The 59,955-nt window shown below is 31.7% G+C and overlaps 1 protein-coding gene and 1 non-coding gene across 9 annotated transcripts; one reads left to right on the top strand and one right to left on the bottom strand.

Annotated features, from left to right (window-relative positions):
- Nucleotides 1-17,224: 17,224 nt before the first annotated feature.
- Nucleotides 17,225-22,112, bottom strand: LOC112791550 (vacuolar cation/proton exchanger 5). Of its 8 annotated transcripts, none has more exons than XM_025834450.3 (12): nt 21,750-22,112; nt 21,571-21,610; nt 20,835-21,092; nt 20,685-20,752; nt 20,562-20,590; nt 19,978-20,174; nt 19,677-19,889; nt 18,914-19,048; nt 18,279-18,395; nt 18,143-18,196; nt 17,798-17,914; nt 17,225-17,535 (listed from the first exon to the last, which is right to left on the bottom strand). In XM_025834450.3, the coding sequence occupies exons 3-12, from the start codon at nt 21,090-21,092 to the stop codon at nt 17,422-17,424; spliced, it is 1,302 nt and encodes a 433-aa protein (XP_025690235.1). In that variant the 5' UTR covers nt 21,571-21,610; nt 21,750-22,112; the 3' UTR covers nt 17,225-17,421. The 8 variants fall into 8 exon arrangements, with proteins under 8 accessions (XP_025690235.1, XP_025690218.1, XP_025690210.1 ...); XM_025834433.3 differs by having other exon boundaries at nt 21,571-21,624; nt 21,750-22,107; XM_025834425.3 differs by having other exon boundaries at nt 21,761-22,106.
- Nucleotides 22,113-31,618: 9,506 nt separating this feature from the next.
- Nucleotides 31,619-31,691, top strand: TRNAF-GAA (transfer RNA phenylalanine (anticodon GAA)). The gene has a single exon. It is a non-coding gene; the product is annotated as a tRNA-Phe (tRNA).
- The last annotated feature ends 28,264 nt before the right edge of the window (nt 31,692-59,955 follow it).

Genomic DNA, 59,955 nt, shown 5'->3' with positions numbered 1-59,955 from the left:
GTTTATTTTAGGGTAAAAAACGTAAACAAGCCAAGGAGAGAACAATTTGACACAAATAAGTCAAAGCAAAATTTGATTCATCAATCAACCAAAGCACATTTCTATGTAGTTCGAACCAATATGGTTCGAACTCACTTTCCATGTAATTCGAACAAAATAGGTTCGAATTACACATTATAATCCGTTGCCACATAATTCGAACCAATCTGGTTCGAACTCTTACTTGATAATTCGAATCAATTAGGTTCGAATTACACTGAAGAAATAGTCACCAAGTAATTCGAACTCAGAATTCGTTCCACACAGCAATTTAAGTTACGAACATAATTTTCGCATCTTGTCTTAATAAAACTCATACAGTTATTTATTCCTGTGTGCATTAGACATACATTTCGTTTAAAACTTCGAAGACAGAACATATTCATTAACTAAAATTCAATTCAAAGTACATCGCACTAACCTTAACAAATTCTATCAGTCACCAACTACAAGTAAGAAAACCAATAATAATGGAATCTAAACACGAAATTAAAATAACAAAAGTACCAAAGCCACCAATACACCTAATCATGTCCCCGTGTGTGCTCTACTCCTCTGAGCTGTGGGCAACTCCGACGTGTGTGGCCGGGCTGCCGACAAAGCCCACATCTCTTTGGCCGGTTCGGATCTGCCTCGTCCATATTGGTCCGTATCCGAGTGGATCTCGGACGACCCTCTCTCGCACACCTCTTATTGGGATCAAGGATGACAGTCGACCCGTCATATAGTGGCCAGAAACCCTCTGAAATGGGAGGTGTGAAACCCATTCGATACACACTGAAGACCGAACTAAGACGATACACCTGGTGGACGTAAGGCTCCCAAGTAAGCCGTGAGTAGGCACAGCATGCCAGTGCGTGGGGACAAAAAAAATGAAGTGCCTGGAAGTATCCGCAGTCACATGTGTGAGATGCAAGTGAGACTCTGTAGCTACTCAGTGAGAAAGAACCAGTCAGAGTTGTCTCTGCGACGGTGACTCGGAGTTATCCCTGTCGTACACAGTAACCGTGAAGCACCTAGCCATCTTCAAGTTGGCCTCTATACACTTCACCAAGTGCTGACTAAATTGTTGTCCGGTTCCCATCTGCGCCTCAGCCTCTCTCCCTTTGCGAACAAATAATTTGGCCAACCTTCCGTATGTTGCCTTCACTAGCGAGCACACAGAAAGGTTTCTGACACCCTTGAGGATAGAGTTTACACACTCAGATATATTCGTCGTCATGTGTCCAAATCTACGCCCCTCATCACAATGCTGTGTCCACAACGAATACTCAATCCGGTTCGCCCAGTCACACATCGCCGGGTCTTCGGACCTAAGAATATCAAACCAGTAATGGAACTCGACCTCGGTATTAGCGTACGCCGCATTCACAAGTAGCCTTCTTGCGTCTTTGCCCTTAAAGGTGAGGGCGAAATTTGCCGCAACATGTCGAATGTAGAATGCCCGGTATGCAGACGGAGGCAACAAGCCTCCGTCAGGAGCCTCAAGCGCGGCCTTGATGCTGTTATGTCTGTCCAAGATTACCAGCAGACCCGGCTACAGTGTCACATGCTCACGCAGGTGAGAGAGAAAGAAGGACCACGACTAAGCATTCTCACCCTCGACTAATGCGAATGCAACATGGAGTATGTTGGAGTTCCCGTCCTGTGCAATCGCGACTAGCAAGGTTCTCACATACTTGCCATACAGATGGGTGCCGTCAATACTAACTAGGGGCTTGCAATGACGGAATGCCTTGATACACGGTGAAAACGTCCAGAATAGTCTGTGAATACTAGGCTCGTCCTTTGGACTGCAACAGTACCAGGCATCGTCAACTGGACTCCTAACACCCACCTTGGGAGCTCGTTGTACGACTCATCCCAGTCACCATAGATGAGGGCAACAGCCTTCTGCTTCGCCAACCAGACCCTCCTGTAAGTCGACCTAAACCCAAAGTGTGCGGCGGTGGCATTTAGGAGCACCTTGATGCTGACGGATGCATCAGCCCTAACCATTGGCATAATGAATGCCGATATCACATGGTAATCTAAACTCCTGTTGTCGCTGAAAATGGAGGTGGCGAGACAAGTATGCGGTCCGTTGTAACGTTTGACCTCCTAAAGTCCCTTGCGCTGTCGGAGACTAAGCCGAATCAACCATGTGCATCCATTGCCAAACTCAGAACACTTGCCCACATACCGGCGATAGTCAGACTCCACGACCTTGTACTGTACCCCTCAACGGATGCTGTAAGTCTTGACACTTAACATGGCTTCTTCTTTATCCAGAAATTGCTGACCAACCTGAAACTCTGTCAGACCTGCAGACCCTTCAGTATCTCTAGCGCCAAATCCAGCCGGCTGCCCAAAAATCCCCTCCTGCCTCATGGCATCCAGGTCCAAAGAGGAAAAATGTGGAGGGTACTGCTGCGTACCAGAGCTAGAACCACCGCCCGCCCCAGCAGGCTCACTTGCTCCAACATCATCGCCACTGTCATCAGCAATCATATCCGGCTCGACATCATCGTCCTCTGGATCATCCAAGAATCCATTTCCAACCCCATCCGGTCAGCACACTATAAAGAGGTCCGCAGATATTCCCCTTCTCCGACCTCTTCGCCTACACTGCCGTTGAGATCAACATCGAACGAAGGGGAGGCGACAGGTTGGATGGGTGGCTCGTACGCAGGGACGGAGGAAGATGCAATGGCAGGTCTGGAGCTAGAATCGGCTACCGTGGCTAAAGTGGTGGTATTCCGGTTCGAACCCCCTGAGCTGGACACCGCGTCAACCAACTTTGCCAACAGTTCTGGTGTCCTCACCTCTGGAAACTGTCGGCGACAATGAAACATGACCTGCAAGTCCTCATCACTCCCGATCGTGAAACAATCGTACTTTACGGTTTTCTGGAGCACCGTGATTGGAATTCGATAAAAAAACTTCTTAACCCATTTCACACCTTCTAGAGCAAGTTTCAGCAGTACAGAGCTAATAAGGTCCTCATACCTCGTCGTAGGCCTGACGATAATACAGAGAGGATCCTTATCAGTGAACTTCACACTGGAACGAGTTTTCCTTTTAATGGATCCTCTGTGGTGAACCAACACTACGAAACTCTCCTCACTAGCCATCTTACCCCCCTCTAATGATAGCAACTCACGTTCACACCATATATATACAGGTCTGGTCCTCACTAATTCGAATCAGCCTGGTATGAAATATGGTCTGTGTAATTCGAACCAAGCTGGTTCGAATTACTTGAGGAGTGTTATTCGAACCTAATTGGTTCGAATTATCAAGTAAGAGTTCGAACCAGATTGGTTCGAATTATGTGGCAACGGATTACAATGTGTAATTCGAACCTATTTGGTTCGAATTACATGGAAAGTGAGTTCGAACCATATTAGTTTGAACTATATAGAAATGTGCTTTGGTTGATTGATGAATCAGATTTTGCTTTGGCTTATTTGTGTCAAATTGTTCTCTCTTTGGTTTGTTTACATTTTTTACCCTTCATTTTATATTATTTCTAATTTCTGAAATTTTATGTGGCATGTTTTGAGAAAGAAATGGCTTTTAGCTAGCTAGGTTCATTTCACCATGCATGTCTTTGTCTATGTGATGAGAAAGAAGAGCATAGAAGAGCACAGAGGAACAACCGAACAAAGAAGGAGAATAAGAAAGGGATGCCAAAAGACAACAACAAATTGACAAACACTAATGAAGTATTCATCATTTGAGACGAAACCTCAATGAAGAAGCCTCGTGTATGGAAATGGAGGTAGTAGAAGCTAAGGTCGGTCCACTAGGGTTCAATATTAGGGATTGAATCATCAAGTTAATTAACTCTCAAAATTATCTATGAATTTTACTTGAACTTTAAATCAGTCGTTCAATTTTCAATTGTCTCATAATATACTTCCCACCACCTATAAAAAAGTGATGACATGCCAATTAGTGACATGTGGAATCATATTATGATATGTGGTAGTACATGTTAACAAAAAATATTTGAAAATTAATGAAAATTATAAAATAAAAATTCAAGATTTAAATTATCACGACACTACGAGAAAAATTATTTTTATTAATTATTTATTTTATTTTTAATGACAATAAAAATAGTTGTTAATAATATATTTACTGGTAATTTTTATATTAATTATTTTATATTTTATTGCTAAAAAATTTTAGTAACAATTATATAATTATCAGTAAAAAAAATTTTAATGATGGTAAAAAATATATATTTATCACTATAATATATAGTAATAATAATAAATATATAATTATCTCAAAAATATAAGTTAAATAAGACATTTAATAGTCATTATGTTATTAATTGTCACTAAAAATTGGCCATTAAAAATATTTATTATATATTGTAGTGCAATTGAGAAATCAAAAATTAATTTAAAATTCGAGTAAATATTTAGAGACTATTTTAGAATCTAATCGGGTTAGATATTAGGTAGATTATATTCTAGTATATTTATACTTATTGTGACTAGCAAGTGTGTTTAAAATTGAAGCTATATTTTTTTTACATTTTGAAAACACTTTTTTTAGCAACGCTTTTTTTAAAAAATATTGCTAAATATTACTAAATAATAAAAAATATATTACTTTAGTTTTAGCAATATTTTTTAAAATACTATAACTATCATAGTCACTTTAGTAGTATAGGCATACTAGAATAAATGACTCTAAATATTATTTTCTAATTAATAATATTATTTTATATTATTTTAAAATCATCATCATTACAGAAAATAAAATAACGAAAATGATAAATTGAAAAAGTATATAAAAAAAAATAAAAATATCAAATTCAAAAATAACAATATCACCTCTCCAAAATGAAATACTTGTTTAACACGTGGAAAATATATATATATATATATATATATATATATATATATATATATATATATATATATATATATATATATATATATATATATAAAAGATCAAATTAGAGGAGAAATTTATTTAATAAGACTCTCTTACATCTATTCAAACTCAAAACACATTAGTGACATGTCAACTACTAAACCTAATCTTAAAAAGCATAACCATAACTATAGCTACCTCATAGACAAGCAAACTATGCTCTTATAATATACTAGACATCATTATGATTCATTTTAGTTTTTCAACAGAGTAAATTAACAAAAACATATTTAAAAGATTTAAACATTGATAAAAATAAGAAAAATAAAAAAGCTCATGATGAAAAATTGAAAATATTAAAAAACTAACCAATCGTACTAGTTCTGTTTTATGTTGTTAGCAAAAAACACTTAAACAAGCCCTAAATGCATCTATCTCACATTCTTAATTAAGTCTTTACAATTGATCATTTTTGTCCATTTTTAATTTATTTATTTTTATCATTTTAATCTTATCTTTTCAAATACATTTTTAATAATTTAGTATTTTTAAAATAAATTTTAACATTAGAAAAACCAAAACTAGTGGCTACACAAATTCATAGAATTTGCATCCATATAGATATAGGCCATACCGAACAAAAATATCACTCTCCTAGTGGTCACTCATCAATGCTAACAATCCATCCCACTTTCAATTTTCAAATTCATCTAAGAAACAAAAATTAAAAAAAAAAAAGAAGAAGAAAGAAAATTAAAGGAGCGGTCCAGCTTGTGCTTTGTGTTATGAGAGAACAGGAATCTGTGAAGACAGAAAAGCTGAAAAAGTGTGTTTTATGCAATAATGTCCAAAATTGAAGATCGAGTGGTGCATATGTGATGCTACTTCTGTGGCTTTTGTGAGGGATAACAACTAGGGAATGAACTCATTTTATTTATCTTATGATAACGTAAGCTTTCTTGCAATTATTTTAGACCTTTTTTTCTTCTTGTGTGGCAAACGAGAAACAATTTCTTTTGGTGTATATCATGAACCGATCAAAATGGAACCATGTTTTTATTTATTTATTTATTTAGGGTTGGAATGTTGCGGTAGTGGTTTTGTGAGAAATGATAAGCAAACATTTGATATCCTCCACGTGTCTTGTTACTTGTTACGCAAAATTTTCTTTTTAGTTGTAAAAAAAATTAACTAATAAAATGGTTTTTTGATTTTTGAGAATAAAACAAAAATACTTCCCGCAACAAAAATACCTCTAAAATACTTTAAAATGTTACAAAAATGTTGGACGGTAAAGAAATTTTTTTCCGTTTAGTTGAATTAGCCAAGGTGACAAACGAAAATAAAAATATAGCGTTTTTAAGACTAATGTGTTTAAAAAAAAGATTGAGATTAAGACAAAGAGATACTGAAATATAAAAATTAAATTAAATTTTTATATTATATTTAGTGTAGAATATATTGAACCGAATTATATTTTAATATTATGTTTAATTTAAAATAAATATAAAAATTAAGAAATAAATTTTAAATTTTAAACTTAAATACTATTTAAAAATTATTTAAATAAATAAATTTAATTAAATAATTATATTAAATCCTTTATACTACTATTAAAATATCAAAATTAAACTCTAAAACTAAACCAAACTTATATGGCTTAAACTAAGTCACCTACCTCATTTTGTTATAACATAAGATTTTTAAATTGTTTATTTAACTATTAATTAAAAAATATATATTGGCAATTTTTAATTGAAAATTAAGATGTTAAGAATTGAATATTCCTATCTTTACGAAAAGTCTGTGCATGTCTCTTAGTCTTTCATTCATATCATATCCCATAAATAATATTTATTAATATTTTTCATTTAACTTGAAAATATTTTCCACAAAATAGAATATATTCTCATATAATATTTAATAAAAGAGGTATTATCAATTCATATTAAAAAACATTATTTAAATATTTTCATTTCTTTCAAGTTATGGGCTACACGTTTAAGTATTTCAGTTTTAAATTGATAGTGGATATCACAAAATCAAGTGTCGACTTTAACTGGGTATTGAATTTCAATTAAAAACATTATGGAGTTATTGAGAGTTTTCTATAACATGATTATATATACTCAAAAATAAAAAAAAGAATTATCCATATGAAAAATAATATATAAAAGTTACATCTAGATTAGACAAGTTTGCTATAATAATTTTAGGGAAAACATAAATATGCTAGACAAAAAAATCAAATAGTTATTTTTTTTAAGATAATTAAATATACATTTTCAATCAAAATTTAATTCATAAAGTTGGGTTTAATAGCACAAATTCAAAATAATACATATTTGTATTTAACATAATTATTATTAGTATAATGATTATATACTTTAAAATAACAAAGTAATAATAAAAAATTAAAAAACTTTTAAAAAGGATAATTTAATATTTTAAATTAAGAATAACTTAGTGTCGCGAGTGTATGCAAATAAAGTGATGGCATTATAAATTCCAGAAGATGTTGCTAGAAGAAACAAATATAAGAGAAAACAAAAACCACTAAATACTAACATTTAATGAAGTCAATGTATTTTTTGTATTTTGCTTTTCAGGTCAACAATAAAAGCTATGGCAGTGATTTATTTATTTATTTATGTCTTTTATTTTAAGAGTATATATTAAGATTATTAATTAAAAATTTTTAATACTAAAATATAAATTTAAGTTTTTAATATATTTATTATTTAAAATAAAAAATAAAATCAATAATTAATTTAACAACATATTCTTGAAATACATGTTAACAAAATAAATTATTTATTTATTTTTTATTTTTTGTTTATTTTTTGTTTATTTTCTGTAGTTTTATTAGAGCCGTATAAGTTTAATTTAATTTTAAAATTATTTTAAAGAATAAATGTTTTTTCTCAATTATAAAGTCTAAAAAATTTTTATTCTTGATAATTTCATATCAAGGGTTATAATATAAAAAATGGATAATGCCACTTCTATTTTAATAATATCGTTCTTTAATCTTTGAAATCATATAATACAACAAAATTATATTTAAAAAATGACATTATTAAAAATAGGAATAAAGTTTATTATTTTTCTATTATATATTCATATATAATGTTAGTGTATATATATGTATGTATTTATTTATTTTTATTCCCGTGTTATTACTAACTTATCTTTAAGGAGTGAAGATGTCTGTACACAATTACCCAAAACAAATAAATACTTTGAAGGCGGCAACATTAAATGAAGTCAATCTATCTATTTGATTTTTTCTATCAAGTCAACAATAAAAGCTACTTTAAGATATTTATTTATTCGTTTGTTGATTTTCATAGTAAGCATTCTTGTCATAATTCTGAAATATAGAGAATTTGGTTTTGACATGAAAAAGTAGCAGAGTAAATATTATAAAAAATATTATTAAAATAAAGTAATACAAAGTTTAGATTACTTTTTAAATAGTAAATTTAAAAAATAATTATTTTTTATTAATATAATAATACATGATTAGATGGTGGTGTAAAATTCTTATATCAATAATAATGCATGAAAATAAAATTTTCAGAAATATAATAGTCTAAAACTGAAATAATGTAATGCGTTAATATTTATAATTCTCTTGTGTGACCTGAATCTTTTATAGTATTAAGATAAAAAAAAAATCAACTTAAATAATATAAAATCTAGATTAATGCTCCATTATTTTTTACTTTTTAGGTATATATATAATATTACATGTAATTATATATGTGCATATGAATATATATTCTTTAATTTATTTAATTACACTCCAGTTAAACTTTAAAGGATTAAAGTAATAATTTTTTTAAGTCAATATCTTATACATTATGTTTTAGTCTGCTTTCCAAAACTTGAGTAACACTACACCAAGTTTAAAAATTAACAACATTAGGCTGACCCTTATTGGTTCCCCCCAATAATTTATGTGCTAATTACGTGTTCTTTTACAATAATACTGAGAAGTCAAGGTTGGTGAAATTGGAGAATGAAACGCATATCTGTGTTCTTTTATTAACACATTTTTTACTGGATGCTTTTAGAAATATTTATAACTACTAATTAATTATCTCTATTGTTTTTTATTTATTTTTTAGACAATGTAATTAAAAGTAAGTAATTTGAATACTTATAAAAAGTAACAAAGATAATTTGAAAAAATATTCAGTTTGGTCTCTGAAGTTATATTCGAGTCTCAATTTAATCATTAAAATTTCAATTGCCTCAATTTAATTCCTAAATTTTTTAAATTTTAATCACGTTAGTCTTTGCGGTGATTTTTGTCATAGTCAATTAAAAAATTTAGAGACTAAATTTAGATAATTAAAATTTTAAAAATTAAATTAAGACTTGAATATAACTTTAGGAATTAAACTGAATATTTTTTTTTCAAATAATTTAGTATAATTTATTTTAAGAACATATAAATATTTTTGGGTCAAATTAAAGAGATTTATTTATAGGGCTCTATTGAATATGATAAAATCAGACATGGTCCTTTCAATGTGATCATATTTGTTTTTCCGAGTCATTATGATGACATAGCCAAATCATTTCATGGTTGGTTAATTGGTGTCCCTTCATTTCACCATGTGTCTTGTACATTAGATTTGACGAGAAAATAACCCTACACTCAGCTCCTTGTATTTTTGTCCATAAATTTCTGCACCTCTCACTTTCATTAATGTTTATTGATGGCCCTTTTACAAGTTGACTAGTGATCTTCATGCAATCAAACATGGGGCTGTCAAACAAGCTAATTCAGCCCATTTAGGTTTGACTCATTAAGTCTATGGATTAAATAAATTGATTCGTTTAAATTTATTTTATTTGCGGATTATAATTTTTTAATTTGGGTCATTATCAGTTCAATGGATTAAACAGGCCAATTCGTTTATTTTTTTATTTTATTTTTTAAAAAATATTTTAACAAAAAATATCACTTTTAAGTCAAAAACTTTAAAAAAATATTTTTTTTAGTTGATGGGTCGAATTTTCGGGTTAGATCGGGAGAAATATCAACTAAAAATGTAAATAAAAAATAAATGGACTACCCGTTTAGCCCCCAAACTAACCCGTTTAACCTGTCATTTTTTTTGGATTAATCGGACTCAGTCTGTTTAGCCCAAAATTTAAACGGACTTAATTTTAGAAACAAAATCTACCCATTTAAATGGGTAAACAAACTAGCGCAATAAATTTAGTCAATTTTAGCGATTCTAATCAAACAGATCACAAATTAAATAGAGTAACTAATTTTAATTTGGAATATTTTTATAATTTTAAACTTCATTTGTTTTATCAATGTAACTAACCCTAAATAATAGCATGACAACCCATTTGTGAATGTTTTACATACGTTATTAAAATGATAGATTCCAATCTCATCCGTGACTTTGTCAGTATCGAAAACATTTAGTTTGTGTCAGGTGCATATCTTCATTTGAAGAGACATCAGACAAATAGTAATGTTAAATAATTATGTCTGTCCATTCAAAACGCAAACTCTACATATATAATTAGAACCATAGGGTTGTATTATTGTTGAGCCGAGAGTTTCTTTTATACCTAGATTAGATGTCCATGGTTGATTTTGTTTAAAATGTAAAGTAAGTTATGATTTTAGGCAAATTTTCATAGGTGTTTTATTAAAGAATTGTCACTCTTAAAAAAACACATAAAATATGTGGTGCATTATATGGGATTTGGGATTTGAGAAGGAAGGAAAAGGAACATAAAAATAAGGTTTGAGCTTTGTTGAGAGAGTAAAAGTCGAGGGGGTTGAGCAAATAGAATTTTAACAAAAACATTATAATTTCGCTAAGCGTTAGTAAGAGATTTGACGATAGGATAATATTAATATTATTTTAAATATTTTGGAATAAAAATAGAACGATTAAAATGTTAGATATTAAAATAAATTTTTTTAAAATGTTAAAAACTAAAATAATATTTTATTATAATAATTTTTATATTTTTTAAAATTGAGAACGAAAGATACCTATTTTTGCTTTTTATGTTTGAACTTATTTTGCGGTAGATTTGAGAAAAGTCAACAATTATATACATCTAAACTAATTAAGGACACTAAAACACATTTTATGGTACAAATAATAACACATCATCAGTCACATAGATATGAGAGCATTTGACACTAGGCAACAAGCTTAAATCTTTGTGGTTATTAAAATAACAACAACAAGAGAGCACAACTAAATTGTCTGATATTTTTTATTCTGATAAATTAATAATTAATTTATTATAAATAAATTGTTGTATATATAAAGTAAGATTCAAATTCAATTTACTTGTTTAAACATATTAACTTAATGAGTTAATTACTAAACCAACTTAAATTGATTTAATTTATAATCTCTAAATTCTTGCAAACATACACAAATTACTATATACATAAACGGTTGGAATTGGATTAAATGTTTAAAAATTCACATGATCACTTTTTGTTGTTTTTTTTGGTATGGATTACTTTTTTGTTTTAATCTTTGTCATTTGTATTTCTATAAGGTTTAGCCAGCCAAGTGTTATAGTTTTGGACATATTTTAATTTTACCGTACTAACATTCGAACTTATTTAATCTTTTAAACTAAGACTAAGTCAGTCTAATCTTCAATATTTAGCAAAAAAGCTAAGAACAAAAGAGAAAGAAAGTTTTGATAGAAAGAACGCTTTATTACTCAAGTGTTTCTTATAAATGACTCGCACACACAAATTCTAATTCTTACTCCTTTTTATAACCATCTACCTCCTTAATGGATGATTAGGATTAAATATATTCAATGGTCTAAATTGATCTTCTAGAACCTTCACTACAAAAATTTATCTTATCACATTTTTCTAAATACTTCTAAATTATTCCATACTACTTTTTATACTTCTAAATACATCTACACTCTTCTAAAAAAACTCTATGACCTTTCAAAATTTTCTAAAATCTTCTAGATTATTCCAGGATCTTCTAGGATATTTTAGAACGTTCCAAAATTATCTAAAACATTCTCAAATATTCTAAAAAATTATACAAACAACCTAACCTTTTAAAATTTACCATGACAGAGTTTTGCTACTTGCTTCCAGTTTCTTCTTCTTCTTCTGTTTTCGGTTCCTAGTTTTTTTATTCATTAGGGTTCTCTTAGCAAGCCCAAAGAAAAGATATAGACAAACAATTGCCAACTCTTTTTTTATTTTTCTTTCGGTATCTTTTTGGCACATATCCAACTACAAAGCGGTTATGACTATTGACTAAACAGTTATTGGGCCATTTTAGGTTAACCTGGGCCACATGCTTTTAAACTATGTTATGTCACATATAAAAAAAAAAGTGTTTTATGGACAATCTAAGATTGAAGGATTGGATCCAAAAATGGCTATAAATATCAAAATTACTAAAAGCTTTAGATTCTTGACCAAAGACAAAAGCTTTAGATTGGTCATTCTACCAAAAAGAAAAGTAAGTAACTAAGTACCTTGGAAACATCAAATTTCAGGCTGTGGAAACTGAAAAATCTTTGTAGAGAAACTCCCACGGCTTTCATGGCATGGGACCTCAATTGAATTAGGTCAAGCTTATTTGAGTTCCTGATAGTATGATTCAGAAACCGACAATTCAATAAAACAATATTGTTTTTTGGCATAAAAAAACAAAAAACAAAAAAACTATTTTCAAGTTATAAAGCTATTAGACCCAAGTAAAGAAAGAAATAGGAAGGTGGGGGTGGTTTGTCATTAAGCTAATTATCAATATGGTGATGAACCAAAAAGATTATGATAATAAGAGCCGTTTGGAAAATTTTAAAAGTAATTTTTTTGAGTTTTTGACTTATAAAAAATAGTAGTATTAATGTCTAGTGTAATTTTTAAAATCAAATTGCAGTTTTTTAAGAAGTTATTTAAGAATTTATAGAGAAGTTAAAAAAATGACTTCTCTCATAATACTACTATTTTTTATTACATTTCTATAAAATAAGCACTTTTAGATTTTAAAATCCAAAAATAAAATAATTTATTTATAAATTATTTTTAATATAGTAATTTTTTGTTTAAACTATTTTGTCAAAAGAAATTTAATTAATCTGTTTACTCAAATTAGGTCTAAGAAACCAAAAAGAAAAATTAACTTGTGGGACCAATTGAGGTATTACCCTTTATTTATTTTGCATAATGCTAAGAGCGCTTAATGATTTTTAATAAAGAAAAATTTGATTACGAAGTTAAAACTTTAAAATGTTCAATTGGGTATTATTAAAGAAAAAGCTATGGAAGTTTCGAATTTAAATTACCTTGACTTAGCTTACCCTTTATTTAAAAGCGCATTTACAATGCAAATAATGCATTTTTTTTTCTTTTGGAATAAATAATATTAGAGTAATACAATGAAAATAATTTTATTTTATTAAGAACTTTGGCTAATATATAAAAGATTAGGGATTCGATTTTTTTTAAAAACTAATTTGTCTAATATAATAATTATTAGGAACTAATTTAGAATATCACTTTTTTTATTACATATTGAGGAAGGGTTTGGTATTGCTATTACTTATCAAAAGTTTCTTATCTTTTTTATTTTTCAAAAATTATTTTTGAAAATATGTAATAAATGTATTTAGTAAAATAAATAAAATAAAAGTTACTTTGATAAATACAAACAACAATAGTAATATTATGTGTTTAATTTTGACATGTATTTTGACCGTGTACAAAATTTTACTAAATCACCAAATTAAATTCATATGTTTAGATGACTTTTTAATTGGTGAATTTGAAAGTGAATTACTTTTGATGATATATGACAACGTACGACGTGATGTTTATATAAAATTTACATTATCAGTATATAAAAATTAAATTATAATAGTATTTGTGTTAAAATTCTTTTTAAAGTTTGAAATCATTATAATAGAAATAAATATAGTAATGAATAATTTTTAATTTTCCTATTTCTTAATGTATAATATTATATTAAATTTTTTAATTTTAAAAATATAAACTAATAATTTTTATAAAATATTTTCATAAGTTCTTTTAAAAGTACTTCTGAATCCTAAGATTTGAAAACAAAAAACACAACTACATGAACTTTTCAACTTATTAAACATAAAGTGTTATCTTATAATTTTAAAAGTATAAATATCTTTCCAATAAGTATTATCAGTTTCACCCTTTGTGTTTTGTTATATTTTGGATTATCAACAAGCACTTTTTAGTAGTTGTGTCCATTTTGAGTTTGACGACCATAACAAATGCAATGAACAATAATGTATCTATCCCCACATGTGCAATATTTTGTAGTGATACGTATATATAGGATATGACACGATATAAATACATACAAATTTTAAATTTTTATAAAATACAAAAATATGATATATATAATATTTTTTGGATAAATTTTTTAATTATTTTTAATATTTTTTAATTATATAAACTATTTAAAATATTTTTTATTTTAATAAATAATAATATATATTATTTTTAAATTTATTTTAAAAATATATTTAGATATATATTTTTTTATTAAATAGGTCTAAGCGTATCTACTTTTTTTTATTTTTATTAAGATGTGATTAAGTAAAAAAAAATATCTATATGAAACAAATATTGTATCTAAAATGTATTTAACACGCAATTAGCAAAGTGTTCATATTTCATAGATTGCAAGATGAAGGAACTGAGAATATTGCAGGAAGTAAATAGGGATTAGAGAAAATTAAAAGGAGTTGTGTCTGCACATGGAAACATTTGCATGCCTTATCATGTATAGTTCATATTATGAAAACCTCAATCTTTCTTAAGAAAATGAAAACAAGTTTCATCACATTGTACTATAAAGCTAGCTACCAAAATCAACTATAAAAACAAACCATAAAATAAAATAACTAAACCAAACCAAAGAAAGTTAACAATAATAATGGTTTGTTCTATATATGAGAATTGAAAGACTTTGATATCGTTACCTTATGGAAGGAAATGTTTTTGAAGCGCTTCCTTCTATTGTAAATCCTTAATTGTATGTCATTCTTGTTATAACAATGTAACAACTTCTAATCTATCTCTTAATTTGATTAGCCTCTTTCATCTTCCACTATCCCAAAATGTGAAGCTTCAGTCTCAACACACCGAATCAATTAAGTCCCTTGTGACGTTATTGGAAGGTATATTGTCTTTGTCTTTGTTTTCTTGTTTCTATTTCCGTTTCGAAAATCAACCAACAACAAAATACATACTTGTTGATGTTTATGCCCTCATTTTTACAAACAAGTACTCCAACCGTTAAAATCTCAGCGAATTTAGGAATAAAATGATTCACGTCCGATCAATTTGAAATTGGGTTTTGACTTTTGAGTTGCAATGACTTGGAGTTTAGCCGGTCCGGTTCGATTTTCAAAAGCGTATCATCTCTAGTTTCATACGAGTTTTTTGGATTTAGTTATGTTAGATTAGATTAAAGTGTGGTTAGTTTTTTTAGTTTATTGTTGTAGGTGTTACATATTCATCGGAGAAATCAAAATTAAGTATTGGACACTACTAAAAACAAATTTAAATCAAATTAATTATTTTACTCACATATTTTTAGATAGATAATAATGAATACTATTTTCCATTGTCAATAACACGCAGTAAAGAAAGCTTAACCACAAAAAAAAAAGTAAATTTAAGTGTGTAGCTTACTTGATGCTGTTAGAAGTTGTAATGATGTAAGCGATGTTTGTGCCAAATAATGGTTCTGACAAGTCATCCGTACTCTCTCCCTCTCTTTGTGGTTCAAAGTACGCACGATAGAGAAATAGTTGATGGACAGTGCAATAAAGCCAATATTTTGGAACCTTCATTCGGCTCTTGCATGTTTTTCGGATACAAGTCACTACTCACTAGCAACTTGAGATGCTTGAATTGAGTTGGTCTCAACTAAATCATATTTTCTAGTGAAAAGTCTTGGAACAACAATTTTTAGCCAAATACTGCCAAACTTACTACTTTCGGCTTTATTTAATGTAACCTATGCACTTATACCGACACGAACACAGGATACGATATGACATGGGATATGCCGTCATGCGAATTTTAAAATCTTATATAATACGGGACACTTATTTTAATTATATTAAGTATTTAAAATATTTTTTATTTTAATAAATAATAATATATATTATATCTAAATTTATTTTAAGAATATATGTTAAGAATAAGACTGGACACGCTGACACGTGGTGGTATTTAGGTTGTTCAGGCATATTCGAAGAAGAATTTTTTATTTTTTATTAAGAAACGGTTGGACACAGCAGACACGTGTGTCAGATGAGTGTCGTGAGTGTCGTGCCCGAAATGTGTATGTGAACATGACAATTCAACAAAGTGTCCGTGCTTCATAGAATGTAACTTTAGGAGTATTTATGGATCGAAATCAATCAGCAGTATTTATCCAAATTCGATTAGAAAATTAAGGATATTGATCCGATTTGTAAGACTTTCGGATCGAATCTAATCTGCACACTAATAAAATTGGATTGAGGATTTTAGATAGATATCCGCATATCTGTGGATTCACAAAAATAAATAAATAAATATTTTTCTTATATTTTATTTCAACTAATAATTTTTATATGTTTTATTTTTATTATTTAAAGAAAAATTATTTAATAATATTTTAAAAATAAACATATTTAAAAGAATAAAAAAATATTTTATTAATTTCTTTAAATAAAAATAAGTTTCTTAAAATATTTTTATGTTTTACGAATATATCCAATCTTATTCAATCCGCAGTTAATTCGATCTGACAATTTTAGTATGAAGAGATTTTAGCCATATAAAATTCATCCGGCTTCACCCGAGCACCCTGAAATAAATAAATGATAAATAAAACAAGTTTTATAGAACCTAGGTTCTTGAAATGAACCCCAAAATCCAAACTCCACAAGAGTTGCGAAATGGAGACTTCCAAGCTGATGTAAAACCATGATATGATTGTAATATCATTTGCCTCAAACAAAGAATGTTATCATGTTTGAGTTTCAAGAACAATCGAACCGGAAGACCATTTTGATTATCGGGTTAAGACTGAGAGACTATTTTGATTGTTATCTCAATAGAAACCTCTAGTAAAATATCCTCACCATAAGTCCATAACTCTTCTTCGATGCAGAGCTAAGACTCGGAAGTTTTTTGTGAGATGGAAAATTGCCGGTAAAGTTCAGTAAAGAAAATGCATATGGTGTATGCTACCTTTATTTCTTAATTACTCCTGTACTTTCATAGTTTCATATAATATGCATTTATTTAGTAAAACCAAAAGGTGGAAAGAGGAACTGAATTAACTCATTACATTTGCATCAGGTTTAACAGAACAAAAACCTTTACAACCTAATTTCCCAAACCACAAAAAAAAAGGAAGAAAAATAATTCTAATAATAATAATAATAATAATAAGGTAATATAAAATGGAATTTATCTCGTTAGGGAACAGGCTGGTCTTCAGAATTGGAATCTACATGTACATAAAAACTAGCTGCTACTATCAGATAGCAAAGCACAAGCATTACCCCCTTGAAGTAATTTGCAGTTCCTTCCTGCAAAATCAATAATAATTTACCATGTGTCGTTGTAAGCTCCGAACATCACACGATACGCCACATAAATAGTTTTTTTTCTCTACATTGGTAGTGTTAAAAGAGTTTTCCACTGTCGTCCAATCAGATTCTTTCATTTATACAAATTTGACATAGTGGCAGTGAGTCAAAACTATGTGTCGATATATGATTGGACGTGTGTAAAACTTTTTTAGGCTGACAATGTTTACAAATTAAATTCTCTTGGAAGGAAGAAAATAACCTGTAACATGAAGGCAACAACTATAACAGTTAGAAATAGTGCTGCAGTCTCAAAAAGTTGAAAGTTCAGGTCCAATGGTTGCCCCATTATCCACCCCATAACAACACAAAATGGTATCTGCACAATTAAACAGAGAAAAACTTCAAGGAACCAAATAACATAAGAATATTCGAAATCATATTAATACAGAAATTCAACATCATAAGATCTTTCTCCAAATACCCTAATCCAAGTGCAAAACTTGCAGCATCTTCCACAAAACAGAAGCACACAAACACAGGCAAAAGTTTAGAGAAAGCAATGTATGTTTGCTACCCTGACAAATAATTCAACAATAATACTTACAACGAACATAGATATCTGCGTGGACGACCCTATCGCTACTCCCAAGGAGATGTCCTGAAAGGAGTAAAATTATAAAATTGAAGAGTTATATTCATGTTAGAGGAAGAGCAGAAGAAGTGAAGAGAAGAAAGCTCACTAATTTATCTTTCATGGCAAACATGATAGCACTAGCATGTTCTGCTGCGTTCCCCACCAGTGGAAGCAATATGACACTAATGAATGTTACTGGTATGTTCCATGAATTAGATGCTCCCTGTTATACAGTTGATCAAACAGAAATGTAAATTTCATAAAAAATTTCTAAAGAGAAAAGTACTGAAAATTTTCATTCATTTAAAATACTTGGTATCTAAGAAAAGTCATTTTCTTGTAAAATATTCTCAAGACAAAATGACATTTCAATTAAAATCAAATCAAGCATTTAGAGTGATTTGAATGGATTAAGGGTAACTCAAGTTTAAAATAGAGAAAATGATTTTACTTCAAAAACATCAAATTATGAATGGCAATGCAACAGCATCATATGCTAACAACCATGCATACATAAAACATGATATGCTAAATAATGATTATATTATCTTCTTTTTTCTTTGACAAGGAAGTAATAATTATATTATCAGTCAAACTTATAAACTCAAATGAGAATCTACTTGAGTTTCTGTACCTCTGAAAGGGTATGAGTGTTATATTTCGGGTAGCAATAAAAAAGAAACACAAGAACCTCAAACAGCTAAATGCTCTGTGAAAGAGGAAACATGAAACATTATCCACCTCTATAGCGCCAACCAAATATTCGGAAAGAATTGATATCCAAGCAGTCATAACCGAAAGCCAGATTATTGATTCCCATTTAGAAATTTCAGGAGATTCATCGTCATTTGAGTTGTCGCCTGTCTCTCTCTCTTCCTAAATTGGTTAGCCAAGATGTTATTATGTCAGTACAAGAAGCAAAACCCAGCCAAGCCATGACTTGTATCCCAATAATGAACATTGAACATATTACAAAAGCTCTTGATGAGTGCAGAAGATTAAAGAAAATCGCAAAACTGAAAAATCTCTTTACTTGTACAAGTAAGTGATGGGGGGAAAAAAAATCCTAGCTAGCCAATCATCCACAGGTTTCTTTGGTCTTTCAGATATTAATATCCCTGGAAAACCTGGATGAAAACTTCTCCAAAATAATTCCTCAGGAATAAAAACATGAACCAAACTTAAAAATCTTGGTGTGAATTTTAATCCCTAAGGGAATCAGAAATGGCAGACATATCTATTGGGACATATTACAAATAGTGTGAATTGATAAACGGAGACAGTTATTTTGAACAAATCAAATTCTACTAGTCAGCAACATATATATAGACTCTGCTAATCTGCATTCTGTTCGAGATATATATTATTATCCTAAATAGTCCCTGTCTCATAATCCCGTACTTTAATTCAAACAAATCTACCACATGGCACGCCATTAGCATATACTGTACATGAACATATAATAGAGTGACCGAGGAAGCAAAAGCCAAACAATTCCACCAACCTCGTTCGCAGAGATATAGAGACCACTTTGATTTCTCAACTGGAAAAATAAGTATGCAGCATAGGCCACAAGCATGACACAGCTGCTGAATCTTGAAAGCGCCAGTTCTGACTTCCCGAAGTGCACCTCAGTTCGTGTATAATGAAGAACAGCAGGAAAAAGTAGGCCCATAACTGCCATAAGCAGCAATCCTGAATTCACCGTAGCAGCTGCCTGAATGCTAATTTGAATCAGCTACAGTTTCTTTTATGAAATGAAAATCGGGAAGAAAATCAAAGAGGCGGACACATTACATGTCTACCTTGTTAAATACTTGTTCCTTCTTGCTGAAAACAATACCACCACTTAAGAATGCACATCCAAGCACAAGCAACATGTTTGACAAAATTGAACCCAGCAATGAAAGCTGGACTACTCGTGTCAATCCACTTTTCAGGGCATATAACGAGATTATTAATTCTGTTGCATTTCCAAATGTAGCATTTAAAAGACCCCCAACTGCAAGATAAAATGGAATAAGTGGGAAATAAAATACCACAACTTAGATATCACAGAGAGAAAATAAATGCACATTGTATGATTAAAGTGAATAACAGGAATCAGTATTTTCAAATGTAATATACCATTTAAATCAAGATTAAGAGAGACTTGTCCTAATAATTATTCCCTATGTTACAAAATATCTGCCAAAAAACTTTGGAAACTTGTTACATTAATAGTTCAAGGTATCTAGATATAACTTGTATCAAGATTAAGTTATGAATGTTTCATAATTTTATTGCATAGTGCAGTTTTAAGTTATTTCAGCATCAAAACTGGGTTGATTTTAGAAGAAGATCAAAGATAAAATGTTAATTTATCGGAACTGTTTATAAAATTGCATACCTGTATCTCCAGTGTAAAATGCAAGTTGCCTATATAAGCCAAGAAAAGCATATCATTAGCAACCATGAAAAGTAAAAAACTATAAGAAAAACTTTAGAAAAAAAGAGCACAATATAACATTACTCCGTGGCATAACCGAGCCGCTCTGCCAGAGGCATTATCCCCAGTAAACTAAGACCGAAGACCCAGCCCTGCAATTGACCTAAACAAATCAATATTTGATATTTACCCAAAAATGCAGGTAAGTAAAGAATTTAATGAACTACAGCTCACATGATGACCAGTCAATTTCTGAACAAGAATCGCAAGAGGCCCAAAAGGCATAAGCAAGTTGAGTCTGTTCGAGAAAACCACAAGCCGTATGCTCCTGTAAATAATGCCCCCCAATGTTTCGCTGCAAACAGTGAGCGATTCTCCGGGATGTGATCCACGTGCAGCCATAGTAGATTCTGGCTGGTGATAAGCTATTTCAGGGCTAAAAGGAACTTGATCCTCAAACTTGTTTGTTGGCCTTCCATTCGAAGAATTCATCTGGTACTCGGACAATGTATCATCAAGTTTTAGATCGATTATCGAAAGAATGTTGCATATGAACACTAAGTTTGTAAGCAAAGAAGTTCCAATAGCACACTACTTTGGAATTCTGAACTTGACTTTTGAAAAACATTTTACTAATAATAGAAAAAGGAAAAAGAAAAGAAAAAAGATGACTAAATCTATGTTGCTTTTGGCACTTGAATCATTGTACTATAAAAGCCATCATTTTCCTAATGATGAACATTGCAGATCTCCCACATTGTTTTATGCAACTCACATTAAAAAAAAAAAGTAAAAATCCAAAAATCTTACTGTATCTAACACAAAAAAATATTACTCCGTATTCATATAAAATATATCCACAAAATTAAGTTTTCTTTCATTTTCTATTTTGGGGAAAAAATTACAATCTCAATTCCTAAAAATAAGAAAAGGAATCAAAGGCGTAATCAGAATGAATTAAAGAACACACCTTGCGAGTCTCAGACAAGTCATCTGAAAATCCGGATGTACTACAATGCAGAGACTGAAAATTAGAGAAAGAGACCAAAAAACTTGTAATTGACAAAAAAAATTAGTTTTTTTTCCCTTTCTAAAAAAATACACTAAGAAAAAGGTCAAATAAAAAAATAATAAGGAAATTTGATATACCCAGATCTTACTTCAGTGTTGGTTGTTTCACTTCAACTCGAGATTCCATGTATTCCACAACATACGAAGTGATTGTTTTGGAATTTCTTTTTCGTTTTCTTTTTTTGGGAGAGAGAAAGAGTTGAACGGTGAAGTACTTCCGTTTCAGTTTCAGTGTGTGTGTGTGTGTGTGTTTTTTTGTGTGTGTGGGTTCGTTAAAGAATTTGGTGAGAGTTCATTTCTCTCTTTGTTGCAGCCGTTTATCGAATTTCTTCTCTTTTTTTTCTACTTTTGTTCTTCTCGTCTTGTTTGATTTGGAAGAACGAAGACACGTTTTTCTCACATTAAAGTAAACGCTATCATACTTTCCTAAAAACGGAAATCAAATTTAGGACACTGAAACTTATATGCTTCTTGTTAATTTTCAATTAATTTACATTAATTAAATGTTTAATGTTTAATTTAGTTATCTTGAAATTGTATGTTAAATATTTTATAAGTTTAATTTTAATAAAATAAAAAAATAAATATCACTGTCTAAATAAAAATATAGAACGAATGCGGAATGCTAATGTATTTTAAAATAAGAAAAAAATATATAATTTTTGAATTTTTAAGTTTAAATTTTAAATTTTAAATTTTAAATTATAAATTATAAATTATAAATATTAAATTATAAATTTTATATTCTAATTCCTTTACTTTAAGTACTAGATTCTATATTCTAAATCTAAGTTATTAATACAAAATATAGTAAATAAAATATTAAATTTTATTTAATTGACAAATTTTTAGTAAATTTTACTCATAAAAGTTTTATTAAAATTTGTGTGTTGATGTGTGACGTCTATGTTAATGTTAGTATTTGTGTATTATAAATTGTTGACTCATAAATTATTATATGTATAACAAATTTAAATTTTTGACATTTACTTAAATAAGTGAAGAAACTGTTTTTTTGGGTTTTTATTGTATTCTTTAATTTGATAGATTAAAAATTAATTGTCTGCGAGATTAAATTTCATTTAAGGGTTAGCTAATAATAAAAAAACTATTTGATAGACTTAAATTGGTTACATGCTTAACATTTTATTTTTGGTATTTACGTACTTGTTTTTGGACATTGTATTTACATGCTTAGCATAATTAAGTAGATTTTGCTCAAATCCACTGGCCCATCCCCAAATTCCAACAACCAAACAAAACCCAGACACGATCAAACAAATACAGGAAACAAAAAGTCAAACAATCTAAATCGACAAAGCCCATATAAAAGAAACACTGTTCCCCCTTCTCTTTTTTTTTTCGTCACTGTACTGTTTCACTTCTTTCCCACTTCCGAAGTTTCAATCAAGACCAATGGGTTGGGGACATAAAAACCGAAGGTTATGCAAACATTGAATTTTCCTTTTTAAGTTACACCATACATGTCATGGAAATTCGACCGACCATGCTTTATATTGGTTGTCGAAAATCTAACATAACCCTCTTCTTTTATCCGAATTTGGGACCGGACTAGTTATGTATCACAAGTGTAACATAGGTGGAGAAAATCCTAATATAGAAGTGAACATTGGAGAAAACATCTTACGAAAAGTTAAAAGTTTTAAATATTTTGGGTGCATCATATAAGATAATGGAGAGATTGAACATGATGTAAATCATAGGATCCAAGTAGGTTGGTCAAAATGGCGGAGTGCATCTAATTTTATATGCGACAAAAAAGTGCCTTTAAAATTTAAAGGTAAATCCTATCGCACTGCTATAAAACCGTCTATGCTTGCTTTATGGTACGGAGTGTTGGGCGGCTAAAGAAGAGCACAAATATAAGTTGAGTGTGGTAGAGATGAAGATGTTGAGATGGGTGAGTGGTCATACGCGATAGGATAAAATAAGGAACGAAGATATAACGGAGAGAGTTGGAGTAGCACCTATTATGGAAAAGATGGTAGAATCGTGTCTCAGGTGGTTTGGACATGTGAGAAGAAGACCGACAGAACACCCAATCAGGAGGATAGATGAGATGAAAAATGGACAAGAGATAAAAGGTAGAGGAAGACCTAAGAAGACCATCTATGAGGTGGTCAAACGAGATCTATATATAAACAGTTTCTTTGTAGACATGATACATGATAGAGCTCAATGCCTCAATGGCATCGTTTGATTTATATAGTTGACCCCACCTAGTAGGACAAGACATTATTGTTGTTTGTTGTTGTTACACTATAACATACATTCTCTATTTTTTTTCGAGTTCTATATAACTATTTTCTAATCACAATTAGAATTTAAACTCAGTGTATGATCCAAAATAATAATAATAATAATAAAATCTAGTGCACTTTCTAAGTAAGACATATAGGTAGTATTTGGTTTGGAATATTGAGACTAAAATTAAAAAATTAAGGCTTAATATTATATTTAATGACTACAAATTGGAACTAAAATTTTAGTTCTAAAAAATAGAATTTCAATTCCTTCAATACTTTTAAAAATAGAGACACAAGAGACTAAAATTTTAAGAACAGATATTAAAATTTTAACAAATAATTTTTTTTAAATACCTTTATTTTAAATTAATAATTTTATGTTTATCTTTTATACAAATTTAATTAGGGCTTATTCAGTATTTCTACCACCTCCTCTGCCCTATCATTGCTGCCAGGACCACCACCTCTCACCATCTAACTCCACTTAATTTCTTACCCCTACTATCACACTTCTACCATTATTCCTCTTTGTAATCCATTACCACTAACAACAATAATAATAATATCAAGAACAACAACATCATAAACATATCTCAAAATCAAAATAGAGAGAAAAGAGAAGATAAGAAAGGGAGAGGAAAGAAAGAGGAGGAGGAGATAGTGGCGCAAAAAAAGGAGCCGACACGTCGAAGATGTGACGGCACGGATTGCTGCGATTGTAATTTGGGTGCTAGGAGACGGGGTTAAAGACAGCTGATGATACTTGTGACGACATATGGATTTGAGAGGAGTTGTCAATGATGGGATTTAAAAACGGTGAGGCCTTTGGACTCGTCGAGGAGTTGTGCGATGGCAAAGAAAGGGAGAGGGATAAAGAGAGTGAAAAGGGTGAGATGACGCTCTGAGTGAAGAGGGTGGCAACTTCCAACGACGTAAGAAGAAACGGTACAAAAAATCACAATCCCCGAGAGTTCCTAGCGGCGCAATTGAGAAGCGTTACAACCATTGTAACGTGCTGTGCTCTAGGGGATCGTTTTCGACGTTAACTTTTACGGTGCTGCTGGCAGCTAAATTGAATGGAGGGGGTCTTCATTGTACAAGCATTTCCAGGACATAGTAAAGGAGAAAAGGGATGGAGGAAAATTAAATCACAGGGATTTGGGTTTTATTTTAATATTAAAGTATAAATAAAAATATTTTAGTAACTTCAATAATTTCAGTCTCTAATTTTATCTTAAACTAAATATAATACTAAGATATAATCTAATTTTATATACTTTACACCAAACATAATATTTAAATTTAGTTCAATCTCTGTCGTTTAGTCTCTTTTTTTCATTCTTAGTTTCCGTTCCAAAACTATATAAATATCCCTAAATCAAATTCTACAGTGGAGATTATGCAAGATATCAACACACCCACCATTTTAGAAGTTTCGTTCTTTTAAAAATCCAAAGCCCACAAAAATGAAAAAGGATAATAACTTGTTAAAATAAATAGTTTATCACTGTTGAATTTATAGTTTCTATCATATAATTCATTGAATGCAATAAAACAGTTATCAAATTTTTAATTGTCATGGTTGAGTTTGAAAAACTTAAAATATAATGATAATCAAACATTATTTAAAATTAATTAATTGCAAAATTATTAAGTTATTATTTTCACTTTGTTGATTAATAATTTTACAAATGTACAGATTTGATTATTGGGCTGAAAATACCATGGTCCAATATATTGAGAAAATATTCAGCCTTTGGTACAAAATGTTTAAACATTGTGGCTAAATTATTCTTGTGTTGATTGGGCCAAGGAACTAATGAGAAGGCCAAAATAATTTCCTCTTGATCTAATATCATCATGGGTCCGAAATTTGAAAGAAAGAAGAATGGAGTAGAGTATGTTTGGTTTGGTTACCCACTCCCCTCTTTGATAGAATTCAAATTTAATTAACTTGGTTTAATTGCATTAGTAACAGAAAAAAGAAAGTTGAAATTGATTTGATTATTTTTATTGCCTCACATGTTACTATGCATTGGAGATGGGAAGTGGGTTTTAATTGATTTTAATTTCACTCATTACTTCCAAAGTTTTCTCTTTCTTTTCTCTCTTCTCTCTCTTGTTTTCGTATGTCACTTCCATCAGAGAAAGAAGATGGAAGAAGCTATCAGAGGTAGAAGCAGAGAAGCTAGGAAGAAGCAAGCGGCCAACGTGATGATGGCTCTTACAAAAAAAAGATCTACAGTATGGCGTGGCTAGAATTTTCTTTCCACTAAAGGCAAGATGTGGAGAAGAAGTTTCAAGATCTCCATGTCCAAAGTAGTAGCAATCCGTTTCGGTCAGAGAAGAAGATCTCTGAGGTGAAGCTCGTTTATACTTTTTGTTCATCCATCACAGAAGGTAGCTACTGTAGCTACGTGGAGGAAGAAGCAAAAATAGAACAGATGGAGCTATCAAGGATCAAAAGTTCATCAAAGATCAGAAATTTTTCTTGGGGACAAAGTCAAGATGCAAGGCTCGGATTGATGAAGCTTGATGAGAAGGGATGAGAGAGAGGTACATGCATGTTGATTTGCTTTTGGTTTTTTCTCTCTCTTCTCTTTGTCCGAACCGGTTTTGGTGTTGAAAAAGAAGAAGTTGGCTCGATTGAACCGTTTCAATCTTGGAAGCTTTTCCTTCTATATTAAATTGTGTTAAAAAATTAGGAACATTTTTAACACAATTTAATATAAACCAAACTGAACACTATAACGGAAAGGAACATACCTTCTTGTTAGGCTTTGTGCAACCTGATTTCTTGTGACCTAAAGCACAACAGTTAGAGCATCGCTGTGTTTGGCCCCTACGGGAGAGGTGAGTTTGGCTTCTGTTATCCTCATCTCTAGGTCCTCGCTTCCTCTTCTTAACTGGCTTGTGACTTGGCCTCCGATATGGTAATGGCATGACATCATCATACTGGGATCTCTCCCACAGATCTGGCCCGTTCAGAGGATGTATCACTTCCTGGTAGCACCTCAGGTAAGCATCCTTTTTGTAATGGTCATCCACAAACGACTCCAAGTCCAAACCCTTGAATGTTATGCAGCCAATGGCATGAGGACAGGGTAGCCCGCTCATCTGCCACATCCTACAGGAACACTCACCAGTAGACAGATCTATAACAAATTTGTCTAACCCAATTTCAAGTGTCGAAATGCACCCTCACTCTTCAATTTCATTGACTTCATCTCCTTCTCTCAATCTTTCCAGTGCGTAGACTTTGCACATCTCCACATTTGATTCTTTAGCTCCAATTTAGGAAATTTTTTCCTGAAGTTGTTATAGAGATGCCTCACGCAGTATCAATTGTCCACTCCTGAAATGACTTCATCAAGAGCTGGTAACAAGCCCGGCCTCAGAAAGGTAACCCAGCTAATTAGCATAGTCTTCATCGTAAGTCATAAACTTTAAAAAACAATATAAAGATAATGTTCACCTTCTGCTGATCCGATATAAATGTGCACTTTCTAATTTTCTCAGCACCCAAATCATCAGATAAGTGTCTCAGAAACCAAACACAGGAATCCTTTGACTCAGCTTCAACCACCGCATAAGCAATCGGAAGGATATGGTCATTAGGATCTCTTCCTATTGCAGTTAATAACTGGCCACCCTGAGAAGTCTTTAAGAAACAACCGTCCAAACTGATAAAGGGTCTGCAATGTTGGAAGCTCTTCTTGCATGCATCGAAGCAGACATACAATCTCTGGAATACACAATAATTCATCAATTCGGGGTTCTTGACCTCCTGGGCAAGATCTGGGCTCCTAAACACTTTCAAGCTGACCGATAAACCTGGATTGGCCCTTAAAAGCTCAGCACAGTAATCATTAATCCAAGCCCCTTAGTGTGCAGTATCCCAACACAATGTGTTTGCATGCAGGTGTGTTGCAGGTTCATACTTTTTAACTGCCAGGTGGATTCATCTTCAACCCTATGTGCATAGAGCCAGAATGGACAGTCTTTCTAACAAACAGCTCTAACCCTGACCAAATCACACTTCTTAAATTTGATGCTCCTAACCGTATGAACTGCATAAGCCAGCACAGTCTCCTTAAATTCTTGTCTGGATGCATAAAGTGTTCCTACCTCCCATCTATAGCTGCTCTTATATCCTTCAAAGGTTTATGAAATGAAAACCATTGACCCTCACGATCCGATACATCATCGACATCATCCTCAGCATTATCATCATCCCCCTCATCTTCACCAATCATGTGGTCTATCTCCAACTCATCACTATCTGCTCCATCCTCCTCACTAAACTGACTTATCACACTCCCCTTTTCCTTGCCAGCAGTAGCTTCCTTGGGCACAGAATTATCCTTAACAAATTCACTATCACCCTCATAATCCTCCTCACTATCAGTGAAATGAAAGTCTCATGCACTGTCCCCCTCCTCATCAGATGGCATATACTCGGGGTCCTCACTATCTTCATCACTGGTTTCACTTTCATCTACTCGAAACTCATCTCCTTCATCTCCACCCTTGGTTCCCTTATTAGGTTCTCCACTTGCCTCTGCTGCCTCAGTCCCGTGCCCTTCGAAAACAACCAAGCCAAGCCCATCATCTGTTCCCTCTTCAGCAACTCTCCCAACATCAACGTAATCCACTTCTGGAAATGGATGCGCATTGCCCACATCGTGGACTACATACAACTCTACCAAGCCCCGTGACCCAGCAATGTTGCACATTTCGATTGCTTCTACGTCACCCTTCAGCATCTTCAGGCTAGTCTCCAAATCACCCAAGCTTGGATCTTTATACCACAATGCTACAATGTTGGCCTGTAAGTATCCAAACTGCCTTAACTCTTCATAGGCCTCAAACACAGACCAACGATCGCCGTCAATGTCCTCGATAATTGTACTTTGACCCTTCAAGTATTTAAATATCCCCTTTTCATATCCGAATGCACCCCCATGATGCATCCTCATGTTTATGAACACCATCTTCTGTTCAATCAACCTTGATATACAACAAAATACATTACTAAGACACATATATACAAATCCTAGCTATAGCAACAGACGCGGAAGCCTGCATTCAACCCCAAAATACTCAAACAGTGCAACATGGTGATGAACTGCAAACCCCCAACATGTTGTAAACAGTTGACGTGATTGCTTGAGGGATGGAAATTAATCGTACCTGGACAATCAGTTGTTGCAGCGATGAAGATCACTCACTAATGTCACAGCACACCGATTCTGCAGCATAACCCCCCAATGGCAACAATCCTTTCTGTACACCCTCTTTGCATCTACGTATGAGGGTTCACACTAACGTTTCAGTTTTCAAGTGTTTTAAGAAAGATTATGAGTTACTTCATGAGTAGGAGTGTTCTTCGCAGGAATGAAAATTAAGGGAGACAAACCGCAAGGACAAACTTATCATTAAATTTTATTTTTAGTGCGAAAGGTCCATTTTAATACAAATATGAATGTTGGGGACGATTTTATTTGAAAAAAAAAATTTAGAGACAAAACAAATTTTTTGCCTTTACATTAGAAACCAAAATCGAATTTAACCCTTAAATAATTTAGCATAAGTTTTATTAATCAATTCTCAATCATCTCAGTTTATAATCACATTTATAAACCAATAAACATAAACAAAGTACACAATATAAACATATAAACAATTCACATACACTAGTCAAATAATAGAGAATTTTATAGACAATATATATAGCACAATAATAGAAGATATACTCAAACAATCTATACAAATAATAGAGAATTTTATAGACAATATATATAGCACAGTAATAGAAGACATACTCAAACAATTCATACAAACGTATATAATAAAAGTCTATTTTTATACAAATCGTAAACTCACGTGTCAGTTTGTTGTCCAATATTCAACAATAATTCTGAAATAAAAAATCGACAATAATCTTGAGATAAATGTTATGTATTACCGTTTTTACTTCAGCCAACGTCTTTTCTATAAACATTTTATTACTGTCTTCATAGAAAACTTTTCTTTCGTGTTCGATCTCAAATACGTATTATCATCTCTACTGAGTCTAATATACGAGTCTAATATACTATCCGTTTCTTGGTATCCAACTTTTTAAAATTAATGTGTTGCCGTGTCCCTGTCATGTATGTGACCAACCAAATTCATCTTCTTCAAATTGCTCCACATAAATTTAAACCAAGTGATTTATCTTAATGCTAAACGAAAATGTTACGGTTGGTAACCGGAGATTGCCTGAGTGGACAGCGTGGGCTGGCCCAAATACGTGAAGGGGAAGGTCTCCGTGTGAGTGTGCAACTCGGGAGACTCCGTCCGACTTGTACCCGTGAATGAATGGGGGGTGGTACCTGCAAAGACACTCCGATGCCTAAGTTAGCAAGAGTGTGAGCAGGTCTAGAGAGTATTGGGCTTAGAGATACCTGAGGGGTGTCAGAGTATTTATAGTGGTGAGCCAATAACCACCGTTGGAGTAGTGCCGTATCTTTAGGGTGTTAACCGCCCCCATTATCTTGGGGAGGTTAAGATATGGCTTTATGATGTGGTTAGAGAGATTTTAGGGGCGGTTACTCATTTGAATGAGTGTTTATCTGCCAGCTAATCTCACATCCGACTTCTTCAGACCAAGTCGTGGTTGATACCGACTTCTTATGTGAAGGTCGGTACTTAGCTAGGCTTAATCCTTCAGATTAGGCCTTTTATTTGGACCTGGGCCTTTATCGTTGGGCCAGGGTATGAACAGTGCCCCTACTTGAGCCCAAAGTCTCTTTAGAGTTTGGGTTCAAGTATTTAACTCGGGTTCGTAGCCGACTTATTTGGAGAGAACATGGGTCTTATAAACCGACGTGATTTTCGCGACCCTTTGTTTCTGACAGTTACGTCAATTCAAGCGTCGTGTCCATTAGGGAAGCATTGAGGGCTTTGGTAACGGTGCAATCTCATTAATGACTGCTCCGCTTTTACCATTATGCCCCTTAGCATGTTTATAAATGTTTTCCCTCTCTTTCATTTTTCCGTTTCTGCAATCTTTCAAACTTCCTCTTTCTTTGTTCGTGCTGTGCTTATACGTACTATACTTCCAGAGGCTTCTGCTTCTTTATTTTCAAAAAGAGGTTAGTTTCTTTCTTTTTCTTTGCATGACTTGATTTTGTAGAGGGATAGTTTTGTAGATTTTTGCTCGGCTCCTTTTCTTCTCTCTAGAGACCTTTTTGATTTTTTCTTTTTCTTTTTCCTTTTGTAGGTTTTCTTCATTTACCTTTAGAGAAAGAAAAATGGCCTCCGTAGATTGGGTTGACGTTACAGTTCTGGGGGAGGAGCCGTTGGTGGATGCGGAGTTTATTACTCACCTTCGCACCCATCATCGGCTCTGTACTTCGGAGGAAGATGAGCCTAAATACGAGTTGCTTGTTCCCGGTTTAGAGGACCGGATTTGTCATGGGAGAGCCAATGAAACGGCCCCCCACTTCTTCTTTATGTATGAGTGCATGATCACCCGTTATGGAATAAGAATAATATATTCTTATATATATATATATGCTAATAATAATAATATATATTCTAATTAGAATTTTTTTTGTCTTGTTTTTAGTTGATATGGAGTCATTGACATATATTTAAGTAATCTAATAAGATTAATATGATGCCTCAAGAGAGGTCGGGATAGCTCAGCTGGTAGAGCAGAGGACTGAAAATCCTCGTGTCACCAGTTCAAATCTGGTTCCTGGCACATGATGAATTTGTATGAGTATCTGGGCGTCTTTCTGCCCTTTTCGGATTTTGAGATGTCTGTTCTACAGCATTGTCGTGTTGCCCCTACCCAGCTTCATCCCAACTCCTGGGGTTTCTTGAAAATTTACCAATTTGTTAGCCATGCTCTGGATTTCCCGACTACTCTGAAAATCTTTTTTCATCTTTTTCATATGACCAAGCCTTTTAGCGGACTGAATAATAAACAACAATGGGTTTCCTTCTGAGCCATACAAGGTCGGAGGATTTTTACCCTTTTTGATGAATCTTTCCGTGACTTTAAAAATTTCTTTTTCAAAGTGCAAGCTGTACAGGGTCACCATCCCTTTTTCTTGGATGATAACTCTTTTCCTCGCTTTCCTTTATACTGGCTGGAGGCCTCCCCTTGCGAAAAATATAGTTTAGATGACCTGGATGAGGTAGAGGCTGCCGTCGTGGGGTTCCTCCGAGAAGTGTGGGGGAGGGCCCCGTATTTGGACACTAAAAAATTTCTCCAAGGGTCTCCGACCTTTGTCCAATCACAGCTAGGTAGTTTTTTCTAGTATGCTGAATTTCCGACTTGTTAACCTAATATTCCGACTTGTTTGATCCTTTAGCTTGTTGTTTTCTTTTTCAGAAATGGCAAAGACAAACGCTCAAGAATCTTTTCAGAGGGTCCAGGAGGCTAAAGCTAAGTCTCGTGCTCGGTCTGGTGGTGCCAGGGTTATCTCTCCTCCTCCGCCTCCTCGTAACGTTGGGACTCTTTCCAATCCTATGGTGATTTCCTCTTCAACTCCTTCTCAGCCGTCCTCCGTCGTCCGACTTTCTCCCGATCCCAAGAAGCGCAAGCTTTTAGAGTCTGGCTCTTCTGGGGAGGTTAAGGCGGATGCTCTTGCCTTCGTCCGAAAGAATATATATCCTTATGCCCGTATAGGCATGGATGATATGTCTGTTTGGGGCCACCTAACTACCATGGTCGAGGAGAGCCTTAAGGCGGCGGGGTTCTGCGGCAAGCTCTTAGATATTTTTGATAGGGCTCCTCTCAGCTCTTTAGGGGCGACCTCGAGGGTCGAGGAGCTGGAAGGGAGGCTCCATGTATATCAGGAGCAGGAGGGAGAGTTGAAGAAGGAAATTGCCAAGCTAAAGGAGGAGAGAGATACCCTCCGGGAGAAAGGGAAAGCTTTGCAGGCCCAATGCAACATGGAGATGGAATTGAGGAAGACGGCACAGGCTAGCTATCAAAGTCTATTCAAGGATCTTGTGTCCGTGAAAACTGACCTATTTAATTCTCGGAAAGCATATGAGGAGTTAGAGGACTCCATTGCCGATGGCGCCGAGGAATCTTGGCGGATTTTTTTGGAGCAGGTCAGAGTTATTGCTCCTGACTTGGATCTGTCTCCTTTACATCCTGACAAAGTTGTCATCGACGGCGCCATTGTAGATCCTCCTGTCCCCAAAATTGTTTCTGAATCCGAGTTGAAGACTCGGGGGCAGAGGATCATCGAGTCTCCTCCTCGCTCCAAAGATGCTCCGAGTTCTTCCGTCATTCCTCCGACTTCCTCTTCAGCTTCTCTTCCTGGTCCTGGTGGCGCTCCTCCTGAGTCTGGCGGTGGTGATTCCTCTACTCCTTTGAAAAAATGACTTTTATTTTTTGTGGCTATATGGGGGCTCGGCCTGTGAGTCCCCCCTTTTTTAAACTTATTTATACGTTTGTGTTGGTGACCTGTGAACAATTCCTGTCTGGCCTTTTGAGGCCGTTAACAAAATATTTCTGGCGAGTGCCCTTTTGAATAAGGGTGTAGAAAAATAAATGCCCTTTTTTGGATAAGGGTTCTAAGTTACCTTGTGCGTGTATGCTTTTCTAATTTCGATATTTCAAACCCTCTTGATCTTTTCCCGAAAAACCTTTTTGTGGGCTTGTATCGTTTTTTCGAGCCTTTTCGTTTAAGGGCTTTTATGCAGCCTTTAAACTTTTCTCAGGTTTTCCAATCTCTTTTTCGTTATCCTTTATACTCAACTTTGCTTTAGTGAGTTTTTATGACTTAGGTTATTTTTGCGATGCGTTTTTCTTCTACTCGGGGGACTTCCGAGTTTGTTTTACTCGGATTCTCATTTCGACTTGAGAGTCGGATTGTTCCCGAGTTTTTACGATCAACTCATATAACCTCTTTACGCCGACTTGTACCTCGTCGTTTTATCCTGACGACCATCTAGGTCGGTTCATGGGATTTTCACGTTTTGTCGAGCTTAAGTCGGCGCGTTTCGTAGAAAAGACTTAGAAAAATAAAGAAGGATATTATAAGAGATATTGTAAAATAAAAAGATCTTTATTAATTGCGGAGGTACCTTCTTGCTACTAAGGGTCTTGATAACTTATTTCCCTTAGCCTCTACTATGATGCCTCGTTAAAAACCCTTCTCCAAAAAAAACCCTTTTTGGGAAAAAATCATGAAGTTGGGAAAAGAGTACACCAGGGAGTGGAGTTCGCTTTTAATTGTAGTACCTTTTCATATTACAAGCATGCCACGACCTTGGTAGCTCAGTGCCGTTCAGGTCGGTTACTTTATAATAACCCTTCCCTAGCACTTCCTTGACTTTGTATGGTCCCTTCCAATTTGCGGCGAGCTTTCCTTCTCCTGATTTGTTGACTCCTATGTCGTTTCTGATTAGGACCAAGTCATCCGAGGCAAATGTTCTTCGAATGACTTTCTTGTTGTACCTGGTAGTCATTCTTTGTTTCAATGCTGCTTCTCTTATCTGGGCATCTTCTCGGATTTCGGGGAGCAAGTCGAGCTCCTCTTTGTGTCCCCGCACATTTCCGACCTCATCGTGGAGAATCACCCTTGGGCTTTGCTCATTGATTTCTATTGGAATCATGGCTTCTACACCATAGACTAATCGGAAAGGTGTTTCTCCGGTGGCGGATTGGGGGGTTGTCCTATAAGCCCATAGCACCTGAGGGAGCTCTTCAGCCCAAGCTCCCTTTGCTTCCCGTAGTCTCTTCTTTAGTCCTGCCAGTATGACTTTGTTGGCTGCCTCGGCTTGCCCATTGGCTTGTGGGTGTTCTACCGAGGTGAATTGATGCTTAATTTTCATACTGGCTACTAAGCTTCGGAAGGTAGCGTCGGTGAATTGGGTTCCATTATCCGTAGTAATGGAATAAGGTATCCCGTATCTTGTGATGATATTTTTGTAAAGGAACCTGCGACTTCTTTGAGCGGTGATAGTAGCTAATGGTTCTGCTTCTATCCACTTTGTGAAGTAGTCTATTCCCACGATCAAGTATTTGACTTGTCCTGGCGCTTGGGGAAAAAGGACCTAACAAATCCATTCCCCATTTTGCAAAAGGCCATGGAGAAGTGATACTAATGAGCTCTTCTGGGGGAGCCACATGGAAATTTGCATGCATCTGGCATGGTTGACACTTTTTCACAAATTCTGTGGCATCTTTTTGCAAGGTCGGCCAGTAAAATCCAGCTCGGATTACTTTTCTGGCTAGTGATCTTGCTCCGAGATGATTGTCGCAGATCCCGCTATGTACTTCCTCCAATACCTCGGTGGTTCTTGAGGTCGGTACGCATTTTAACAATGGTGTTGATATCCCTCTTCTGTAGAGGACATTTCTCACCAAGGTGTAATGCTGTGCTTCCCTTCAGATCTTTTTAACTTCTTTCTCTTCCTTAGGGAGGATGTCGAATTTCAAGTATTCGACTAAGGGATTCATCCATCCGAGGTTTAAACCGACTACCTCAAGTACTTCTTGTTTATCTTCTGTTTTTGCTACCGAGGGCTCTTGGAGGGTTTCTTGAATCAGGCTTCTGTTGTTTCCTCCTGGTTTGGTACTTGCTAATTTGGATAGGGCATCCGCTCTGCTGTTTAGATCCCGAGTTATGTGTTTGACCTCGGTTTCTGCAAAGCGCCCAAGGTGTTCCAAAGTTTTTTCCAAATACCTCTTCATATTAGGGTCCTTTGCCTGATATTCTCCGCTTATTTGGGAGGTCACTACCTGTGAGTCGCTGTATATCATCACTTTTGTAGCACCGACTTCTTCTGCCAGTTTTAGTCCGGCTATCAAGGCTTCATATTCTGCCTGATTATTTGAAGCCGGGAATTCAAATTTTAAGGAAACCTCTATTTGGGTTCCTCTTTCATCTACTAATATTATGCCTGCACCACTTCCTATTTTGTTGGAGGATCCGTCTACATAGAGTTCCCATGTAGTCGGTTTGTCCTCTTGATCCCCTGCATATTCTGCAACGAAGTCGGCGAGACATTGGGCTTTAATTGCTGTCCGAGTTTCATATCTCAGATCGAACTCGGAAAGCTCTATTGCCCATTGAACCATTCTCCCTGCAACATCCGTCTTTTGGAGGATTTGCTTCATGGGTTGGTTCGTACGGACTCTGATTGTGTGCGCTTGAAAGTAAGGTCGTAGCCTTCGTGAGGCTATCACCAAGGAGTAGGCAAACTTTTCTAGTTTGTGGTACCTTAGTTCAGGGCCTTGCAGGACCTTACTGATGAAGTAGACTGGGTGTTGTCCGACCTCGTCTTCCTTTATCAAGGCCGACGAGACAGCCTTGTTTGCAACGGATAAGTACAGAACGAGGTCTTGTCCTGGTACTGGTCGGGTTAGGATAGGAGGTTGGCTTAAAAACCTTTTGAACTCTTGGAACGCCTCCTCGCATTCCGGAGTCCATTCGAATGGGCATCCCTTCTTTAATAAGAAAAATAGTGGAAGGGATTTTATTGCCGATCCTGCCAAAAATCGGGAGAGGGCTGCAAGTCGGCCGTTGAGCTGCTGGACCTCTCTCAAACAAGTCGGACTTTTCATCTCTAGGATGGCTCTACATTTATCGGGATTGGCCTCAATCCCTCTTTGTGTTAGCATGAATCCTAGAAATTTTCCTGCTTCAACCGCGAAGGCGCACTTTGCAGGATTTAATCTCATCCCATGCAACCTTATGGTGTCAAAGACTTGTGAGAGGTCGGATAAGAGGTCGACTTCATCTTTGGTTTTTACTAGCATGTCGTCGACGTATACTTCCATTAGGCTCCCTAGGTGGGGAGAAAACACTTTATTCATCAACCTTTGATATGTGGCTCCTGCATTCTTTATTCCGAATGGCATGACCACGTAGCAATAGTTGGCTCTGGGTGTGATGAATGATGTTTTCTCCTGGTCGGGTTCGTACATCGGGATTTGGTTATATCCCGAGTAGGCGTCCATGAATGATAAGTATTGGTACCCCGAGCTGGAGTCCACCAGGGTATCAATACTTGGTAAGGGATAAGGGTCCTTAGGACATGCCTTATTCAAGTCGGTATAGTCGACGCACATTCTCCATTTGCCATTCTGTTTTTTGACCAGCACTACATTGGCTAGCCATGTTGGGTACTTGACCTCTCTAATAAAGCCGGCTTCCAGGAGCGCCTGTACTTGCTCTTCTACTATTAGGGCTCGTTCCGTGCCGAGTTTGCATTTTCTTTGTTGTACAGGTCGGGACCCTGGGTAAACCGAGAGCCTGTGGGACATGAGTTCGGGATCAATCCCGGGCATGTCGGAAGCCTTCCATGCGAAGAGTTCGGAATTAGCTCTTAGGAGTTCAGTCAACCCTTGTTTTAGGGTTTCCCCTAGGTTGGCTCCTATGTTAGTGTTTTTTCCTTCCTCCCCACCGACTTGTATCTCCTCGGTTTTTCCTCCTGGTTGAGGTCGTAGCTCTTCTCTGGCCCTTGCGCCACCGAGCTCTATTGTGTGGACTTCTTTGCCCTTTCCTCTCAGATTTAGGCTTTCATTGTAGCATTTTCTCGCCAATTTTTGGTCTCCTCTCACCGTTGCTATTCCCGCTGAGGTCGGAAATTTCATGCAGAGGTGGGGAGTGGATACCACTGCTCCGAGCCGATTAAGGGTAGTCCTGCCAATTAAGGCATTATAGGCTGACCCTTCATCAATGACTATGAAGTCTATACTTAGAGTCTTTAATTTTTCCCCTTTTCCAAAAGTGGTGTGGAGGGGTAAAAATCCTAGTGGTTTTATTGGCGTGTTCCCTAATCCATATAGGGTGTCGGGGTAGGCTCTCAATTCTTTCTCATCTAATCCTAGCTTGTCGAAAGCAGGTTTGAAGAGAATGTCCGCCGAGCTTCCTTGGTCCACGAGAGTTCGGTGGAGATGGGCATTGGCTAGGATCATAGTTATCACCACGGGATCATCGTGTCCGGGGATTATCCCTTGCCCATCTTCTTTTGTGAACGAAATAGTGGGGAGGTCGGGTGACTCTTCCCCGACTTGATAGACTCTCTTGAGATGCCTCTTGCGAGAAGATTTGGTGAGTCCTCCTCCCGCAAATCCTCCTGAGATCATATGGATATGCCTCTCTGGGGTTTGTGGTGGTGGATCTCTTCTATCCATATCATCTCGCTTTCTCTTTCCGTGACTGTCCGACCTTTCCATGAGATATCTATCAAGCCGACCTTCTCTAGCCAGCTTTTCTATCACATTCTTAAGGTCGTAACAGTCGTTAGTGGAGTGACCATATATTTTATGGTACTCGCAATAATTGCTGCGACTCCCCCCTTTTTTATTTTTAACAGGTCTAGGGGGTGGCAGCCTTTCGGTGTGGCAAATCTCTCTGTATACATCCACTATAGAAGTTTTGAGAGGAGTATAAGAGTGATATTTTCTGGGCCTCTCGAGACCGAGTTCTTCCTTTTTCTTGGCTTCCTTTTCCCTCTCTTTAGTTGAGGGAGGGGGTCCAAGTCGCCAACTCAGGTCCCTTAATTTGGCATTCTCTTCCATATTGATGTACTTTTCAGCCCTTTCTTGTACATCACTTAGAGAAACGGGGTGCCTTTTAGATATGGACTGTGAGAAGGGACCTTCTCTGAGCCCATTGACTAGCCCCATTATGACTGCCTCTGTGGGCAGGTCTTGGATCTCCAAACATGCTTTGTTGAACCTTTCCATATAGGCTCGTAAAGACTCTCCGACCTCTTGTTTTATTCCCAGGAGGCTCGGTGCATGTTTTACCTTGTCTTTCTGAATTGAGAACCTCATCAAAAACTTCCTTGAGAGGTCTTCAAAGCTAGTGATCGATCTCGGGGGAAGGCTATCGAACCACTTCATTGCTGCTTTCGACAAGGTGGTCGGGAAAGCTTTGCATCGAGTAGCGTCGGAAGCATCAGCTAGATACATCCGACTTTTGAAGTTGCTTAGATGATGCTTTGGGTCCGTGGTTCCATCGTAGAGGTCCATATCAGGGCTTTTAAAGTTTCTCGGAACTTCTGCCCTCATTATGTCCTCGCTGAAAGGATCGTCTCCGCCCAAGAGTTGTTCTTCTTGTTCGTTGCGGGAGTTGTGATTCTTGAGGGAAGATTCTAGCTGTAAGAGTTTTCTGTCTAACTCCTTTCGCCGCTCCATCTCCTCTTTGAGGTACTTTTCAGTTTCCTTTTGTTTCTCCCGCTCTTGCTCTAGTTGTTCCAGGCGGCTGTGTACTAATCCCATTAATTCAGCTACGTGGGATGGTACGCCTTTTTTCTGATTCGCGCCCATCTGAGGAATTTACCTTCGGGTTCTTCACTCCGGAGGTGCCTTCTCTGTGTTGATTATTAACTTCCTGGTGTAGGGCTAGATCCGCATCGTTATTACTCATGTCCAGATTCTCTTGTTCGGAATCTGTTTCCACATGGCCTTCTTCGTGGGATCTGTCCGCCATCGATGGATGATATCTCGGGTCCCCGGCAACGGCGCCAATGTTACGGTGGGTAACCGGAGATTGCCTGAGTGGACAGCGTGGGCTGGCCCAAATACGTGAAGGGGAAGGTCTCCGTGTGAGTGTGCAACTCGGGAGACTCCGTCCGACTTGTACCCGTGAATGAATGGGGGGTGGTACCTGCAAAGACACTCCGATGCCTAAGTTAGCAAGAGTGTGAGCAGGTCTAGAGAGTATTGGGCTTAGAGATACCTGAGGGGTGTCAGAGTATTTATAGTGGTGAGCCAATAACCACCGTTGGAGTAGTGCCGTATCTTTAGGGTGTTAACCGCCCCCATTATCTTGGGGAGGTTAAGATATGACTTTATGAAGTGGTTAGAGAGATTTTAGGGGCGGTTACTCATTTGAATGAGTGTTTATCTGCCAGCTAATCTCACATCCGACTTCTTCAGACCAAGTCGTGGTTGATACCGACTTCTTATGTGAAGGTCGGTACTTAGCTAGGCTTAATCCTTTAGATTAGGCCTTTTATTTGGACCTGGGCCTTTATCGTTGGGCTAGGGTATGAACAGAAACTAATCCTTAAACTAATTTCTTTTATAAATTTAAGATTTTTAATATTTTTTCAAGCCACTAATTTAATTTATCAATTTTTAAACTATGTTTAAATACAATTTGTATATTCAAACTTTTTAAATACAATTTGATTGTTTTTATTTGCTGATTATGTTATTATTCTTTTTAATGAACCCTAACCATCTTTTTTGTTAATGTATTTAATAATAATATTGATACATATATACATGAGAGAGTTAGGCCTCAAAGTGTTCTTAAAGTCGCACTCGGCCTCAAAGTGTTCTTAAAGTCGCACTCGAACCTCAAAATAATTCCTGAAATTAATAATTTTTTAAATTTGTTTTTGAAATTGCACTCCATGACTTTTTAAATTCGTTTTTGAAATTGCACTCCAAGACTCATAGGGTTCCTGAGACATTTTCCGTTCATCGAAATCTTAAAACGACGTCGTTTAAAAAAAAAAGCGTACCATAAATCTCCTAATAAAAAAATTTTGAAAAAAAAAAGCGTACCATAAACACCTTAATAAAAAAAAGTGTAGCGTAGAACCAATCCCCTTCTCCTTTCCCTTTTAATTATTCTAATTAAACAGGTCATGCAACAAACTTCATTCTAAAACATCTAATTCCAAAAAATGACAAATTTAATAACAAAATTTTTGAAATCAATAAAATTGCGAACACTACTCTTTTCATTCTCATCATTCCTCTTACATTCTGTTTGCCGCTCAACTTTCGTTGCGCAACACCAACAATCACCTACCTCCGACTCTTCTTCTTCTTCCACCTTCACTTTCTCATCTAGCGACGACAACAACAATCAAAGTATATATGTAAAAAAGGAAGAAAGTTGGGGAAAGCAAAAGAGAAAGAAAAGGAAAAAGGTTGAAAATACAGAAGAGAAAGAAAAAAGAGAAAGAATTAAAAATCAGAAAGGAGAAGGAGTTGGGAATGGAAATAGGAAAAGGAAGTGAAAGAGTTGAGAATGGGATGGAAAGGAGAAGGAAAAAGAGTTGGGAATGAAAAGGGGGAAAGGAATAGATTGGGATTGGAAATGGGATGAGATGGGGGTGGTTCTGCGCTAGGCTTTTTTTTTTCTTTTTTCTTTGGTTTGAATTCGGGGTTTACGTTTTTTTTTTTTTAAAACGATGTCGTTTTAAAATTTTGATGAATGAAAAATGGCGAATTATTATGAGTCTAGTCTCATAATATAATTTTGAAGACAAATTTAAGAAACTATTAATTTTAAAGATCATTTTAAAATTTGGGTGCAATTTTTAGGGACAATTTTAAAGGTTAACTCATACGTGAGATGGAGATTACTAGAAAAAACTTGCAACTTATAAGTGACATATATATAAAAGAAATAGCATACTTTTTCAACAAGAAAGATCCATTAAGACGAAATCAAGACCATCCATTATTATAACCAAACATTGCTGTGTTACATTTAGAAAAAGAAAAAGAAAAACCATGTGCTGCCTCTTATTCACTCGATCCACATAAACATACAACACTTCATAATCTTTTTATAAATGTTCTTACTTTGCGTTAGAGGTAGTAGCCAAATGGCTATCAAAATAATCCAACTCCTTACCCTTCATTCTTGGTGAAGGGTCGTTCCCAACAACCTTCCTCATATCTCTAAATTTAAGCCTAGCTTCTCTTACAACCCATGAAACCGCCGCAATTCCCACAACCGCCATAACCGAAGCCACAGAGAAACCAGCAACTGCTCCCAAAATGACAAAGGTAGCACCCAAAATCACGGGACTGAATAGAAGCAAAAGTGGTGAACTCACGAGGAGAAGTGTTGATGATGCCAAGAGACCAAAACCCATCATCCCCAACAATGGCGCACCTATTGCTATTGCCCCAATCACTGAAGTCACAACCATGGACCTTGAGATTCTCTCTGATGAATCTTGATGACTGTGATTGTGATATCTATCTGCCATTGGTTGTGTTATTTTGAATACACTACTAGCTAGGTAAGTTTGGTGCTTTAATTTCCATGTGGGTGCACGTAATTTATATTATATAGTTTGTATTATGAAGGATTATTGTTGTGTGTTAATTTATAACAGGTGTCGATTTTATTTTGGATTAAAATGTGGCACATCCCTTTGTCTCTACACGTAAGATTAGGGTTGAACTCTTTGCTGACACGTTGGGCTTTGTTGAAACTATAGGATATGCATGGTTACATAATTGGATATGTATGGCTCTCTCTCTCTCTCTCTCTCTCTCTCTCTCTCTCTCTCTATATATATATATATATATATATATATATATATATATATATATATATATATATATATATATATATCTACCTAACTCCTCTAAAATAATATGTAATTTATCCTTCATGATGTGTCACACTTTAATTAGTTATTATCTTAATTATAATTGGATTATTTTGTAATTTATTATTTGAGATGAGTAATTGTATAATTTCTTAAAATATTAAAATTCTATCCCACCTCTCACGCAATCTCTTTCTACAATGCATCATTCCTTAGCGAGTCGTTAATTTCCATGGCTTGTAACTTCTTCGTTCTTCCCATTATAGCCAGCGATTTCATTGCTATCTCCTATCCTCTTATTTAATTTTTTTTGCCATTAAAAATAATATATGGAATATATATTCATATGTAAAATATAATATAATAAAATAAATCTATTTAAAATACTTAAGAGTATAATTAAAATCAGGAATATACAAATATAATAATAAAATTTATACTCTAAACAAGTAAACATATCTTTTATCATATATAAATTATTTAAAAAAATATAAATTGTTAAAATTAATAACACAAATTTAAAATAATAAAATTCAATTTTCTTACAAGTATTTTTTATAGTATTTTTATTCTTTTAATTTTTAATTTATTAATATTTTATTGTTTAATTAATGATTAAACAAATTATTTTCATGAAAAATTATTTTTGTATAATTTTAAAGAAGAGACCAATATACCAGTTTAAAAGTTAATGTAAAAATAATATTTTAAATAAAAAATAGTTAATATTAAAATTTTTAAATACAAAAATAAATTGTATAAATATTCAGGATATAAATATGAAATACATGTTTAAAATAAATAAAGGAGACAAAAATAATTATTTATTTCTCATGAATACTCCCATTTTATTTGTTTTATTTATTTTATGCATATATTTTATATTTATCTTTTAAATATTTATACAAATTATTTTTTATTTAAAAATTTTAATATTAAATATTTTTTATTTAAAATTTTATTTTTACATTATTTTTTAAACTATTATATTAGTCTCTTCTCTAAAATAATACAAAAAATATTTTTTATAAAAATAATTTGTTTAATTATTAATTAAATAATAAAGTACTAATAAATTGTAAATTAAAAGAATAAAAATATTATAAAAAATACAATAAAAAAGTTGGATTTTATTATTTTAAATTTGTATTATTAATTTTAATAATATATTTATTTTTTAAATAATTTATGTATAATAAAAAATATATTTACTTGTTTAGAGTATAAATTTTATTATTATATTTATATATTCATGATTTTAATTATACTTTTAAGTATTTTGAATAGATTTATTTTATTATATTATATTTTACATATGAATATATATTCTATTTTTTAATTAAATAAAGATATATTTTTTAATAAAAAAAATTTAATAACCGAACTAACCATTAATGATGTTGATGTTGGTAAGGAGTGATTCATGGAAAAAAAAGATTGAGTGAGAGGACAAGAGATAACAATGAATTCGGCGCTGGCTATACTGAGAAATCCGTTAAAGAATGATGCACTGTAGAAAGAGATTGCGTGAGAACGTGCTTTAATTAACGGGGTAAAATTTTAATATTTTAAGAAATTATACAATTACCCATCTCAAATAATAAATTACAAAATAACTCAACTATAGTTAAGATAATGACCAATTAAAGTGTGACACATCATAAAAAATAACTTACATATTATTTTAGAGGGGGTTGGGTAAAATTTACCTATATTCAATTACTATAACCTTAAACTATATGAGGCTGGTTGATCTTTAATTAGGGTATTATTATTATTATTATTATTATTATTATTATTATTATTATTATTATTATTATTAGATATAAACTTGATCATGTATTTTTTTTTATCAAATAGTTTAATATTTTAGAAAAATAATTTATGATCCGATCTAATGTAATTAGATACTTGTTGACATTTTTTTTTATATATACGAGAGAAATATTTTACAAGTCCCACGTTGATAAAAACAAAGAAAAATACAAACTCTTGATAATTATAAACACCAAATAAATTTTTTTTTGAGTCAAAATTTGAAATTCAATTATACATATTTAAATATTATTTTAATAAAAATAATGATTTAAATTAATCTTTAAAAATTTTACAAATTGACTAATTTTTAGCGTGACTCATTAACAAAGAATACTAAATAGACATATTAACTAGTCACCAAAAAAAAAAAATAGACATATTAACTCACACACATGGTCATTAAGTATTTACGTGTGGACATCCATATGTGTGAGAGAATAAAACAGTCTCTAGCTTTTAAAATAGCTAAAAAGGTGAAAAAGAAATAAGATAGTGCCATGGATGAAAAATATGATTGAGAAAGTAAAAAATAAAAATCAGAAATTATTTTGTCTACTCGTATATGTGAACACCTTACAAGCATGTGTGTTGATTAATGTATCAATTCAGTTTTTTTTTTTTTTTAGTGAGTCACATTGAAAATTGATTTAAAGTCTGTTCTGGCTAACAAAAAAAATTATAAAGATCGATATGTGTATTAATTTTTTTTTAAATTAAAATGTTCATTTTTAAAATTTTTGAAGATAAATTTAAATAATTATTTTTTAATAATATCTTTAATCTACAAATTAAAAGAGAAAATATTAAGAAATAAGTGTGATTTATCAAAGAGTGATTTTTGATTTTTCAAATTAACTCTTTCTCTTTTAGTCAAATAAATTTCTTTTACTATACGTAATTCTTTGGGATATCCTCTTTTTCTATTTTGTTGATCTCTTGAAAAATAAAGGAGCTAGAGAAGAGCAAAGGAAGAATTACGATAAAAAATAATAGAAATGAATTGGAGTTATATATAACTGAGGGTAATTCATACGGTAAATGATGCTGAAAAAACTTAAAATTTGAAAAATCAAGGAAATTGGCGAAGGTGTGAAATGGATCAAAAGATGAATATAGAAAAATTAATTGAACTGAAACAAAGTAGAAAAATTGAAAAATAGGTAAAAAGCATATAATATGATTATTAGATGAAATGAGAAATTAAAGGGTGAAATGTCAGAAAATTTGAACTTTAAATTTTCACGGTAGGAGAAAAATTGCGGAGTTAACAATTAAACATCACAGAAGTAGACATAAAAAAAAAAAAAATCAACAGAAGGAATAAATCACATATATCTGGAAAAATGAAAAAGAGAAAATATCATGTAGGATGATAAATCAATTAATCAGATTGTATAATGGAGGATGAATGGTTCGCATGGAACCAGGGCAACGGAAACAAAAATCTTATAAATTAAGGGTTGAAAATTAAAAAATTATATAATTAAATATTATATAATATTTTAGTGACAATATTTTCTTTTATTATTTTTAATAAAAAATTATTAACAAGTGTTATATCAATAAAAAAGTTCTAGACAAAATAATACTTTAAAATTTTATTATCATTCATAGTTAAAAATAACTCCGCCTATTTTATAACCAGTTTCAAATCTGGATAAAGGAGAAGAATTGTATTAAGCCTTCGACAGTCTGATAAACTCTAATTTTGTGGTTTATCTTGTGTAGAATTTAGGGGATTTTATCAATATTTTTCGTACTTATCCATATAAAATGCATGGTTTTGTGTTTGCTTTTTAATTTTGCTTCATGATTGAAAACATGCTCATTTGACCTTAAAATTGCTATATTTTAATTCTCTTCTATTACCATTCGATGTCGTGATGTGTTTGTTAAGTGTATTCAGGATTTCTAGGGCAAGAATGGCCTAGAAGTGGAAAGGAAGCATGTACAAGTGGAAGGAACATGAAGAATGGAGTTTTGGAGGAGTTGGCGCCTGACGCGTGCACGTGGATTGGCGAATTCCCACCGACGCGTACGCGTGGATCCCAAAACTTACCGACGCGCACGCGTGACGCTTAGCACGTGACCTCATTAAAGAACTCGTGGCTGTCGATTTCTGAGGAGTTCCAGGTCCAAATCCAACTTGATTATGTATGGAAAAGACCCAGGAATTGTAGGGGGAAAAGGGAGGGATCATTCAAGACACACTTACATAGAATTTTGGCTAGTTTTTGTTCTTGTTCATCTAGAGAGAGAAACACTCATTCCTCTCTATATCTAGTTTGATTTGATCTTCCTTGTTGGGATTTTGAATTGGATATTGTTGATTTTAGTTTGAATTACTTAATTTGAGTTCTATAGTATAATTTCAATTTAGATATTGTGTTGGATTTATGTTTTCTTGTTATTTTCTCATTTTCTTCTCATTTTATGAACTTTATGGATCTTGAATCTCTACTATTGCATTGGTATTTTTCATGATTAATAGTGTTGTTTGAGTTGTTTTTTATTGATAATTGTTAGTGGGTGCTTGTAATTTTCAATTTAATCGCAATTTGAATATGCCTTTTGTTAGTGCATATTATGTATTTGATGAAATGTTTTCCTTGATTATGGAGTAGTCTTCTTTACTCTTGGTCTAGGCTAAGAGAATTGGGTAAATTTGAGTCATTGAGTTTAATTGATTTGGTGATTTGAGAACCCTTAGTGGTCAATTTGAGAACCATTGACACTAGCTTACTACTAAGTCAATTAGTAGTTAAGTTAGGACTTATGGATTGATATTGACCAAGTCATTTGACATACTTCAAGTATAGAAGTAAACTAAATGAGCTTGGTTCCTCACAATTGTCAAGATATGGTTATTAGACAAGAATGGTGATCCCAATTCTTATGCCTAGCCAAGAGTTCCTTTTATTATTCATACTTAAAAACCAAAAAATCCCAATTGCTTGAATTTTGTTATAGTTAGTTTAGTTGATTACTTACTTCTAGAGTAGAAGTAGATTATATGTTCTCTTGCTAGATTGAAATTGCTCATACCTTACTTTAGTTACTTGATTTAGTTTCTTGCACCCTAAGATTCCTTGCATGTTAAGTCTAGTAGTTTAATTTCTTGATCATGACTCCCAATCCCGGAATTCTAACCAATGTTGATGTACATGTTTGCCCATTCTTTATGAGATGACCCGAGTTTTGAATACTTCGGTTTACTTTTGGGGTTGAACTTTGTGACAACCAATCTTTAAAATTTGATTCGAAGATTATTAGTTGGTGCGAACTATACTAACAACGTAAATATTTTGTGAAATTCTAAACCGACAATAAATCCTCTCCCATCACAGCCAACATAAAAGTTTAGTCGAATCTTCATGACAAGGATCAAAAACGTTATTGCGCTAAAGTTAGGTCGCTGCACGAAAGCAACGCGCTGTATGGCTCGCGTACAGTATCAAATAAGTAAGAGTTGTTGCATCGGTTCCCGGGAGTAGTGTTAAATGAGCAAGGATTCTCGTGTTTTCGTAAACGGACGAGGATAAATAAACTAGTTCACAAAGAAAAAGATAAGGGTAAAGGTCGAAGCAACAAAAGGTTGAGATTTGAGACATAGTACATGAACACTCTAACAGAAAAATTCATAGAGGTGGTGGATACCATGATAAGGAGGAAGATTAACATCATATGCCAACAAGAAGCAAAATGGGTCAACGCAAAGGCTAGGAAGTTAGATACCTTCTGGTTTAAACTTTAGTATACAGGAAAGGTGAAGAATAGGAATGTGATAGATATTATCGTGGATAAGCAATGAAAAAAGAACATAGTGGATGTCAAGCTAAGAGGGTGGGTGATCAGATCTTCTCTAGCTATTAAACTTGTAGTGGAAGGAGGTACTTTTCATGTGATTAGCGCCTATGCACCACAAGTGGGTTCGGAAGAGCAATACAAGATAAAGTTTTGGCTGGGAGGATCTAGAGATTTGGTCCAAGACATGCTTTTTGGAGATAAAATTTTCTTAGGAGGAGATTTAAATGACCATGTTGGAAGAGAAGTGACTGGGTATGGAAGTATTCACGAAGGTCATGGTTTTTGGGTGGTCAATACTAAAAGTAAAACTGTTTTAGATTTTTTCTCAACCTTTGACCTTCTAATCGCAGATACATATTTTAAAAAGAAAGACGAACATCTTGTGATCTATAGGAGTGGCATGACAAGTTCTCAAATTGACTTCTTCTTATTGAGGAGAGTCGACCGGAAATTTTGCATTAATTATAAAATTATTTCGGAAGAGAGTTTAACAACACAACATAGGATGCTCGTCGTGATTTTTCGCGTTGAACAAAAATTAAAGAAAAAGACATCATACGAAAAACTCAAGGACAAGGTGGTTGTGGATAAAAGGTGAGGAACAAATAAACTTCCTAAGATAGGTAGAAGAAGAGGCAAAGTGGGAAGGGGATGGAAGCACGAAGGAGATGTGGAGGGAGATAATAGAAGTTATTGAAAAATAACAAAAGAAAGTTTTGGTGAATTTAGAGGGATAAGGCCAAGAGACAAGGAGTCCTAGTGGTGGAATGCGAGTGTACAAAAAAAGATAAAGGCAAAACGGGAGTAGTCTTTGTGCCACAATGCAGATAATTGAAAAAATATAAGGCGGTTAAGAAAGAGACAAAAGTGGCTGTAAGTGAAGTAAGAACAAGAGCGTATGGGGGTCTCTACCAGTCATTAGGCACGAAGGAAGGAGAAAAATGTATATATAGAATCGCGAAAAGCCATGAAAAGAGAAAGGGAGACCTAGATCAAGTTAAGTGCATAAAGGATAAAGACGGAGAGGTTTTGGATCAAGATGAGAAGATCAATGAAAGGTAGAAGAGCTACTTCTATGAGTTATTTAATGAAGAACATAAGACTCTTCTGAGTCTTGGTCGGTTGTGCACGAAGAAAGAAGATGAAAGCTTTGACTACTATCGAAGGATTCGAGACTTTGAGGTAAAAGAGGCTTTAAAGCGGATGGAAAATGGCAGGGCAGTAAGACCCGATAATATTCCGATTGAAGTTTGAAAAGACCTTGGAGAGAAAGACATCAATTGGTTAACCAGGCTTTTTAATGAGATTTTAAGGTAAAAAAATATGCCAGATGAGTGGAGAAAGAGCACATTGGTACCTATCTACAAGAATAAGGGGGATATACAGAGTTGCGAAAACTATAGAAGGATCAAACTCATGAGCCATACCATGAAGTTATGGGCAAGACTGATAGAACGAAGGCTGAGACAAGAGATATAAGTTACAGAGAACCAATTTAGTTTTATGCGAGACAGATCCACCATTGAAGCTATATACCTGTTAAGAAGGATGATGATGAGGTATCATAGTAATAAAAGAGATCTACATATAGTGTTTATTGATTTGGAAAAAGCGTATGATAGGGTGCCAAAGGAGGTCTTATACATGTATAATGAGGCTACAACTAGTGTGAAGACTCAAGGTGGTGTGACAGAAGAATTTTCTATTAGTATAAGATTACATCAGGGGACATGGATCATCCTTAAATCCACACCTTTTCACATTAGTTTTGGAAGTACTCACAGATCGAGCATATCCAAGAGTATGTGCCATGGTACATGTTTTTTGCCGATGATATCATTCTTATAGGACTACCTAAATAAGAAGTTTGATTTATGGAGAGAAGCTCTAGAAGTGTATAATCTACACATAAACCGTAGTAAGACGGAATATATGGAATGTAAGTTCGGCCGCCGAAAGAAAAATCCTAATACAGAGGTGAAGATTGGAGAAAACATCCTACAAAAAATTAAAAGTTTCAAGTATCTTGGGTGCATCATACAAGATAATGGAGAGATTGAACATAATGTAAATCATAGGATCCAAACAGGTTGGTCAAAATGGCAGAATGTGTCTGGTTTTATATGTGACAACAAAGTGTCTTTAAAACTTAAAGATAAATTCTATCGCACTGCTATCTGACCAGCTATGCTTTTTTATGGTACAGAGTGTTGGGCGGGTAAAAGGGAACACGAACATAAGTTAAGTGTGGCAGAGATGAAGATGTTGAGATGGATGAGTGGTCATACACGATTGGATAGAACAAGGAACGAGATATAAGAGAGAGAGAAAGAGAGTTGGACTAGTACCTATTGTGGAAAAGATGATAGAATTGCATCTCAAGTAGTTTGGACATGTGAAAAGAAGACCGACATAGCACCCAGTCAGGATGATGGATGAGATGAAAGATAGACAAGAGATAAAAGGCAGAGGAAGACCTAAGAAGACCATCAATGAGGTGGTCAAACGAAATTTACATGTAAACGGTCTCTCTGTAGATATGATACATGATAGAGCTCAACGACGTTATTTGATTCATGTAGTTGACCCCATCTAGTGAGACAAGACTTTGTTGTTATTATATTGTATTCATAGTTAAAAATATTTTTAAAAATTCATTTATATTAAAGTTTTTTCTTTTTGCAAAAAACTAATATAATTTTTTATGTTTTATTATTATAAAGAATATAGCATAAGTAATATAGATTATTTACTTTAATACTTTTGATATATGCATTTAAATAAATTAGTAAATAAGATATTAAAATATATTTATATTTATAAATAATTTATTTATTATGTTATGATTATAATATCATTAGAAAATAAATAAAATTTGTAATAACTTGATTTTTATGTATATATTTTTCTACTACGTTAATTAGGAATTGTTATAAAAATTAAAGTATTTTTTAATATGAGAAAATACACACGCCATTTAAAAAACTAAGTGAACAATTTATATTAGACATGTAGTAATGTAACCCTTATGGTGAAAAATTTCGTGCAAACTGCGAGAGATACCATGAATAGTTTTGCACAAATCATAAGAATAAAGATATAAAACAAGAAGGATTTGGATTTTTAAAATTTTAAATTTTATTTTAAAAAGTAAGGTAGGATTTATTATTATTTATTTTATAAGTAGAATTAAGAAAAAATATGAGAGAGAAAGTATTTAACGGTGAAAGATTTTATTTTATCTTTTAAAGTAAAAATTTAAAATTTAGAAGATTTAAATTCAAACAAAAAATATTAAAAGATTTTGATAAATTATGTCTTACGAAATAAATTAAATATATTATAAAAAATATTTTATAAAATTATTACAAAAATTATTTTTTTATATATTTTTAATATATTTACATTAAAAATATGAGAAAGTATAGAGAATCAATGGCATAAGCGTATAATGTGAACAATGGAGGTTTAGAAAGTATCAAAGATATGACCATTAGTGTTACATTATTCTATCAAGTTATGCTTTTGGGATGAGTGATTTCATGACATGATATTAGAAAATATATTCAAACACAAATTAATTAAATTCAAATTACTTTGGGTTTGACAGCAACATAGAAGTATAGATTAAAAAAAGTTTGACAAGAAAATTACTTTAACAAAAGAAAATTATTTATTATGTTTTTACATTTTAACGTATTTTATATAAACATTACTTTTTTTTATAAAAATCAACATAAAAGTGAAATATTTTTTTTAGCAAATAAATAATGCCCGTTTTAAATTTAATTTGATCTCATATAAGTATTTAAATTTAAAAAGCTAAAGATAATACCAATTTCATTCAATAATATAATAATACTATTAAATGAATTATGAATGGAAGAAATGAACTAAAAATTAAATATTTATTTATTTAATAAATTTTAAAAACATAATTTAACAGTCTTTAAAAAAAATTAGTGGAAGTTCATAGTCTTTTATTCAAGGCTAATTGAATTTAATTATAGAATCTGATTCTTAGAATTTTGAATGTTTCATGAATAGCATTAAATTATACAATAATTTAATACATTTTGTTTTGTTAACATAATTTACTTTTGTTTACTTAATAGAAAATTGAATTAGTTAATAGATTTTAATTAAATAAATATAAAGAGCTTATAAAATAGTGTGTCAAAAATACATTTATTATATATTTTTATGAAATTTACATGTATTCAATAAAAAGATGTAGATAATAAATTATTTAGTTTTCACTCTAAATATATTTGTCAATGATGATTTTTAAATAGAGACGTCGTCCAACACATATTAATTATATTAATTTTATATAACAAAACAGGTACAAATTATAGGTGAATTCCAAAACTTTTTTTATTTTTGATACTAAAATTTTGTATTTGTATTTTTAATATAGATACTAATACATAGTAAAATGTAGCATAAAATTTAATTTGTAAAATCCACCAGCATTATTCTAGTATACTATAATACTCAAAGAAATAATAGCTAAAAAAAGCCTTGGCAAAACAAGAGCTCACCATGATAGTAGCAATAACTTATCCACTAATACTCTACCATAGCTGATTGCTGGAGACATGTGTTCTTATTAATTCCCATGTTGGACAAGAAAAGGAAAAAAAAAATTGATGTTGGTGGGAACAGTCATCATCAATTTACTTTGTCACAAATGAAATAATGTGGTATTGATCTTAACACACTTGATTCCCACATGATAACATGAAGTATTAGTGGGAGTGTCAGATATTTCTTGGTCCAGGCTTCATTCTAATTAAATATTGATTGGGTTTATTTTTAAGATTTTTATCCAACTCTAAATATAATATATTATTATTTAGTCATAATGAAGTTGGATTTAAACTGGATAAAAACTGAATTTATATAAAGCATAAACTAAAAAATTAAGATGACATTTTATCAAATCCATCTTCTTGATCAAAGCTATATTTTTTCAATCAATGGATACTCTTCCATCCCAAAGTACATATGCAAATTAAAATAACAGCACCAATCATCAAATAAGAAATAACACCACTTGAGAATATACCAAATTTTTTTGAGTTATCTTTTTTAAAAGATTTTATAAAAAAATAAAAATAATTTATATTTGAATATTTTATGTAAATTTTTTTTAATTTATTAATTATATTTAAATATATCAATATAAAAGTTTTTTTTATTTATTTATTATATAAAAAATATTTTATTTAAGGAGAAATTTTTTTTTAAAAAGATATAATTAAATTGTATCTTTTTAAAAAATATTTTTTATTTTTTTAGTATTTTTATTTTTATTATTAAAAATTTATCAAATATATTTAAAAATAATAAAAAATTTCTTTTTTATTAAAAAATATTTTTTATCAACTTAATAATATTTAAACAAGCACTATAGTTAATTTTTTTTATTTGGTATTTACCGTATCTAAATAAAATTAGACCGAATTTAACTCAAATTTCAACTGATTTTAAACCAAATTTTTAGGTCGATTCAGACCATGAACACTTCTAGTGAGTCAATTTCAATCAGTGGATCACACTTATAAAGGAAAAATTATATGCATGTTATTACAATATTACGAATAATATTAGATTAGTAGGCGTACTGGTAAATAGTCTTTCATAATGCTTTGGTAATGTTGTCATCCTCCTTGAAAAAAAGATGAAAATAAGAACTAGCTAAAGGAAAATAAATTATAAGAAATGAAGTTAGTATTTTCAATTACTGAATGATTAGAAGTGTATTATTAATTAAATTACCATTGTTTCTTAAATACATTGTTTCACTCGTTTTTTGGTCGATTTCAATAGGTAATGTCAAAATGAACTTGTATCAAGATTTCAAGCATCGGAGAATAAATACGACTCTTTTGAAAAAGAATAAGCTCGACCCGAGAATTACTTAATTAGTGTCAAAGCAATTTATATCGAGATTGCTAATAATAAACTTTATAATAAACAACAAAGGAATAAATAATAAAATGGAAAAAGACGATGAAAGCACAAAATATTGATTTAAACAAAGCAATAACGAAATTTAAAGAAGTTAAATGAAACTGAACCAAATTAATAAAAAAAAACAAGTAAAAAATCGACTTCTAACACTCACATGCACTTACACTCCATGTTCTTTCGTTGCGTTGCAGAGACTGAGAATTTGATGATGGTTTATGTAATGACCTAGTGTTCTTCTGAATTTCTACTATTTATAAATCATGGAAATAGACTTGCCATGAAACATATTTGTCCACAATCTTACTTCCTCCTTTTTCTCAGTCATGATCTTGTCTTGACCAAAAAGAATCTTGACTTCTAAGTTTTGATACCTACGTCTTTTTTAATTTCAAAGTCTCACGTTTCTTCAACTTGCTCCTCAAATTTCGCACTCATGTCCTCCACTCAACTTGAAAGTCGAACAGCAAGCCTTAATAATCAAAGAAAAGAAATAACTACCCTTCCGACTTCGACGCTCTTTATACTATCTTTTTTCGATTTCGACTTGTATATTTCTACTTCTGTAGTCAAAACACTGCTTTTATGGTCAAAACTACTGGTAGTTGAAAAAAAATCTATTTTTTTGTACTAACATATACAAATTAAAGAAATGATGATCAATATCTAAAAGACTTTAAGACTGCGCTTAATTTTGAAAATAGAATAAGATAAGATACTGAGAAGATGACACAAAAAAAAGAGATACTAATATAAAATTAATATTTTTTGTATTTTGTTTAGTGATAAATCGAATATAAGATAGAAAAAAAAATCTAATTTACCTTATTTTTTTCTTCATACAAAATTTAGAATAAAAAATAAAATAATAAAAAAATATAATTATAAAATTTAATAATAATAATAATAATAATAATAATAATAATAATAATAAATTGTATTTTTATTCAATAATTCTGTGTTATTCTTATAAAGAAAATACATAATCTTTTATAAAAAATATAAAATATACTAATTCAATATCTTATAATATAATATTTTTATTTATATTTTATCTACTAAATATATACAATTTTATATTTCTATTTCTATATTTTATTGCCTTATCTTTATCTTTGTAAACAAATAATAACTACTATTACTCACTAATGCTCTACTAACTTCCAATTAGGGGTGGAAAAAGGTCAGACGGCCTGCCAGGGACCTGCAGCCTGACCTGTGTTTGGTCTGCCTTGTTATAAAATAGGTATAGACCCAGGCTCTTTTAAAAGCCTTAATACATTAATAGGCCAGGCCCAGACTTACTAATTAGCCTTATAGGCCTGTCAGGCCTGCCTGGGCCTGATAAAATATAATTAAATATATAAATAATTATTTATTATTAATAAAATTATGAGATATTTTAAATTTATTATATTTTATTATAAATATTTTTGTATATTTTAAATATGTTAGAAGTTTAAAATTTTTTATAAATATTAAATATATGACATATTATATTTAACAATTTTTATTAAAAAATAATTTTTTTAAATAATATTTTTATTTTGTAAAAAAAATTATCAGGCTTTTTAATAGGTTTCAGGCCAGGCCAGACTGAATAACAGGTCAGGCCTAATACTTTATAAAGAGTCTATAACAGACTGCAGGCCAGACTCAGACCAATCAACTATATGACAGACCAGACCTATTAAAAGCAAAATCTGACCTGACCTGACCTGTTTCCACCCCTACTTCCAATACATGCACTCTAGATAACCTCAACAGTCATACAAAACAATAAATAATTTAATATTATAAGATTGGATTGAAATTTAGGAATTTACTTAAATGTTACGTATCCTTAATTATAAAGATAAAGATAGTATTCAACACTCATAAAGAAATAGTATGACTAACCTTATTATTATTACTTTTAACAAGTTTAATCACCCGTGCTATGCATGTGATAAGATTAAAATTATAATTTTAAGTTGTTATGTTAAATTTTATTTTAATTATAATAATTTAATTAATAAAAAAATAACTTGTATGCGTTGTTTTTTTTTTTAAATATAGTGTTAATTGTATTAACTATAAAATAGTTATTTAATCTTCTTTTTTCAATAAATCAGGCATATATACTCAATATGACCATAAATAATTTAGTAATACTTAAATCTACCAACAAAGTTTTATATGTTGGTATACTGTGAAGTAAGAAAATATCAAAATCAGCTCAAAATGAAGAACAAATTAATAGAGAATCCTAATGCAGAAAGTTTTGTAATAAACAATAAATAATTTAAACTTACTGAATAACAATTCAATGCTATCCTTTGATACCTGCAAAATATATATATGAAACAACATTGTATCAATGTTTGTATATAAAATTATATTATTAACGTAATTATAAAATTGTTTGTCAAGAGAATAAAATTATACGAATTTTTATGATAATTTTATTATTCTCAAACTATTAATGTACAATAAGAATTCATCTATTAGTTCCTAGAATTTCTAAATTTTTTTAAGTGATAGTAATAAATTTTAATAAATAAATAGATTTAGTAAGACATTTTGTTATTATCTTTTTATTATAGGCCTCTCAAAAACTTCTCTATATACCACATTCATCGTGCAATAATTTCCAAGTGTATTAACCCGTGCCATGTACGTGATAAGATTAAAATTATAATTTTAAATTATTTTATTAAGATTAATTTAAATTATAATAATTTGATTAATAAAAATATAACATGTTATGTATTATTTGTTTTTTCTTAAGCTAGTGTTAAATATATTAACTCTAAATAGTTATTAATTGGTTTTAGTAATCTACTTTTTTCAATAAATCAACTATATATACTCAATGTGACCATAAATAACTTAATAATACTTAGACCCACCAACAAATTTTTATATGTTATTTTACTGTCAAATAAGAACATATCAAAATTAGCTCAAAATAAATAATAAATTATTAGAGAATTCTAATGCACAAAATTCTCTAATAAACAATGAATAATTTAAATCTACTAAAAAACAACTCAACACTTTTCTTTGATACTCGCAAAACATATACCTAAAATAATATTATATCAATGTTAGTATACAGTTTTACAATCATCGACCGTATTTACAATACATGACTCCTTCTTAAAAGTTATTATATACACGTGTGCAGTCGGAAGATAAATTACTGGACTTTATTTTATTTTTCTAAATTATTATAATTATGCATTATTCATTAAATGCTAATTGTAATATTGTAATATAATTATAATAAAGATATTTTTCTAAAATAAATTTAGAAGAGAGAACAGTACTTTCATTTTGGAGGGAAAATGAATTCATGAGAAATTGACACCTCAATTTTATTAGTTGATAATGTATTAAATATTGATTTTATATAATTATAATAAAAATATTTCTCTAAATTAGTATAATCATGCATTATTCCTTAAATGTAAATTGTAATATAATTATAATAAATATATTTTTTTAAAATAAATTTAGAAAAAAATAGTGATTTTATTTTAGAGAAAAAATAAATTCATGAGAAATTAACACCTCACTTTTATTAGTTGGAAAAAAATCCAGTTTTAGTATATTTTGTCATTATTATATATTTTTCTCTAATCATATATCCACTATTTTCTTTTCTTTGTTTAAGCATTTTGAACCTGGGTTTAACTTCTGGTAGTTCTCACTTCTCAGTCATTCTATTAGATGTAGTTGATAACTATTAAAATTCTTTGATTAATATAGGAGAAAAATATATTATTATATGATAGAATTAATATGAGTATATTTTATTATTAAATAAACAAAATTAATATAAAATAAAATTATACATAAAAAAACAAAGAAAATAAAATTAAAATAGCAAAAGTGATAAAAAGATTATTTTTATAATTTTGTTTTGTCATTTTTATGTATAGAAGATTAGAAAATAGTAAATTTTTAACTAAATTAATTTATATTTGTTGTATTCAATTTAAATAAGTAAATTATCTTATTTTAATTTATTCCTTAAATTTATATATCATAAACATTAAATCAAATAATTAATATACATAATTTTAAATTATGTGATACTTAAATATCTATTCAAATCAATTAGTTGATATAATTAATTCATCATAATGAATTGACTTTAATGAGTTAAACAAAATAATACAGAAGCATGCTACGTTGATTCTATCATTAAAGATAAAAATTCGATTTTTATATGATAGGATAGATAATATAATAGACGGCGAGAAAGAGAAAGATATACATTTTAAATCCTAAGTTGTTTCATTTGAATGTTGCAATGTGAGTATCACATTATTTTACTTATTCTACCCTATGGATCCTTTTGTAACTTTATTTCAATATCAATAGAATTTCACTACCTTTGAGTACTAAATTAAAATTCAAAATGAAACTAAAAAAAAGTAAAGAGTATAAAATTATTGATTGAAAAACACTCTAAATAATAAAAAGTCAAATTAACTTTAATATTAAATTCATTAATATGATTTTAATTTTATATAATAGTTAGAAAATATATTAGTAAAAGCAAATGGAAGAATAGCTTTAATTAGTATTTGATAAAATATTCATTTAGAATAATTAAAAAATATAAAATTATGATATTATTAAAAATAATACATTTTTATGTTAAAAAAATTATATTTAAATAAAATATTTATAAAATATAAATTTTAGAGTAACATAGCTTTATAAACATTAATCATTAATCAATTATGAACTAACATAAAATTATAATATAATTTATTTATGAAAAAAATCAATAATTAATATTAATAAATATAAAAATCATCCAAACACTTTAATTAAAAATATGAATGGTTAATTATTATTCATTATTAATAATATTTTGTTCATAAAAAACTAAAAATATAATTATTCAGATTTAGATTTTAGAAAAATAAACGTATAAGTAACAAATGATCTATCTTATCATGTATATTATAAATTAATGAATTAAACTAACTGATATAACGAATTATAATTAATTAATTGGTATAAATTATAATAAATTATATGATATTTAAAAAGAAAATAAAATGAATAAAAGAATAAAAAAATAGAATAGAAGACTACAATAAAATAAATTGAATGTAAGTTTTTTTTCTTTTTACAAATTTTATATCACATCTGCTTCAATAATAATAAATAAAAATACATCAACTTAATATCTAAGAAAAAAAGATGAGATAAAATCATAACACAATTCTAAAATAAAAGTTTAAATTAAACCATAATATCATTGCACAACACAAATTAAAAGTAATTTCACACTACAAAATACCACACAAATAGATAAATGACTTAAGCTTAATTATGGATTTTTTATTTATTTATGCAAACATGATAACACCATGGTCTATAAATGCTTAATGGATAACATATCATATATTGCTCTAAATGATGAGCACGGAAGTTGAAGAGTGTGTGCTGATTTGTGTTCATGATAGTTGCCTTCTTGTGACGGCGCCTCATAGAAAGAAAAAGAATTATTGTAAAAGCTACCCAATGAAAGAGTAATTGGTAAATGAATGATATTTTCTTCTAGCATATATGGTCTTTTATAGCGGTAAAATAAAAATGGAATGAATAAAATTTTGTATTTTTATATTAGAAATAGAATTTGATATTTATCCTAATAAAATTAAATAATTAATTAGTTATATTTAAATAAATAAAATAAATTAAATAAAAATATTTTTAAGAATTAATCAAATCAATTAGTCAATACAAATAATTAGTATAATTAATTTTATTTGATTTATTGAATTCAAAAAATAAATTAGAAAATAATTAATTGAATTAATTAGTTGATATAATTAATTTATTATAATTGATTGGATTTAATAAATTAAAAAATAAATAGGAAAACATAGGAGACAGTGATTTTTTTTAACTAAATTAATATGTATTTATTGTATTTAATCAGTATAAGTAACAAATCATCTATGTTATTATATATATTATTTAATCTTGCATGGCACGGGTAATTATAACTTATATTTTGATTTCTAATTATTTACGTACATTAATGATTAAAATATATAACATAAATA

This window comes from Arachis hypogaea, chromosome 1 (genome assembly GCF_003086295.3).
Source record: "Arachis hypogaea cultivar Tifrunner chromosome 1, arahy.Tifrunner.gnm2.J5K5, whole genome shotgun sequence".
Taxonomy (NCBI): domain Eukaryota; kingdom Viridiplantae; phylum Streptophyta; class Magnoliopsida; order Fabales; family Fabaceae; genus Arachis; species Arachis hypogaea.
This window is presented reverse-complemented; position numbering and strand designations above follow the sequence as displayed.

What these genes read in the sequence shown, in the direction of transcription:
- LOC112791550 (XM_025834425.3), bottom strand. Translation starts at nt 21,798, where the DNA reads ATGGAATCTCGAGTTGAAGTGAAACAACCAACACTGAA. An exon ending in AGAAATTGACTGGTCATCAT is followed by an intron (nt 20,753 to 20,834) that starts GTGAGCTGTAGT and finishes GGTCAATTGCAG; the next exon opens with GGCTGGGTCTTCGGTCTTAG. An exon ending in ATTTTACACTGGAGATACAG is followed by an intron (nt 20,175 to 20,561) that starts GTATGCAATTTT and finishes TTTATCTTGCAG; the next exon opens with TTGGGGGTCTTTTAAATGCT.